General features: G+C 41.7%; 1 protein-coding gene and 1 non-coding gene across 3 annotated transcripts; both read left to right on the top strand.

Moving 5' to 3' along the window:
• The first annotated feature begins 18,198 nt into the window (after window positions 1–18,198).
• lrrc3b (leucine rich repeat containing 3B) lies at window positions 18,199–52,659 on the top strand. 2 transcript variants are annotated; one of them, XM_042077582.1, is made up of 2 exons: window positions 18,199–18,379; window positions 51,455–52,659. In XM_042077582.1, exon 2 carries the CDS (start codon window positions 51,625–51,627, stop codon window positions 52,420–52,422), a length of 798 nt encoding a protein of 265 aa, XP_041933516.1. In that variant the 5' UTR covers window positions 18,199–18,379; window positions 51,455–51,624; the 3' UTR covers window positions 52,423–52,659. The 2 variants fall into 2 exon arrangements, with proteins under 2 accessions (XP_041933516.1, XP_041933517.1); XM_042077583.1 differs by lacking the exon at window positions 18,199–18,379 and adding an exon at window positions 47,730–47,776.
• An 8,196-nt stretch (window positions 52,660–60,855) lies between these two features.
• trnat-cgu lies at window positions 60,856–60,928 on the top strand. Its single transcript has one exon. It is a non-coding gene; the product is annotated as a tRNA-Thr (tRNA).
• The last annotated feature ends 11,161 nt before the right edge of the window (window positions 60,929–72,089 follow it).

Raw genomic sequence — 72,089 nt, 5'->3', positions numbered from 1 at the left:
CGCATCAGACACTTGGTGTTCTGTTACGGTTATATTTAAAGTTACTGTTCTTGGTGTTCTGTTACGGTTATCTTTAGTCATTGTTCTGGGTGTGAGCAACTCTTTAGTTTACTAATCAGACCATCTGCCTATCTATACTTGGATAATATCATTTGACGCCTCAGAAATGGATCAAAGTTTCATACCCCCCCTTTTTCCAATTCAACCGATTGATTAATCAATGTTCCAATTAATCCAGTAGCTCATAATGTGAACAATGATGCTCGATAATCCCTTCTTATTAGTAGGCCATAAGCCTATCATGAAAGGCCACTTATTTCCCTTCATGCCTTGTTTGTTGTTGTTGTTTATGCCATTTTTAATTTTCTCACAAGACCAATTATGTGGGAATGGAAGCTCGAGCTGACACTCAAATGCAAATGCAGAAGTGGAAATTACAGCTCCTCCATTAGCAAAACCACAAAAGACCCTTGCTTTCTCAGGGAAGTCCATTTATGTTTATTTCAGGCTATTATTTTATCTCTCATCTCCTAATCATTACATTCTTGTCCTGGTTTCATTGTTATTGCCAGACATAGTAATCACATGTTATGCTGGCTGAGGGAAATGTGGGGAATGGCGATAAGGTATTTTGCACAGCTGCAGATGAAACAAACGAAAATAGTATTTAACATCTCATCGCAATCCACAGCAGGCACAAACATCTTTCATCAGTTTGTGTGAATGAAAATGGCAGCAGAGGAGCGGGCTCTTTATGAAGCTGACACATACGAACACACACACATACGAACACACACATGCACACACGCACATTCACACCGCATGCACACACACAAACCAAACACCCATACACACACACACACACACAGGTATATGCCACTACTAGTATTACTAGCCACACAAACATGCACGCACAGGCACACACACACACACACACACACACACGTGTTTTCATACGATTTGTTTCTGCTCCTCCTCGATTTGTTCTCCCTGCCTTTCCATGACCACACAGAGAGCTTAGAAATCAGGAATGAAAAGACACACACACAGGTTTCCCCAGTGCACGGAGGGCTTTAGAGATCAGGAATGAGAACACACACACTCAGATTTCCCTGCAATGTCATTATGGCTCATTTAGCTGATGGCATTTGGGTGGGGGTGGTTCATCTGATGTTTGTGTGTTTGTGTTGATATGTTTGTCTTGTTGATGTTCTTGTTTATGGCATTTGTGTGTTTGTGTTGTTGATGGCATTTGTGTGTTTGTGTTGTTGATGTGTTTGTGTTGTTTATGGCATTTGTGTGTTGTTGCTTTGATGCATCACTATGGTGTCAGAATTCTTTCAGGATGCTGTAATGTAGAGTTCTCATGACGCCTCTCCACCCCACCGCTCATGATACCTCGTATTACAGTATTTTAAAACACAAATATACACCAATAAAATATTCAAGCCATTTTCTTCAACCCAATAAAATATATATGACAAAGCACAAGCCGTGGTAGCCTTGTGGTTAACGAGCTGGGCTAGCGTGCAGTTGGGCTAGCGTGCAGTAGCCTGTAGGGTGGTGGTAGTGTAGTGGTTAACGAGCTGGGCTAGCGTGCAGTAGCCTGTAGGGTGGTGGTAGTGTAGTGGTTAACGAGCTGGGCTAGCGTGCAGTAGCCTGTAGGGTGGTGGTAGTGTAGTGGTTAACGAGCTGGGCTAGCGTGCAGTAGCCTGTAGGGCGGTGGTAGTGTAGTGGTTAAGGAGCTGGGCTAGCGTTTAGTAGCCTGTAGGGCGGTGGTAGTGTAGTGGTTAAGGAGCTGGGCTAGCGTGCAGTTGGGCTAGCGTGCAGTAGCCTGTAGGGCGGTGGTAGTGTAGTGGTTAACGAGCTGGGCTAGCGTGCAGTAGCCTGTAGGGCGGTGGTAGTGTAGTGGTTAAGGAGCTGGGCTAGCGTTTAGTAGCCTGTAGGGCGGTGGTAGTGTAGTGGTTAAGGAGCTGGGCTAGCGTGCAGTAGCCTGTAGGGTGGTGGTAGTGTAGTGGTTAAGGAGCTGGGCTAGCGTGCAGTAGTGTAGTGGGTAAGGAGCTGGGCTAGCGTGCGGTAGCCTGTAGGGTGGTGGTAGTGTAGTGGTTAAGGAGCTGGGCTAGCGTGCAGTAGCCTGAAAAGTTGTGGGTTCAGTACCTGGCTTCCACCATTGTGCCCTTGAGTCAAGGCACTTAACCATTAGCCAAGGTTCCCCGAGAGACTAGAAAACGGGGGTATATTTAATTAACAGTAGCCTACAGGACGGCTCTCACACAGCTCGACGTAATAGATAGAGATATATAGATAGATAGATACTTTATTGATCCCCAGGGGAAATTCAAGGTCTCAGCAGCATACAGACAACACAAACACATTCTTTAACAGCAGAAAGAGTAATTAAAGTATATAATATAAAAACACAACTAAGCAATAAGGACAGTAGAAGATAAAGAATATGCTAAATATACTAAAATACAAATTATACTAACTAACACTTAAATACAATATATACAAATGACAAAAATACATATTATACTAACTAACACTTAATCTAAATCAATTCTAAAAACAGTATCCACATAGTGGTGATTAATCAATCAGAGGCACTTGCAATGACTGAGGCAGGGACTGAGCCTGTGATTCTCTGTGCATAGGAAGATATGGTAAGGTGCTCTAAGGTGCTCTGTGTGAAAGAGTGTCATGGTGGTAGTGCAATGGTGATAGTGCAAATGAGTAAGTCCAACAGTGCAACAATGCAGAAATAAAGTAAAGTAAAGTCTATATATCTATGTATTTAACTATTTAAGAAAATGTATAAGTGTGGCCACAGTTCGGCTGTGGCATGGAGGGGGGGGGGGTTATGCATATGTGCTAATGTGCTAATATAGCACGCAAACAGTGAGGCATAAAGACAGTGGTAAAAGTGGCTAGTGGACAGACAGTATCCAAACATGGAGGGGGTGAAGAGGCAGACAGACTATGCAGAGAAGTCTATCTCTCCTCTTCCCTTAAGTGAGGCATTGAACAGTTCAATGGCCCTAGGGACAAATGACTTTCTCAGTCTGTCAGTTGTGCAAGGCAGTGAGCGAAGTCTCCAGCTGATCAGGCTCTTCTGCTTAACAATAGTGCTGTGGAGTGGGTGACACTCATTGTCCAAGATGTTGATCAGTTTGTTCAGGGTCCTTTTGTCAGATAGTGAAGTGATGCACTCCAGTTCAGCTCCCACTACAGAGCCAGCTTTCCTTACCAGCCTGTCAATTCGCCCCGCCTTCTTCCTTGTGCTTCCTCCTCAACATACTACTGCATAGAAGAGGACGCTGGCAACAACAGACTGGTAGAACATCCTGAGGAGCTTACTGCACACATTGAAGGACCGCAGCCTCCTCAGGAAGTATAGCCTGCTCTGCCCTTTCTTGTAGAGTGCATCAGTGTTGGCTGACCAGTCCAGTTTATTGTCCAGGTGGAGACCCAGATACTTGTAGGTGCTAACCACCTCCACATTGACCCCATCAATGTGGACTGGTAGCAGAGTGGGCTTAGACCTGCGGAAATCCACCACCATCTCCTTGGTCTTTGAAGTGTTAAGTTGAAGAGGATTGAGTTTGCACCATTGCACAAAGTCCTCCACCAGGCTCCTGTACTCCTCCTCCTGCCCGTTCCTGATACACCCCACAATTGCAGTATCATCAGAAAACTTCTGCATGTGGCATGACTCGGTGTTGTAGCAGAAGTCAGATGTGTACAGGGTGAACAGGACTGGAGAGAGCACAGTTCCCTGTGGCGCTCCGGTGCTGCAGATCACAGTGTCAGAGAGACAGTTCTTCAGTCTGACGAACTGTGGTCGCTCGGTCAGGTAATCTGTAATCCAGGTAGTAGGCTACTAAGCCAACAACGTGGGCACAGTAACCAGGTTCCCTGTTAAATCCCAAGATGAAAATGCTCATTAGCCAACTACTATATTCTTACTACATCGAATGTTAACATAGCCCAACATATATCAGTATCAATCTTCCGCTAGCTAGCTAGCATTAACGTCAGTGGTTTTTGCAAGGTGATCTGTATAGGCTACTCACCTGTTACCTTGTATGTATTTTAAAGTTTTGAATACTCTCCTCCATAGCATAATTAAGTCCCTTTTGATTGCTTCTGGAGGAAATGAAATCCTTTATCAATCAAAAGGTCCTCAAAGCCTGCTTTGATATACAGTCAGCTGCCATTCTCCATAATGTATTTCTAATCAAGTCTGGTTTGTTTGTCAGAGTTTCACACGGTGTCGTATTTATCCGTCTGTAAAATTTACATAACACACAACATAACCCCCCCCCCCCCCCCCCCCCCCTCCCCCAACACACACACACACAAACACACAGGTACACCCCCGCCCACACACACACACACACTCATCCCATTACCGCCAAGGGACAGTGCTGAAAACAATATTAAATATTTGCAGAGCCAGCGAAAAGAAGCAGAAAGCGAATAAAACGTTGTCGGAGGGAACGGCAGACTGACGATTGATGTGTTGAAATATAAACCTGCGAGCAAAAAGCGAGAAAACAGGGAAGAAATTGGCAAAACTGCATAACCCAATTGACGCAAAGTGTGTCAAAAAACACACCCTTTCTTCTCTGTTACATTGCAAGGATGAAACCTTTATTGCGTGACAGAGAAGAAGTGGGGCTTTCCAACGAGACTACGCACTTGTCTGTACAATCAAGTATGAAAATTAGAAAAAAATCATGAAAATCAAATGAAATCAAATTGCATCATATTTACAGTCTTCTCTGCCTTCACCTGCACCCCATCCCTCTCGTTTGAATTACTTGCAAACCCGTGATCGCATAGATATGGCAAGCATATCAGATGAAAGAGGAGACAGAGGGCTATCCATGTATATGTATATCGATCCTTCTGGCTTATAAAAACAGACAAAGACTAGCTTGTTGTTGTAGAGAATCATTATGAGTGCATACACCATAGGCACACACAGGCTAACACGCAAACTCGGGTCACGTTAGGTGAGATCAGTTCGTGTCACAGATATGGAGCGCATTTCATCACTAAATAAAAAAAATGCCATTTATTTCTGTAAGGCCACACCACATGTCTGTAAATTGCTCAGCCCCAGAGAATTCCTCCACCATGGCAATGATATTGCCAGATGCAGGACAGTCTGCTCTACACTAACACGTAAGGCAAGTCGAGCTGCCAGCTTGCAGTGGTGTGATACATGTCAAAATATAAGATTTTTAATAAAACGCTTTTTGTATTTTTATTTAAACATGCTAGTAATAGTCCAGTAGTAATAGGGTTACACACGGAACAAATTAGCAGAATTCTGCTTCCTGTTTGCTACCTCAAGTGAAATGCAAATTAGCAGAATTCTGCTTCCTGTTATTCTGCTTCCTGTTTGATACCTCGAGTGCTTCCTGTTTGATACCGCAAGTGAAATGCAAATTAGCAGAATTCTGCTTCCTGTTTGATACCTCAAGTGCTTCCTGTTTGATACCGCAAGTGAAATGCAAATTAGCAGAATTCTGCTTCCTGTTTGATACCGCAAGTGAAATGCAAAATTAGCAGAATTCTGCTTCCTGTTTGATACCTCAATTGAAATGGAAATTAGCAGAATTCTGCTTCCTGTTTGATACCTCAAGTGAAATGCAAGTGAAATGCAAGAATTGAATTGGAATTTAAGAGCTAGTTTCAATTCAATTCTGGAATTTTGCACAAGCCTGCAAATTAGTAACAAGCTGAATTTTTCAGGATATGTTCAGAATACCTTTAGGAATGACATACTAAAAGTCCCTGTGAAGCCCCCTTGTGCTCTCTGAGATATTCAAGATGGCGTCCAAAATGGCCGCCATTTGGAGATTTTTCCGTATCTCAGGCTTAAAACCTGATACAAATGTAATTAAAAGGTCAAAATATATGTTTTTTAGGGTAAGTAAGTCAAGTTCATCATTAGTTTATTGAATGGAGACATTTCATAATAATAAATCACTTCAGTCATCATCCTCATCATCAGAAATTGGTGTTGATTCTTCAGTTTCTCCCTCATCATCTAGTAAAGCTGGCATTGGTGCTGCATTATATGAAGTCAGCATTATATATAATATTATGTGCTATTATAAAGGTTATAGAGGGAAAATTGCTCTCATTGTTGTCTAACTATGCGTTCAGACCAAGAGCTACCAAAGTTGCAAAATCACTTTTGTCACTGGTAAAATGCAGCTGCTAAATAATAAATCTGTTGTTTTTGTCACGCAAGTCGCTCACAACATGAGAGATTTGAACCTTCTAAGTTTACATATTTTTCATAGACATTAAGATGGTTTATAAACATGATCAGATGTATACAGAAATGCCTGTAGCCTAAATATGCTTTAAAACTTGCCATCATAGTTATTCCTCTTTTGTCAAACTCTCTGAATTAACAAGGAATTCTTATTTTAACTTAGCTTACGCTAGCTGTTTTTTGGGTCACTGCACCATTTCAGCCCACCTTGGAAAAAGGTGGGCTAAAATATTATTTCACCCATCCAAATCCTTATTTTTTTTTTTTGTAAAATGAATCAGAAAGCATATAGTTTGTACACTCAACATTTTTAATCCTTAAGCAGTGTATCTGTGGCAGGGCTGATTAGTTTTGACCCCATTAGCCAGTAGCCTCATTCTGGCTTGTCCTTTTGGGTTGACTGAAGACCAGACGTGCTGCCACATTCTGAATCATCTGAACGGGTTTCCGGTTACAGACTGAGGCCTCATCAGAAGAAATACAGTTGAGTCGCGAGATGACCATGGCCTGTATCAAGAGTTGAGTGGTATATTGAGTTAGATAAGGCCTGTTTTTGTTGTGTTATAGGAACATAAAGACATGTCAATTGTAGCACCCCCTTTTGAATTTCGCAGAATTTGATGTGCTTCCAAAGAGTGTGGGGCTGATTGTATGTACTAAGTTTGATTGTGATTTCAAGATATTAACAATAGAATCATTACAGGTCCGTGTATGATTTGTTCATTTGATATTCAATTGAGAATCCAAAATAAAAAAAAGACTTGTTATTTCATTATTTGTTTATGAATGTGACACAAACAAACAAACAAACAAACTTTTCAATTTTAATGGTCAGATTAAAATCAGAAAATTTAAAATATGGCCTCAGGGCCAAACTGATTTTGATATTTATTTTTTCCAATTGCTGTGACCCGGATATGATTTATTGACTTCCATTGCCAGCTGCTGCTTCTGTTTTGAAGACTATCAGTTCTATTTAACCAAAAGACAATGGCTATATTTAAATGTCCACTCACAGAATCTCTTTTTTTCCTCAGCCAACAGTCTGAACAAATAGGTTATTCTTACTTGTATGCTCTGTTTGTGAATGAAGTTGTAGCCCACTTTCCTTTGATCAATGTGCTTGTTGAACAATGCTGGCAAGCGTGTCCCTAGTTTCCCTGTCATTCCATAGCTACCTGTCTCTGGTGTAATCTCACCAGAAGTTGGGCTAGGCCTACTGCAGCTGTCTGCCTTCCAATGACATTGTCGACAACAGATCTGAGCTGAGATCTATAGAACATCTACTTCCGTGCAATAACATGGACTAATACTACATAGCCCAGTCATTACTTCTATAATCATGGGGTAACATTATGTTCATAAACGAAACAGGCATGAGATGGGAGATGATTTTCTGACGATTCAACAACTAAGCTGAGTTTGCCATCGTTACGCAAGTCGGCCAATTTCTTGCTAGTTGCTAGACAACATTTTCTGTCACTAGGGATGGCCAAAAGTCATTAAATCTAGCAACAAAGTCACTAAATTGACAACATTGAGCACTAAAAGACCAAGAAAGCGACTTCGGATTGACTTCCAGGTCGCAGAAGTCGGAAAAAATAAATATCAAAATCAGTTTTGGCCCTGAAGCCGTTTTTTAAATGTTCTACTTTTGATCTGACCATGAAATCAAAAGTCTGCAAAACAAAGCATTATTTGTTTGTTTGTATCACATTCTTAAACAAATAATGAAATAACAAGTCATTTTTTTATTTTTCTATTTTGGATTCTCAATTGAATATCAAATGAACTAATGATACACGGACCCGGATGTAAATCCAAGGAAATAACAGACCATAATAATAGTGGCATTTGTGTTGTGCACAGTACTACAGTAAATACTCTTAGCTACCTTCCATCAGTGCCTAATCCCACAAGTATATTTGCATAATTTAAGTAGATGCACTGTCAGGAAGGCCTAAATAAAATGAAATAATTGAAAGAATTGTTTTCATGTCAATATTCAGGAACATCGCCATTGCTGAACTTGAAAATGGCAAGTTGGAGACATGCAAAACGTTAACAGTGTGTTTTTTGGAATTTGAGGCTTCCGTTGCGGGCATCCAGAGTAAGGTTAATGATGCCCTTTAACAAGAGCCAATCATCCTCACTGATGGACAGGGGGAAAGATATTGGATTCAGAGGGAACCGGAGGTACAGTTGAACACTTCACCTACTACTGTGTGTGCTTCAAAGTTACTCATTTGTAGTTGGAATGACTGACCAATGACTTCCTGAATAGTCCATGTTTCAGTATTGTCACCTTTGAACTCTTTTACTCCAGAGAGACAGAGACATTTGCACCACTAATTACCTATTCTCTTTACAGGATCAGCATTATGGAAGCAAAAAGCAAGAAAGATTTTTGCAGTGAAGTAGGAAGATTTCCTCCTTTTATAAGGAAATAAAAAAAGGAGATTGAGGTACTTAAACTGGATTTGCATTTTTTGCATAGCATTATTGTGGTTGAATTAATGGTTAATTATTGGTAAAAATGACATTTCCTGATAAATTAAAGTAATTGCAATTAACCTTGTGAATAGAAGAGTTTGCATTTGAAATACAATGTCTACAACTACAGGAGAAATAATTGACATGATTAAAATTATTTTATTGTAAAGCAGGATGTCGTTAAGAATAAGTAAAGAACTAGGATAAAATTAGTTTGTTGTGTGGTTTGCCTGTTTTACAGTCGACGGGATGATACTGGTCTCGATGAGGTTTTTGAAAAAATCGGAGGTGGTCCTAGCAGCTCAGGGATTACAAGCTGTCTCCACCACAATGAAAGAGCTGATTGAGTTTGTAGATTCCAATCGCAGAACAACAGTGGCACAAGCAGCAGCTGTTAAAGATGCCTTTACCTGTGTTGTCTGCAAAAGTACATATTTTCTTAAATGTAAAATGGGTATAAAACAAATTCAGAATTTTATTTGTCCATAACTGGAAAAAAAACAACCTCTGAGAAAATAAGGTCACAGGGCAATGCTAAAAAGGGCATGGTCTGCCAATTATACATAAAGTAAAACAGATTGAAATTGTGTTGTCAATTGAAATTGAGAAAATGTCAATCTGTTAATTCAGTCATGAAAACAAAGTTGTTTGTTTAGGCATGATCTTCTGATCAAAAATTATTTTCCAAAACTACTTTATACACCTACCCAAAAGTTGTTAAAGATACTGATTATTTAACCATCACTGTCAATTGCTGATCATTTTCCGATGGATGGAGAATCTCAGGTCAGGTGTTTTAAACAACCACAAATATACATACAGTAAATAAACAAACAAACGGTATATGATGAAAGTAGACCTCTACATCATACAGTAATGACAATAAGCAAATGTTGTACTTTTAAAAACATTATTTTTTTATCTATTTTTCAGGTGCAGTGGCTCTTCTTTCTGTCTCTTTCTCTCTTTTCTATCTCATGTTTTCTGTCTCTTTCTCTCTTTTCTATCTCATGTTTTCTGTCTCTTTCTCTCTTTTCTATCTCATGTTTTCTGTCTCTTTCTCTCTTTTCTTCTCTTTTCTATCTCATGTTTTCTGTCTCTTTCTCTCTTTTCTATTTCATGTTTTCTGTCTCTTTCTCTCTTTTCTTCTCTTTTCTATCTCATGTTTTCTGTCTCTTTCTCTCTTTTCTTCTCTTTTCTATCTCATGTTTTCTGTCTCTTTCTCTCCTTTCTATCTCATGTTTTCTGTCTCTTTCTCTCTTTTCTATCTCATGTTTCTGTCTCTTTCTCTCTTTTCTATCTCATGTTTTCTGTCTCTTTCTCTCTTTTCTTCTCTTTTCTATCTCATGTTTTCTGTCTCTTTCTCTCTTTTCTATCTCATGTTTTCTGTCTCTTTCTCTCTTTTCTCTCTCATGTTTTCTTCATCTCATTCACACTCCACCCTTTATTTTGTTCCCTCTTTCTCTCTTTCGTTAATTTAATTATATTAGTTGTACTCTTTGTCAGTATTGGAAAAAATAAACTCACCATTGTAGATGTTGTCTGAAGGTATGGTGGCCTGCTGAGGTTGTATCTGTGTCTTGACAGTTTCTCCTGCATGTATAGGCACAAGTCCCTGCCATGGTCGACTCTGATTTGATCCCACATCCCATGATTGAGCACTGCAGATCTGGAATAACAAGTGCACATGAGTTCATTGGATTTAAATGATACAATAAGGAAATGAAATTGACGTTAATACAATATAGCACATAAAAGATTATTATGTAACATTGTGGACTTTTATGAAGATTATAGAAGACTGGAGGTAGGTTTATTGCTTATTCTCTCACAGACTAGGTAGGTCCAATATGAGTACTCAATCTACTACAAAACAACAAACCCTCTACACGTACAGTATAAGTAAACACTAAACTGACTGTCACTCGTACACAGTTAAATGAGTTTCACTCTAAATTTAATCTCAGCAGCTCTGACTTTCTTATAGTGACCTCACCCCTTATCAATGACCAACCAATTCTTAAACATTCTTTTCCAGACACCTTCCTCCCATCAAAAACCCATCAGAAATGTACATATTCTATGGCACAGGAGGGGAAAGGGACGCACTTAAGTGTGTACACACACACTGGGGAAACAGGGAAAAGTCCAACAGACCCATACAGCGTGGTCAGGGACAGTATGAAGCACAATTAGACCCTGTTCACACCACAAGTCTTAATGCTCAATTCAGATTTTTTGCTCAGATACGATTTTTCACATTACCTTTTAAAATGTGGCCTACATCAGATTTAAAATGTGGCCTACATCAGATTTTCAGTGTGAACTGTTTGTGGTTCCGAACTGACCCGCATGCGCAAAAGAACAACAATAACATCAGCTACCTCCCACGAGTACCGAAGCCATGAGGTAGCGTTGTCAAGGCAGCAATTTCACTGGATCTAAACAAATCAATCTTATTCAGTGGTGGCTTTCTTCTAATCTATTTAAATAATTTTACAACGTTTCCAAGACGTTCGTATATTTGACAGTAATCATACTACAACATATATTCATACCAACACGATCAAATTTGTGACTACAACGTTTTATTTTAGCATGGGTTTCCTACGTAAAAGAGACCAGCATGTAACTTCATAGCGTGTGGTTAAAAACCTTAAATTCACAGACGTGTCTTAGCTTTATGTTTGAGGCAAAAAAAGTCACTTTTAACATTCGCCAGTCTTTGATAAAACGTGAAATATTCACTGGAATTGTGTTTCTTTCTATTACACCTCCCAGGGAATCCGTGTTATGTGGCTAAGTTGCTGCCTAGCAGGTAAAACACGTTTAAATGGCTATAGCCTACATTTTAGTGCTGTCAAACGATTAAAATTTTTAATCGCGATTAATCGCTGAATTCCTATAGTTAATCACGGTTATTTACATATTTTATCATATGATTAAAATTCTATTATTTTGCATTTCTGAACTTTCCAGGAGTCCATATCAATATAAAGCAATTTTTGTGTTGATTGGGATTCAAATGAAAGCAAAGCAAGTTACTTTAATAACTGAACTTTAAGACGTAGGTCTATTTGATTGTTTCAAATCAAATTTCAAAAGATGTGCAGCAGACCTGTAGACCTATATTCTTCAGGGGCCGTATTCACAAAGAATTTTAAGGCTAAAAGTAGCTCCTAAGTGGCAAATTTAGGAGCAAATCCTAGAAATAATAGGCGTGTCACTCCTAACTTTAGGACTCCTAATTTTTTTCACTAAAAGTAATTCACAAAGCATTTTAGACCTAAAAGTAGCACCTAAGTCTGGGACAGCTTAAAAGAAGTCAAGAGGACTCCTAAGACCTATTCACAAACAGCTTTTTGTGGCATTTCACGTTGCGATGTTTTGAAATGCGTCGCCTATGTGGCAACAGGAGCTTCCAATCGCGAGGGAACAATTTTGCATTCATAAAAGGGATGCAATAACGCAACCAACAACAACCAAAACTACTCATTGTTAACATCTAAATTAAATGTAACGTTTCATTGTGAATCAAATTAAAATGGTCTCCTCTTTGCAAACGTAGGCATAGCCTATGGTGACAGATTAATTTAATAATGTTGCAAAGATACTGCATCAATCCGTAGGCCTGTTTCATTAGGCTACTAGGCTATTTGTTTTCCCTTACTCTTTATTAATTTAGGCTAGGCCTTTTTATTCAGTTATTCATCATCTTCCGTCCTTCGCACTACTTGTGTAGCGCACGCATTCTCAGACCTGTCACCTGTCACTCATCATCGTAAGGGAGGTGTTTGGAATCATTCCCGCATTACAATCATCAGCCAATCAAGGTGGTCACTTCAGTCAAGCTCGTGAATGAGTAATGACGTCATCCATAGCAACGAAGACTCACTCTTAGTTTAGTTAGAATGGCGGGAGTGGCGCTGTTCAATGGCGACACGCAGCAGCAGTGCGCGTTATGTTTGTTTGTTTTTAACATTTGTGCGTGACTAGGCTATTAACAGTGCGTGACTACTAACACAGTTCATTGTTTTTAACTCGGCTTCGGAAATAATGACTTACCTCAGGCTGACTGGTTTTCTGCTCATTCTGACACTTTTTGGTCACTTTACGCGGGTGCTCTGTTTGGAGTACCACCTCTGTTACAACCGGGAGTTCCTACTGCTACTCCGGGATACAGGAGGGGGAATCGTGGACCCAGCTGGAATCTTCCCGGCGGAGATCATCGGGCATGGTCCTTCCAAGGGAGACCAGGGGACAAGGCCATCAAAAGGGAGGAAAAAAGCGGCTCAGAAGACAGGGCCACTGGAGGATCCCTCTCCCTTCAATAATCCTCGCCAATGTACAATCCCTCCGGAGCAAGGTGGATGAACTCCAAGCAAATGCCAGATTCGACAATATTGGTGGCCGCCTCCTCAAAAGCTGTGCAGAGCCTCTGTCTGACATACTCACCTTTATTTTTAATAAGTCACTCCAATCACACCAGGTCCCTCATCTCTGGAAAGAGTCGGTGATTGTGCCTGTGTCTAAGACCAAGGGACCTAAATCACTTAATGATTTTAGGCCAGTGGCTCTCATTTCCCTTATTATGAAGGCTTTTGAAAAAAATATAATTTGCCTACAGGGCAGGTAGGGGGGTCGAGGATGCTACAGGCAGCCTGCTCAATTCAGTTTTTAACCACCTGGAAGGGGCAAAATTTTTTGTATGACTACTATTTATTGATTTTTCATCAGCTTTTAATTGTATTCAACCCCATATTTTAGCAGACAGACTTTTAAAGACACACAACATAAACCCAGGGCTAATAGCCTGGTTAGTTGACTTTTTAACCTCCAGATCCCAAAGGGTTAAAGTTAACGGTGTTTTATCTGGCAATATTTTATCTTCTACTGGCTCCCCTCAGGGATGTGTCCTCTCCCCTCTCCTCTTTGTTTTATACACAAATGAATGCCGTTCACAATATGATGGAAGACAGGTTTTTAAGTTTGCAGATTACTCTGTCATTGTGTCTCTTCTCAATAACACCGAGACTGACCATGGACCCATAGTGAATGATTTTAATGATTGGTGTAAGCGCTCCTTTTTAAACATAAACGTAGCAAAGACCAAGGAAGTAATTATTGACTTCAGGAAGCAATGCCCCCCTCTTCCCCCCACTATCATTGATGGTCAACCAGTTGAGGTAGTACAAGAGTACAAGTACCTTGGCATAATTATTGACAGTAAGCTATGTTTTAATTCATACGTACACTAATGCTGTTTGTGCCAAAGCCCATCAGTGCATGTACTTTTACCGCAAACTGAGGAATTTTAACATTGAGTCTGTTTTAACCTTCTGTTTTATCTGCTGGTTTGGTTCTCTGTCCATTAAAAACAAAAATAGACTGGAGAGTATTGTCAGGACATGTAGCAAGATTGCAGGCATCAACTTCTCCTCTCTCTCTCACACCTACACTAAGGCCTAGTCCACACGTACCAAACCGATCTTTTTTCCCTCTGTCTTCCCTGGAACCGTATCAAGAATATTTGCGTCCAAACGGATCCATCTCAACACGACTCAACACGTTACTTCATACCCCAGGCCTATAGGTGGCACTGTGTCTTTACAGAAATTCACCAAAACTTGCAAAACTTGCGCTTTAAAAACAGACAGAATAGGCTATGGCGAAATGGCTAGTGCAAGGAAACCAGAATTGTTTGTGTGGACTGATGGTGAACTGTCAACTGTAGTCAACTGTAAAACTAATAAACTTTATTTTACGGTTTGTGAAGGGTGCAGTCCCGTCCTTTATTTGGCTAACGCAGGTAGGCCTACTAATCACCTTTACTTACTTTGGTTGTAGGATAGTCCGTGATTCACATTAGTTTTGGCTATCACCGCAATTAGGCTACTAAACGCAAGGCTTACCCAAGTTCTAGGCTATTCTGTCGCCACATTTATAATATTGCTATAAAACCTTCGTTAGAAACAGTCAATACTTTTGCCTGCATCAAATCGTGCATTCGCATTCAGTGTGCTACCATCGGCTTAACGTGAGTTCTAAGCGTCTTTGTATGCTTATATCTGATTTCACTCGACTGTGAATGCATGTATATATGTTGTAAGACATGTAAAATAAATGAATGACACTGGCACTACGCACAAATTAATGTCGCCTAAACTTACACCGCACTTTCCTAATAACTTAAGTTCTCTCGCGTCACTGACAGTAGCTAGAATGCATAAAAAAACACCGGGAAAAACAGTGTTCAGTCCACCAAGTCATAAGCTATCGGCGCTGCGCAGCACCAGTTGTGATATTTATCTTAACGGAGTGTAATCGTAGGTAATGTCATGTATGAAAACTAGTATTGTTAGGCAATACTATAAGTGCAAGTCCAGGGCAGCTGAGGTGTGGCGATGACATCATCGATACGCAAGCAGGATGTGCGGTTTCACTGTCTAAACGAACTCAAACGGGCTACGGTTTCAGATTTCTCCACTCTGGGACCAGGTTTCAGAAAAGTGCGGTTTCGGGCAGTGCGTTTACAGGATTCGTTTGGACGCTCGGCCAAGACGAAGCAAAACCTCTGCGTTTAACCTAAAAAGCGTCTCCGTGTGGACAGGCCCTAAAAGAGTGGCAAAGAAGGCCCAATCTATATAGCTGACCCCCGCCATCCCTTGTCCTGCCAGTTTAAGTTATTCCCCTCAGGCCGTAGGTACTCCATGCCCAGATGCAGGTCCAATAGACTCAGAAACTCTTTTATCCTGACTTCCATTTCCATTTTAAACAATCTGCCTGAACTGTTTTAACTACATTTGCGTGTTATGTATTGTTGTATTGTTACATATTGTTGTGTGTCTGTCCTTATGTCTGTCTGCTTGCTGCGCAATTAATTGCCCCTCGGGGACAATAAAGTTACCTTGACCTTGACCTAGGAGTTGTCATTTTTCCTTACTAAGAGTAGGTCTGAAAGGCTTTGTGAATAACTTTTAAGAGAAAACTCCTAGCTAAAATCTTTTAGTGTGATTTAGGAGTACTCCTAGTGGTAAGATAAAAGGCTTTGTGAATACGGCCCCAGAAATATAGCTGATATAAACTGAAATAAATGCTACTGCAGAAGTGCATGCACAAAATGTAGGCCTACACACATTATAAAGGGGATAACAAACAGAATATTCATACTATATTCATTATCTTTGAGTGCAGTTGAAAATAAGGAACTTTTCAACATGAGTGCATTGCCATTTTATAGGCCTACAGTCTATGGTGCACTGTCACTTGCCACACACATCAGCGCCAAAGTTTTTAACAGGCAAACACTGGATGAACAATGGATTTTATGGAGCAGCGTCGACCAAATATAGCCTAACGGCTGTTTCACACAGTTGCGTGCGTTGCAGTGCTGGAGACACATCCCATTCACTTTACATGGGCTCACTTCATCCGTTGCCGAACTGAATTGTGGGTCCGTTGCGTCGCGTTTCTACCATCGCTCGCGTTGAAAAGTTCAGCTGTTGCTGCACCGACAGACGGCACCGGCCAATCAAGCCAATCGACGGATGGCACCAACCAATCAAATTCCGGTTATACTTCAAGTCATTTGCATAGCTACCGTCGGGAACACCCACTGGCATGCGTTGACGGAATGCAACTGTGTGTAGAAGCCGTTATGCTGTCAACCAAACCTGGTTGGGAGCAGGTCATGTGCTAAGTTATAGCTCAAATCGTGTAAAACTACCGCCCACTGACCAATCAATTATCTTGAAAAAGTTATCTCACATGTAGGATTCTGTCATATAGGATTATCATGTAGGATTCTATCATGTAGGATTCTGTCATGTAGGATTCTGTCTTACAGGTGGAGCACCTCCCTACCTCTGCCAGAAACACACTGATACACACGTACAGTACTTACACACACACACGTACAGTATACCTTTCTCCCTTTGACACATATAGTACTTACACACACACGTACAGTACTTACACACACACACACATACAGTACTTACACACACACACGTACAGTACTTACACACATGTACAGTATACCTTTCTCCCTTTGACACATACTTACACATCCCCACCTAGACACACACTGTACGATTCCTCTCTCTCTCTCTCTCTCTCTCTCTCTCTCCCTCTCTCACACACATGCACACAAATGCATGTCACCTCTGAAGCTATGTGTCGCTTTTACACATCTTCAGGGGAGGTGTTTTGTGTCGCTGTTGCCATAGCAGAGATGTCATTGTCTTGACACCGCTTCTCAAGAGCAGCCTTCATGATCAGTGAACACACAGATCACGATCAGTCGGCACACCATTACACACACACACATCACGATCAGTCGTGACACCATTACACACACACAAACATCACGATCAGGCCAAACACACACACACACACACACACACACAACACACACACACACAACACACACACACAACACACACACACACACACACAACACACACACAACACAACACAACACACACACACACACAACACACACACACACACACACACACACACACACACACACAACACACACACACACACACACACACACAACACAACACAGCCCTATCATCAGTGCTGTAGCTTCTACTTCTGTGTGTGGAAAACAGTGGTGAAGTGTGCTGATTTGTTTGCGGGTATTTTATGCTGTGAACTAAACATGAGTGTGTGTAAGGAGTGAGACGGATGTGTGTGAGGAGTCCTCGGCCGATGTGAGTCACTCACCTCACACTCCTCTGGTATTTGTAGTGGAGTCAGTGTGTCTGGCTGTTGCTACTGAGTCCTTACAACAGCTCCAGAAGACTGCAATCACATCACTCTCCTGCTCCTTATTAGGATTCACCAAGTGTAACCCAACGCCTGGGGACACATATTTTAATAAATCACAACCACAACGCTGATAAAAGGCATTCAAATCATAAAGGCATTCAAATGTGGAGCTGGTGCTAATAGACAGTGACTCAGCTGCAGGAGATTTAGTTGAACAATTATGTTGGCCTTGCATAACGAATATTGCAGAAATTATCTTTTTACATAGTGACATAACATCTGACATATTACAAACAGCATTATTTTCATGGCCTGGACCACATAACCAGCCTGTCATTAAGATGGATAGCGTTATATCATCTGTCCATCACGTAAAGCTGTAGAGAAACGCTGGCGTAGCTGCTCAACAACATGGGTCTATAAAAGTCTACAGTAACACGCAGCTCTGACTGAGGTGTTCTCTGCTTCAATCGAGTGCATTTGAGCCGAGGCAGGCACGTCGCTATCACTGATCTGACAGCGACATTAAATTAGTCCAAGTCACAGAGGCGACACCTACAGCGCGATTCATTCATTCAGCGCGCGCCACCGAGACCGACAGCAGCACAGGCTCCCGAGCGGCGGGCGGCCCCTCCCTTCTAGTTCCTTCACGGGCGCTCTGTGGCCAACAACACCGCCAAAACAATTGGGGAATATGTAAAAGGCTGTTATTGTCATGGAGGAGGCACCTGTTTCAACGTGGAACGGTGTCTGAGGAATTTGTGAGAAATGCCTGCGTCCGGGTTCACCGTCAAATAGCTGTTTTCGTCGCAGGTAAGAAAACGTGTCGCCTGTTGCTCTGTGTTCCGAGCCGCGCGTAGTTCACGCGCCTGTGATTGTTGCGCCGCATCTGTCAGTATTTGTCTGATTTAAATTTCTGTCTGACAAAATATCGCTGCTTTTCACTTCTGAAATAAACTGCCACACATAAAGAAAGCCCGTAAGTACCATCCGAGGTAATAACACGACATTCGTCGCATGTGTGTGTCCAACATTTACTACAAGTGCTATTGTATGAAAGTCACAGTTGGGTCCCCACCTCTGTTGTATGTTAACATCGTTTTGATAAAAATAACAAAAATATCGGTGAAAAATTGAAATTGAATTATGTTAAGCTCCTGAGTAACTACTCATTGTTCCTGGGGTGTAGCCTATTGAAATACTCGTGCAATGAATACCTACCCATTCATAATGCACGCTACTTATTGCAGTCAGTCTTCTTTGGGGGTGTGGGGCGTTCTGTGTATGGCGGCGGCGTCCCTGCCCCTGAGGATGAACAACAGCTGCTCCGGCCAGTTAAGAAAATCTGCCGTGCTCATTGGGATACGAGAGCACCGCGTCTGCCAGGGAAGTTCACCTTGGTTACCAACGACTACCGCGGGGAATGCACGGGGGGAGGGGGTACTAGTTTTCGTTGCCTATTATGTCTGTTCCTAACAACTGTACTCTGATATTTCTGTGGCGCCAATTATGACCAGTTGGCCACCAAAAGCTATTATCAAAACCTTTGTAATTCAAGAGGGTGTGATCTAATAATAATATATATTTATTTCAAATTGGTCCTTTTTTCTTGCTGTGCCAAAATGCAAATGACAACAAGTTTTCTGACTTCTTTAGCTGATCCTTACACACTCATTCTCTCTCTCACACACACACTCAGGTAAACTGTCTTATCAGCATCACCATCACATTACCATCAATTTTTGAACTGGAAATATTGTTGTTTGAGGAGGCACTTTGTTTGTTTGTCATTGCTTCAGTGTTGACAAACACCACACACACGCACATAGAGGATCAGCTCTCAACAAAACCACTCAGAGTTGCCAGTTTATGGTGTATGGTGGGCCTCACAGATCAGCCTAAACAGGGGTTTCCACCTTCTAAAAAATAGTCAACAAGTCGCCTGCAGATCACGCGCTAAAAACATCCTCCATTGTGAAGTTTTTAATAGATATTTAATTGTAGACCAGAACCATTTTAAGACTGTACAGTATGGAGGCAGGGGGGTGCTGTGGCGCAACAGGCTACAGTGCCCGTACAATGCACGGGTCCAAGTGCCCACGGGGACCCAGGTTCGAATCCGACCTGCGGTCATATCCCGATCCCACCCCATCTCTCTCTCTCTCCCACTCACTTCCTGTCTGTCTCCCACTCACTTCCTGTCTGTCTTCACTGTCCTGTCAGCATAGGTAAGAAGCCCAAAAAATAAACTTAAAAGAATATATGGAGCCATACATATATATATACATATACATATACACATATATACATATATGCACATACATCTGTAACATTAACTTGATATTGGTGATACCTTACAAATTGTAGCTGAGTTAAATTTGGGTCTTTGGCTCCGAATTCATTTCCCATTCAATCTTTAAACAACAACGGAAGCAGAGCGTATACATGCTGCTCCCACACATGTAAATATGTAAACATGCACAGGAGGGAGTGAGGGTCCTCCATAGCCACACACCACACACACTCATAACTGTGACACACATTTTCCCCAACTGATCATCGTTCTCTCAATGTAATCCTGATTTCTGGCAGATAGCAGACTGTTGTCAGGTCCTCATCAGGTTTATACTTGTCTTGTGAAGTGGTGTCAAGAGAGAGAGACACAAACATAGAGAGAGGGATAGAGAGAGTTTTATTGTAGGTTGCTCATGTTGATGATGGTAAAGAACGCATTAGGGTGGCACATGTTGGCTGGTGATGTTGATGGTGGTAAAGAACGCATTAGGGTGGCACATGTTAGCTGGTGATGGTGGTGTTGATGGTAAAGAACGCATTAGGGTGGCACATGTTGGCTGGTGATGGTGGTAGAGAACGCATTAGGGTGGCACATGTTGGCTGGTGATGGTGGTAGAGAACGCATTAGGGTGGCACATGTTGGCTGGTGTTGATGGTAAAGAACGCATTAGGGTGGCATGTTGGCTGGTGTTGATGGTAAAGAACGCATTAGGGTGGCACATGTTGGCTGGTGATGGTGGTAGAGAACGCATTAGGGTGGCATGTTGGCTGGTGATGGTGGTAGAGAACGCATTAGGGTGGCATGTTGGCTGGTGTTGATGGTGGTGTAGACTCAGGCGCATAATTTGCACGGGGCTTACGGGGGTCATGACACCCCCAAAGCTAATATAACGCCCCCAATATCATCACATCATTCAGATTAATAACCAGATCCAGCTAATATAATACCCCCAATATCATCATATCATTCAGATTAATAACAAAATGAATAACTTTTTATTTTATTTTATTCATTTCATTTGCCAGCATGATAGTATCTTTTTTATTTAAATCATCTGTAATGTACCATACCCCCCCACCCCCGCCCACTGACTACTTGGTATTACCCAACCCGCTTTCTCTGCTGAAAGTTTGTTTACTATTTTGTGCAGTCGCTGGGATGAATGGTTGGAGAAAGCTGACAGTTGCATGCTAACTGGGATGAATGGTTGGAGAAAGCTGACAGGTGCATGCTAACTGAATGGTTGGAGAAAGCTGACAGGTGCTAACTGAATGGTTGGAGAAAGCTGACAGGTGCATGCTAACTGAATGGTTGGAGAAAGCTGACAGGTGCTAACTGAATGGTTGGAGAAATCTGACAGGTGCATGCTAACTGAATGGTTGGAGAAAGCTGACAGGTGCTAACTGAATGGTTGGAGAAAGCTGACAGGTGCTAACTGAATGTGGAAAGATGAAAAATACACTGAAAGGCAGCCAGACAACATTTTTTCAATGTTGGTCGACACCAGCCAAAAGGAGCAAAAATCCTGCCCAAAATACCATTATTGTTAAGTTAGCTGTTAAGTTAGCTGATGATTTGTTAACTGGAGTTGGCTGGCTAGATGTTCATTTGCCAGTGTCCTATGAGGTAAAGCCAGAGGGTGCCAGGGATCTATTGTGTAGAACCAATGTCACTGAATTGTAAGTTAAGTTGTTGTTTGCTCCAATACAGTCACATGTTTGGGGGGGGGGATTGCATAATTTACTTAGAGATGTCATCCATTGACAGCTAGCTGCTATGGGCTAGTTCAGAGGTCACGCCACTCCTTTTGAGTGAGCATGCCGGTACTGTACATACATACACACAGTTAATGATGGTGCATGTGAGTAGGCTTGCCCTTGGGAAACATTGAAACAACATTATTATTAACATTATTATTTTATTAACCCTATGCATAATACATTTGCTGCACGTAGGTGCCAATACAGAGATGCAATTGATTACACTTTTAAGTTCTTTTTTTTTTCATAAGATAGTGAACACACACACAAAATCAATTAAGTGTAAGCTGCCACTGCTGGCAAGTGCTTAAACACTGAATTGAACTACTGCATCATTATGGCATAAATAGTCAAGTGAACAGCTGCATTTACGTTAAGTAGCCTAAGTACATTACATTACATTGCATTTGGCTGACGCATTTTTAACCAAAGCGACTAACAACATGGTAAACAGTTTACGTTTTAAAGCAATTCTCTCAGCAATTTTAGGACAATTTAAAAACGGTAGAGTACAGTAAGAATAAGTGAGTGCTGTTTTTAAACAGTTGAGTGTCCTTTTACACAAGAAAATTATTCCATAAATAAATAAATGAATAAATATGCCGCGAGTTTAAACCCCCCAATGGTAGACCCACAGTTATGCCCTAGTCTAGACTGATTTTATGAGCCGTATATGATTCTGTTTCTCTTGGGGATGTTTTCTGCTCCCGTACATTCATTAGATAGATAGATACTTTATTGATCCCCAAGGGGAAATTCAAGATTAGATGAGAGTTTGGGGTTTGGGCTGTATGTAGCAAACTATTTGCTCTCATTAAACCACTGAAAACAAGAACATGCTTTTATTATTATAATACTCAAGTCTTTAAAAGAATAAGATGAAGTCTTAAAAATATAGTATCAATCCCCATAACAGATGTCCTGATGAAAACGCAGCCCTCCAGAGCAGGGCTTGAAAACAAAATTATTTTTCAAACGCTCCGTTCCGAACGGTTCAGGTAGGCCTATGTTTAACGTTTTCGTTCTTGCATGCGTTCCGCCACCAACATATCGGTCCTGAACGCAAAATATCGTTCGTTCTTAAAGTTCTGGCAGTGTTTGGCGGGCCTATCAAGTCTATTTTTGTGAACTTTACCTTAGAATAGACATACTCATTATTTCCCCTTGATTTAGCCTATACCGTAGCTATGCCCAAAAATAATAAATCACAGGCGGCATCCAAAAACATTCAGATGGGCTATCCATCCCATAGCCTACAGACTTACTCTAGGCCTAACCTATGCCTATAAATAATTTCTTATCAAAAATATTTATGGATACGTGCTAAACTCCTTACCTGGTTGTAGCCTAAGTTTTATCCATATAGAGATCTTCAAAGGCTTGCGCTATAATTCCAACCATGTTTATAAATGAACCTGTCTGTTGCTGACAAGGCCTATCTCAAATTTCCCGTTTAACTCTTCTACATAGAATAGGCTATAATTGCGCAAACATTTCAAATCCCGACTTTAAAACGACAAGGCGTGGACAGGCAAAATAGGCTATTACGCATAGGCTACAAACAATTTCCAAATCAGTTTCAGTAGCTTTACTTGCATCTCTCAACCTGGTGTTGATAACCTGCCTAGGCTATGAAAGTAAGTTAATTAAGGCCTACTTGGTTTACTGACACTTGAGTAGGCTACAATATGCAACCCATTGGCAAGCGTTTACACCTGGAGATGTCCTTTTAGCTCGTGTCATGTTTGCTAGCTTGTGGGCTCAGTTTGTGTAGTGCTACCAAAATCATAGAAATTAATAACATTGTAAGACATTTACCTCTTCTATGATCCAAGAATGATTTTATACGAGTTATTTTTTAACATTTATTTTAACTAATGACATAGAAAACATCCCGAATTCCATCTACATATCGTAATGCACTATGCAAAAAGTTATTTCCAATCGTAGCCGAACACAGTGAGATGCAAGCGTTCCAATCCACTTAGAAATGTTATTACGCTACTCTCACGTCCTTAAAGTGGCAGGCAGTCAATTAGACTTACACACCAACAATGTAATAGCATTAAAGAAAAGTGTAGTCTAATAGTTTAAATCAATATGAAATTACTAGATACTTAGTTGGCTATTATTAGTAATTATGCAAGTCACAGAATATGAATTATTAAAAAGATATGAACTTAATATGAATTACAACATATATGAATGTATTGAAACATATGACATGATGCCATCTCTTTAGGGGGCTGTCTTTTTTAGACAGTTCTACGAAAGGTTATACTGCTTTGTGAATTACCCCAGTCAAAGTATTTACACAAATAAAGGAGGCCTACTTTGACCTTTACTTATCCTTTTTAATAAGCATCAAGATGATCAGTGTAATTTTGGTCTTACTAACCTTAATTACCCTCAATTAAATAATAATAAAATAAAAAAACTAACTATTAAAAACTACTAAACGCAACTATTTTTGCAATTTTCACTTCCTCTCGCAATTTCTTCGCAACAAACAGCTAAAAACACTGCAACTTCCATCGCAATTTTTTAGAAAAGTTGTCGCGAAATCAGGCATTTTAGATCGCAACAATCTCAAAAAATCCTCGCGAAATCCTGGAGGGACTGACATGCACACATACACACCTGCACACACACAAACACACACCTGCACACACACACACACACACACACAAACATGCACACCTGCACACACACACACTTACACACACACACAAACCTACACACAGCTGCACACACACACACAAACACACACCTGCACACACACACACCTGCACACAGACACACCTGCACACACACAAACCTACACACGGCTGCACACACACACACAAACACACACCTGCACACACACACACACACTTGCACACCTGCACACACACACACACACTTACACACACATGGCCGTGATGCCCCTTTGAAAATCAGAGGTTTACAGGCCACGGTGGCCTTGGTGCCCCCTTCTTTCAATATTCTGCTTTGCGTCCGACTAATAACGATTTTTATTTAGCCTGTGGCCTGTCAAAATAATCTTAACATTCACAGCGCAAATTAATTTAGTCTTTTACGCAGTGGAGAAAGTGACAGCACAAGAAAGAAAGTGCGTCCAAATTCACCCATTCTTCTCAGTTGAACTACTTGCGAAGTAGCCTACTCATCATCACACAGACATCACAAGTATCACATGAAAGAGCTTTTTCTCAGCTTTTAAACAATGTTAGCCAATAATTGCTGTGTTGAACGGTTCGCGAGGAAAGTAAATATAATTCAATTTAATCATACATTCTACTGAAGGTTTTGCGTCCATGATCCCCCTACCCATTCATCTCTTATACTTCACAAACCCTTCTTTTAACACATGACAAACCATATATCAAAATAAACAGCAGACCTTACCGAACACAAAGGTGTAAAGCAGTCCCCTGTACAGTTAGCCGTTCCAGAGTAATCCAGTTTTGAATTTGCAGTAAATTTCGACATGCATGGATGTCTCCAAATTTGGGCTTTAAGTTTTACAATGTGTTTAAATTGTTCCACATGATTTCATAACAGGCCAAATACAAAATAAATGTTACAAATATCGCCTAGATATTTGTAAATCAGAGGACAGCTGACTAAGAGTTTGTGAAAGTAGCCTTAATGATCACAAAATGCTAAGCATGAATCTAGGCTATTTGAGTTTCTTAACCCTCTAGGCGCCACGGTCGACTTTAGTTGACAAGATGCGGTACTGAATAAAACGGCCGATTTAGTCAAATAGGGTGTCATATTTCGTTCGACCTCCACTTCACTAGATGGCAGACATGTCATACGTCATCCCGAGTCGAAAAAAGGGCACACTTTAAACAAAACTGTCTAGCTACAGCGCATTGAATCAGTGCGTGAAAAACCGGAGCTAGTGTGTGTGTGAGCCACTTTGTCAGAGCGATATTGTCAACGTCGGCGAGTATTTGCATTAGATTATCGTCTAATGGCATCAAAAAAGTTTACCCGAAATGAAGTGTTGGGTCTTCTATTCGCGGACCCTGATTCTGAAGGGGAATATCTGCCTTCAGAAAATGACGGTGATTCGTTTAGTGAGGCTTCAGATGCGTCCCTGCCTTGCAATGATGCAGCTGGACAAAGTGAGAGTTTACTCCATAGTTTAGCTTACACCAAGCACAAACGTTGAATCGTTTGCCCAATGTCACTGGTGGGAATAATGTTTCACGGGTTCGGAGTGTTCATCGGGAAGTTAGCAGGGTGTTAGTGGTGTGGCGAACGAGGCTGGAGGTAGCATAATGTCCATAGCGCTAGCTTCTGTCTTCTGAACGCCTCTCCACAATCGCGGCGACAGTAACGTGGTGGAGCCTTTGTCTAATGCCACTGGGTATGTTAGACGAGGTCGAAGTGCTCATAGGAAAGTTAGGGGGGAACGTAGTGGCAGTGTGGGGAGTCGCAATGAGAATGACAGTAGACCTAGTCCGAGCTGCGCAAATTCTCTCCACTCGGCGCGCGCGAGGCAGATCTGGCCATGCTGCTCGCATGGTGGAGGTGGTGACACGCTCTCTCCCTCTCCCACCCACACACACACACACACACACACACACACACTAGGTCATGCATAGACTATCACAAGATGATGGGAATGCCGGCCCTGTATGGATAGGGATAGGGAGTCATGTTCTCTACAGCAAAAGGCCTGCTACATAAAAAAAAAAAGTCAGCCATTTATTAGTAATGATTTACACTGTTGATTTGCTATCTATTTCCCTGATCATTTAGGACATACACTATGTGTTCCTTTTTGTGTGTTCATGTCCTTGTGATGTGTGTGTCTTTGTCAGCTAAGAAAAAAAACAAAAAAACATCAACAAAAACAACAAAAAGAAAAAAAATACTAACATTGTCTCTTGTCTTGTCTCGTCATCTCACTCCTGATCTGTGCCTTGCCGTGGCAAATGAGCTTTTGAACTAAACAGGTCTTGTCTACTTGTGTTTGTGTGTCATCTGAATAATATATATGTGCCCCATACATGGAATCAGAGTGCCTACTGTATGTAGTAAATGGAAAATCTCTACAGCAAAAGGCGCCTACCGCTACATGCATTTGGTTTGTTTCTGCCATTTATTAGTAATGATTTACATAGTTTGTTTACTACTTAGTATTTACTTGAGCATTCAGTATTGTGCAATATAGCATACAGAAGGTGAGGGACATTTTGGGGGGAAAGAAGTGGTGCATTTTATCATTCAAACATGCGACTTTTCATGAAAATTCTATAATCCAAGATGGCCGCCACCATATGACTTCATAATATGCAAATTAGATATAAACATTTAATCCCTACATAAACTTTGGGTCATCCTTAATATTTCTCTAATTTACAGAAAGTCTCTATCTCTTATCACTTTTAAGATATAGCCTTTTGTAATGAAGATGTCAAAATCGAACGTTTTGAAAAAACCCCTCTGGCGCCTAAAGGGTTAAAGCTGAGCTGTGCTTAAATTGTTCAATACATGATTTCATACCAAGCCAAATATAAAATAAATGTTAGATATAGCCTAGATATCTGTAATTATCAGATGATCAGATGATTTACAGTTCTATGTAATGTCATGTTTCATGTTTTTGTAATGTTTCATACAGTGATGCAGGTCTACTGCAGTGAATAGGCTAAATACAACTTTGATCATTTTTATATGCTACTACTGTATAGTTAACTTTGGCCTTGGTGCCCTGACATGTGGCCTTTGTGCCCCCCACCAAATATGCCCAACTGAAGGCCAAGTGGCCTTGCCCCCAGAATGGTGAAATTCCAAGCATAGAATATGTGTTTGCAATATAGGCTATGAGTCCAATATTCAATTATGTGTGCACTGTTGAGATGGGGACTGTTGTTTTCCAAATTGTGTTCCAAACTCCGACCCCTACAACCCTTACAGGTCTGTGTTGGAGGTCTATGCTGCTTTCCTGGTGGTTGGTGTGTGTGTGTGTGTGTGAGGTGGTTGATGCTGCCTTCCTGGTGGCTGGGGTGTGTGTGAGTGAGGAGGTCTATGCTGCCTTCCTGGTGGATGGGGTTGGCCTAAAGCATCTGCCAGAGTAATGAATGTAAATCTGAGCGCTTAACGGAGAGGGCTGGGCCACTGCCATCACCAGCTGGGTAAACAGGGCGGCATGTGGCTAGGATTTGGACCAGCCCGATCCGCAGGGACAACAGGCTTAGCACAGCTCAGATATGGCCCCTCTCAGCCACCATACCCCCACACAGCACACTGTCAGGGCCAACAACAGCAGTGATGCTGCCAATACCCCAGCCCATGTGCAGGCCCCAGGCTAGGGTACATCTTACATCTTAATGTCTGACGTCAGTTAGTCTTTATTCTTTATTTCAAGGATAGCCCCTTGAGATGTACCATCTCATTTTCGAGGGGGTCCTTACAATAATGACAAACAGTACAAAGATAATAAAGAGTAAGTACTAAACTCCCCCATCCCCACCAGCCAGTATTACACAAACGGGGTATAATGATAATAATAATAATAAGCTTTATTTGTATAGCACCTTTCATACACAGAATGCAGCTCAAAGTGCTTTACATTTAGAGCATGTAACACAATAATAGAGTCAGTCAGTCATTATCAATCACTTTCACTTTTCTTCAATGCTGTGGCCATTTATGATCCAATCAGCAACATATCATAAATATAGCAAATAACATATAACACAGTTATTAGAGAAGAGTCAGTCATTCCCCTTTGTTGCTGTGGCCGTTTATGATCCAATCAGCAACATATCAGAAATACTATTATACTACTATAGATATATAAAGGCTTTGCTAACAAATGCCTAGGCTAACAAATGCTTAGGCCCCGTTGATGCGGACTCCAAGCAGCCAGCAGTAGCTTGTTCTAAGCATATGTCGCAATTATTTGACTTTATGCACAGACATTCAAGACTGGCAGCCTTAACCCTTTACCCCCCACAAGCACGCCATATGGCTCCTTCAAATAGAGGTGAATTTGTACACATAAGCATACAGTACTATACACCCATATGAATACATTTGCTTGCATGGACAAGTAAGGTATACAGTACATATTTGTACACAAATACACGTGCATATACATATACACACAAAATTTGTACACAGATACACACATACAGTACAGTAGATAAAAGGAAAGCAAGTATGAGTAGAATGACTCCTTGAGAGAAAAGGTAAGACAGATCAGAAACAGGAGCAGGATGTTAGAAAATGTGTAGTTAAAGATGATCTGAAGATATGAAAAGAGGTTATCGATAGGGATCGACCGATATATCGGGCCGATATTTGCGTTTTTTACGTGTATCGGCATCGGCCGATAAGCGGCTGCGTTCACCGATAGTTTTTTCCCCCGCATTATTTACATACAGGCATCCACAGGCAGCTCTGTGTTGCTGGAGACGCTGCAATTGCAGACTGCCCCTCCCCCACAAGCAGAGTGCTGAAAGCCTGCTCTTCAAGACAACTTTAAACTTTCAAAGCATCTTTTAACTGTTTGACTTAGCTGAAATATTGCCATACACTTTGAAGGTGGAAGCAAGTTTGTGGGTCCAAATGGAAAACGCGAATGATAGATAGATAGGTAGGCTACTTTATTTAATGCTTAATGCCTCGTTTATAAACCTCATGGTGACGCCTCTCCATCTTTCTGACCACTTCTTCATCCAGTTCAACGTTCATCCAGTTCAAGACGGCTTTCTACAATGACAAAATCAACAGCACTACAGACACTTGAAAACTTTTCTCAACCTTCAAATCGCTACTCAACCCTCAGCTGCCTCCTCCTCCATCCAGCCTTACTGCAGATACCCTCGCCTCATTTTTTACAAACAAAGTGGCGGCAATCAGCAGTCAATTCTCTACATGCCCACTCAACGCATCTGACTCAGATACCGCACTCCTACAACCTCTAGGGACTGCTGGAACATCTTTTTCAGCATTCACGCCTCTCTCCGAGAGTGAAGTATCTAGACTCCTGACATGCAGCCGTCCTACCACATGCTCGCTGGACCCTATACCTACGAGCCTACTTCAGTCCATCAGCCCGACCATCGCTCCAGCTATCACACATGTGATCAATGCTTCGCTAACCTCCGGCACATTTCCAACAGCGTTCAAAATGGCCCGGGTAACACCGTTACTTAAGAAAGCTTCTCTCAACCCTGCTCAAGTCGAGAACTACCGCCCTGTCTCACTCCTGCCTTTCCTATCCAAAGGCATTGAACGAGCAGTCTCCAAACAGGTCTCTGACTTCCTTTCACAGAACAACCTTCTGGATCCAAATCAGTCTGGGTTCAAAAGCGGCCACTCTACCGAAACGTCTCTGCTGTCTGTAACAGAAGCCTTAAAAGAAGCCAGGGCGACCGCTCGGTCATCAGTACTCATTCTGCTTGACATATCGGCTGCCTTTGACACGGTTAATCACTGCATCCTTCTCTCTATACTCGCTAACATGGGAATCTCCGGTTCTGCTCTTTCCTGGTTTGAATCCTACCTCACAGGACGCTCGTTTAACGTATCATGGCTTGGTCAGCTATCTGCACCTCACCATCTCACCACAGGGGTCCCCCAGGGCTCAGTGCTGGGCCCCCTTCTCTTTGCTATCTACACCACCTCCTTGGGACAGATTATCCGTTCGCATGGCTTCTCATACCATTGCTATGCAGACGACACACAGCTCTATCTGTCCTTTCCACCTGATGACCCCTTGGTTTCAGCACGGATCTCGGATAGCCTCTCAGACATAGCTACATGGATGAAGGCACACCACCTCCAGCTGAACCTCTCAAAGACTGAACTGCTGGTCCTCCCAGCTAAACCTACCATACACCACGACATCAACATCAAATTTGACTCCCTGTCTGTTTCACCTACCAGGACTGCAAGAAATCTAGGAGTTGTCCTCGACAACCAACTAAACTTCTCAGATCATGTTGCCTCAGTTGCCCGGTCATGCCGTTTCGCACTCTACAACATACGGAAAATCAGGACTTACTTGACTCAAGATGCTACCCAACTTCTGGTTCAGGCAATAGTCATCTCACGACTCGACTACTGCAACGCCCTCCTGACAGGTCTCCCAGCCTGCGCAGTGAAACCACTTCAGATGATCCAGAACGCGGCGGCGCGCCTGGTCTACAACCAACCCAAAAGGGCACATGTTACCCCGCTGCTCATCCAGCTACACTGGCTACCTATGGCGGCCCGCATCAAATTCAAGGCTCTAACGCTTGCCTACAAAGTAGTCTCCGGTTCTGCTCCCACCTACTTGAATGCCCTCATACAGACATATACACTACCTCCAGACCGCTGCGCTCCTCAGACGAACGACGTCTAGCTCTGCCACTGGTACGCTCAGGCCAATCCAAACTTTTCTCATCTGTTGTTCCTCGTTGGTGGAACACACTGCCAGTTCCTAGAAGGGCAGGGACATCCCTCTCCATTTTCAAAAAACTCCTGAAGACCCAGCTCTTTAGAGAACATCTCCTCTCATAGCAACACTTACAACAAGTCTTGCTGATCCTAGCACTCACCAGCCGTCTTAAACTGACACGTAACTGATAAAAACAGCACTCACTGATGCACTTATTCTTACTGTACTCTAATGTTTTTTAAATTGTCCTAAAATTGTTGTGAATTGCTCTAAAACTTAAGGCGAGACACTACAGGTGAATAGGGTAAAAATTTTAAATAATAGACATCACCATGAAACTTTCTCAGTTGATTACTTACACAAGTATGAACAAAAAATGTATTACAAGTTTTTGAAATTCGAATGTTTAATTATGCAAATTAGGCATTCTCTCATTAAATATGCGCAAATTTGCATATATTTTCGGTAGATAGATCTGAACATATGATAAAGCCTGGTACAAAATTAGTCTTTCATTTTGTTTGCATAGAAGATAAAAATAAAATTACAGAGGGATTTCAGGATATCTGCTTTCATTACCTAGGAAATCAGAATATACTGTCCATAGCCTTAAAAAATCGATTTTTGCCATATATTTTTGATTAAAATGTCACATAAATCAGGCCAGGAATGATTTATTAACAAATCCCTCTGTAAATATCTTCAGAATACTGCTAAGTGTATATCTGGAAAGTTTGGTGTACATAGGTGCTACATAGGCTGAGATGTTTCTACTGGAAAATGATAAAAACTCAATTTGAGAAAACAGCCTTGGAACACAGCCAAGAGATTCCGTTCTCAGCCTAGACTCACCTTTGAACTTTCGCGATTAGTTGCGGTTACAAAGGAAGTGTCCATATTTGGATAGCACAACGTCATGCAGGAAAAACAGAGCTTTCCAACGGTACTACACATGTTATGTTTTGTATCACGGTCGCGGTAGAACGTTAGAATCGCATGAAACGTTAGAAGACTAACTTTTGGTGAATTTACGAGAAATATACAGGCGCGAGTAGACAAAATGTAATGAAATAAACACCTAAATGTGTAAATCGGGCTTTGTTGTTGTAGTAGTGTGAAAGAATACATGCTAAGGTAGCAAATTAGCCCAAAATCTCGAAATTGACCAGTGCATGAAAAAACGATGTTTTCACCTGCCGTGTCTCGCCTTAAACTGTTTACCATGTTGTTAGTCGCTTTGGCTAAAAATGCGTCAGCCAAATGTAATGTAATAATGTAATGTAATGTAATATAATTTAGGGAGCTGCAAATAGCTAAGTTGTAGGCTATCCATATGCATGCGGTCCTAAGTGGTATTAATGATGAATTTAGTTTAACATGTTGGCTGTGATGAATATATTTGATTGAATAATGAACTAGGCCTACATGGATGCAAGATATCTGAAGTGAGATGTTGATGTTGATGATAATGATGAGAATATGTCCCTAGATTAATATATGTCCTCTGTTCTCTAAATATTGTGCTTTTACTATTTTCAAATATGACATAGCCTCTTAAAACATTTTTTGTGACTGTATGTTTCTGTATACAAATATGGTTATATCACCTGTACATGTTTGTATATGTTTGTATATAATTGTAATGATTTGTGATGTAATTTTGTAATTTTGGTGATTCGGATATGTGACCCCGAATGCACTCATATGTCTTGGGGTTATTGGGTGATTGGCAGGTGAGCCTATAAATGGCCGCTGTGCCTTTTTTTGACGCGTCACGTACAAGGAATACTGATGAAGGGCTAGACCCGAAACGTTTACCCCTTGTTTATGTGGCCTGTAAGTTTTTTCGGCTTTTTGAAAAATACACTGTTGGAACTACTCAGCCCCTGTGTGCGATCTCCCCTTTCTTCACTTGAGTATTACGTTTTTTGGAGACTATACGCACCGGGCGACACCTCAACACTAGACGAAAGGCGCAGACGCCACACTTCACCTCTGACTGAATTAATATGAAATTTAAAAGATAGCTGGGAATCAAGCCAGAGGCCTAGATATTTAAATTCTTCAACTTGTCCTATTGTTGTTCCATCTAGAAGGCTAATGGACCAGTTATTTAACAGCGAAGGATCAGGTCGAGTGCAGAACAACATATTATATGATCTTCTTCAACATATTATATGACCATCTTTGAACCAGATTGAAATCAGATTGTAGAGAGTGTTGAATTTGTGAGATATCAGATCAGGAAGAGTATAATACAGTGTCATCTGCATATAGATGAAGATAAAGCAGTCAGAACAGATTTGAGGGAGATTAATAAAGATTGAGAACAACAGAGGACCTAGGGAGGAGCTCTGTGGAACACCTCTATCAATTATCTTCAAATCTGATTGACTTCCCAGAAAGGAAATATACTGACTTCTATGATGAAGAAATGAATTAAAAAATAATAAAGAGTTAGTGGAAAGACCAATAGTATACAATTTGTCTAAAAGAAGATAATGATCAACCATATCAAATGCTTTTGAAAGGTCAATAAATATAGCACCTGTAGGCATATTGCTGTCAGTTGCTGACAGTATATCATTTGTAAATTTTAAAAGAGCCGTGTGTCACGGTTGCAAGGGGAGAGCTTGACCCAAACACAGGGCAAAGTACGGCAAGGCAAGGTAATCTTAGAATTGCTAGATTTTTTAATCCAAACTGAACAAACCGTGTGTAACACAACACACATTGACTAATAACCGACAAAGACTGAGAGGAAACATAGGGTTTACATACACAGGGGTAACAGGGCACAGGTGGACAATGATCAAGGTAAAACAAGAGACAGGTGGAAACCATAATTAAACTAACAGACTAAAGAGGATCAGGTGAGGGGCGGAGACACAGGCACAGGGAACAGAAACACATGGCAAAACAAACAAAGGAGCACATGGCACAGGACACAGGAAGTAAACAGCAAACCGGAAGACACAAGAGGAGCAGACATGAAGGAAAACACTAAACAGGGAAAACAAAACATGACAGGACCCTTACACCGTGGTGGTTGAATGGCTAGGTCGAAAACCTGATTGGTGTGGAGATAGTATATTATAGTCTGTAAGATATGTAGATAATTGGTTAAATATTAATTTTTCAAATATTTGATATAAGATTATATATATTGATAATCGAGATTGGTCTATAATTATTGTTGTCTGAGGTGTCACCTCCTTTATGAAGAGGGGTTAATCTAGCACTTTTCCATGAAGAGGGTGTTTCACAAGTTGCAAAGGATAAATTAAATAAGTCAGTCAGTGGAAATGACAAAACGTGAGAGGCAAGTTTAAAGAACTTAATTTCCAGACCATCTGGACAAGCACTGCATCCAGAGCTTAGATTATCAATAACCCACTGAACATCAGTTGGAGAGATAGTTTTAAAACAAAAGGAGCTGCCACACCTATTCTGAGTCGATGTAAGATCAGAGTATGCGTAACCAGACAGAGAGCTGCCAATAGTGGAAAAGTGCTGGCTAAATGCCTCTGCAATTAATAAAGGTTCACTCACAGTTTGATTGTTTAATCTAATATGCATTGTAGGGCTTTTTGTGGATCTATTGGTTATATTGATTCTCTTCCAGAATTTCTTTGGGTTCTTAAAATCAGTTGCTAAGCAGTCCTTATAATAATTTGCCATTTCTTGTATTGGTTTTACATTTATTCCTTAACTCCTTGTAAGCATTCCAGTCAGCAGAATCCTTTGTTTTACGGTATTTTTTCCAAGCCTCGTCTCTTTGTTTGAATAAGTGTATGAGATCTCCCTTGATCCAAGGTAAATGTCGACCCTTGACCCTAATTGATATCCAAGGAGCATGTTTATCAATAATGTCAACAAACTCGGTATAAAAGAAATTCCATGCATCTTCAACAGATGGAATTAACTGAAATCTCTCCCAATTTATATTTATATGTCCTAAATGAAGTGTTCAGGGTTCATTTTATGACATTTTTAATTTCTTACTTTAATCAATTTAGGAGGAAGATAAGGCACTTTGGTTTTTTGTGTATTTGGAAAATCAGAGTGGTCACTAAAAGAGTCAGGTAAAAACCCCAGATTGTAAAATTCTGCCAGGATGTGAGACTAAAATCCATTCAAGCAAAGAAGAGGAACTGGGACCGACTCTAATGGGTTCAGTTATGAGTTGAGTTAGATTTATACTATTAAAGAGATTGCGATCTTTTTGAGAAGAGCGATCCGGCCAATTAGAGTTGAAGTCACCTAAAATGATCTTTTCATTGGAGCAGTCTAAAGAATTAATGTTAGACAAAATACAATCAGTAGTTTCTGCTGGAGCAGATGGAGGTTTATAAATATTTCTAATGATTAGTCGTTTATTTTCATGAAAAATGATTTTAACGAAAAGGGCTTCAAAATGTCGAGATTCTCATTTGGAAGAACACGTTCAGCAGTCAGAGTTGAGGATACAAATGTTAGTAGGACTGTAGTCCTTTTGATGGAAGAGAAAATTCAACCTGAGAACTCCTCAGAGTCTCTAAATGCTGGTCCCTGGGGTTGGATAGCTAAGGAACTCTCTAACCACCCACCACCACCACTATTAAACATCTCTAACCACCCACCACCACCACTATTAAACATCAGCCTCTGAATGCCCCCCCCCCATCAGACGCTGAGTGCGGTTTCGTCCTCTCCAGTATAGTGTAACGGATGCCAGCTAGCTTAGCTGTGCGTGTGGAACGTTGCTCACTCCCCGACGCCTCAAGAGTGCTGCTGGCATGCGAGCTAGCAGCCTGGGCTTTTAGCTCAACTGTCAGCACGCTCGCCTCCCGATCCGAGGTGCTGCTGTTCACGGGTTCGAGTCCGGGCATGTGCAGGGTAGGGTTGTGCCAATCGTGATGGTTGACAAACATCACGATGGGAAGCAACCATCGTGATACCACGCCCCCACATGCCAGGCACTAATTCCTGCCGTAGGCTAAAACATAAAAAAAACCTTTCCCTGGAAATGAAATTGATGGGTACTATGTAGGGTACTTCAGAGGCTGTCAGCCAAACAGTGCAAAAATAAAAGATTTCTTAGATGTGAGACTGCCGTTTTGTTCAAAGAATTCCTGATTGCAACGTGAATGTGTTATTGTCTTTTTTTACATGTCTCGCAGTAGGCCTATAGCCTACAATGAATGTAAAATATGTAATGTTTTAGCAGAAAATAGTCCTAATGAATGATTATTGTTACGACTAAATTCTAGCTCTAAGATTTTTGCGAGGCTACAGCACTGAAGTGCCAAATGCATCCTTCTCCACCATGTTCAAATAAATCATTTCTTTCGTTATTGTTATAGGATACAAAGATATCCATCTTTCACTGTAAGGCTGTGCAATGGGTAGGTTAACTGTATAAAACACTATATCTTGCCTTGACATAGTTTGAATCAGTCTGTCAACTGGCTTGAGAATCTGACCAAATCTAGACCTCACCTGTGTGGATGTACTAGGATTTTCAGACTGTGAGACATATGATACTGTGTCAACATTGTTCATGTCATTAGCTTTGTCTGTCTGTGTATATTAATATATTACTAATATATTAATTAAGCTTAACCAACTTTATTATAAGGGGCCCCACGCTGATAGCTATATATTACTAATGTTAATTAAGATTACTCAACTCAACTTTATTGTAAGGGTCCTATGGGGAGTGGTTCATATTGGGATAGGCAGAAGCACAGTTTAATAACAATTAGTTAAATAATAATATGTCATTAACTTTTATATTAACATATAGTTTGTAAATAAACATTTAACATTTAAATGATGTAAGAAATAACTGTTAATTAGTGCCAAAAAGACATGTAGTTAACTGTTAACAAATAGTAATACAATATTAGTTAATAGATTGTTTTATTACATTACATTACATTACATTACATTTGGCTGACGCTTTTTAACCAAAGCGACTAACAACATGGTAAACAGTAAGTTTTAGAACAATTCTCACAATTTTAGGACAGTTTAAAAAAAAACATTAGAGTACAGTAAGAATAAGTGCGTCGGTGAGTGCTGTTTTTAACAGTTACTTGTCAGTTTAAAACGGCTGGTGAGTGCTAGGATCAGTAAGACTTGTTGTAAGTGTTGCTATGAGAGTAGATGTTCTCTAAAGAGCTGGGTCTTCAGGAGTTTTTTGAAAGTGGAAAAGGATGTCCCTGCCCTTGTAGGAACTGGCAGTGTGTTCCACCAACGAGGAACAACAGATGAGAAAAGTTTGGATTGGCTTGAGCGTACCGGTGGTAGAGCTAGGCGTCGTTCGTCAGAGGAGCGCAGCGGTCTGGAGGTAGTGTAAGTCTGTATGAGGGCATTCAAGTAGGTGGGAGCAGAACCGGAGACTACTTTGTAGGCAAGCGTTAGAGACTTGAATTTGATGCGGGCCGCCATAGGTAGCCAGTGTAGCTGGATGAGCAGCGGGGTAACATGTGCCCTTTTGGGTTGGTTGTAGACCAGGCGCGCCGCCGCGTTCTGGATCATCTGAAGTGGTTTCACTGCGCAGGCTGGGAGACCTGTCAGGAGGGCATTGCAGTAGTCGAGTCGTGAGATGACTATTGCCTGAACCAGAAGTTGGGTAGCATCTTGAGTCAAGTAAGTCCTGATTTTCCGTATGTTGTAGAGTGCAAAACGGCATGCCCGGGCGACTGAGGCAACATGATCCAAGAAGTTTAGTTGGTTGTCAAGAACAACTCCTAGATGTCTTGCAGTCCTGGTCAGTGAAACAGACAGGGAGTCAAATTTGATGTTGATGTCGTGGTGTATGGTAGGTTTAGCTGGGATGACCAGCAGTTCAGTCTTTGAGAGGTTCAGCTGGAGGTGGTGTGCCTTCATCCATGTAGCTATGTCTGAAAGGCAATCCGAGATCCGTGCTGAAACCAGTGGGTCGTCAGGTGGAAAGGACAGATAGAGCTGTGTGTCGTCTGCATAGCAGTGGTATGAGAAGCCGTGCGAACGGATAATCTGTCCCAAGGAGGTGGTGTAGATAGCAAAGAGGAGGGGGCCCAGCACTGAGCCCTGGGGGACCCCTGTGGTTAAATGGTGAGGTGCGGATAGCTGACCAAGCCATGATACGTTTTATATTTGTTAAAACATTAACATACAGATTTTATGTAATCAACTAATATTTAATTAATGATGAAAAAACTATTAACTTGTTCCAAATAGATATTTTAGTAATTAACAAATATTAACAAAGGATTAGTTAATGACTAGTTTGCTATTTATTATGGCACCTTATTATAAAGTGTTACCAAAATGTTTTGTCTTGTTCTCATCTCTCGTCTCTTGGGCTGAGTGTTTCGTCACACCCCTACCACTTAGCCTCGTTGAATGTCAATTGGCCATATCATCGTTTTTTTGGCCATATCATCGTATTAGCCATATCATCGTATTTTGGCCATATCATCGTATTTTGTTGCATATTCTGTATTGTAGCTGCATAGACATGAGAATCATTATATATACATCATACTACAAAACACTGACACTTTATTTGGGAAAGGATTCCCCACAAAACTCATGCTTAATCCCAGGTTTCAGCCTAGAGATTTCTTTTTTATCCAAAGCATCCAAAGATGTCAATTATTACCAGGCCAGTTTCAATGCAGGGTTACATGTCTTCCTCAAGGTCACAATGCAGGGTTACACGTCTTGCTCAAGGCCACAATGCAGGGTTACATGTCTTGCTCAAGGTCACAATGTAGGGTTACATGTCTTGCTCAAGGTCACATTGATGGTAGCCAGGAATGGAGCCAGTGACTGGTTTCGACTTAGCCACTACACTAGCACCAGCCCAAAGCTGGATCCTATGGTCCTGTAGAGTCTGCTCTGGATCCTATGGTCCCGTAGAGTCTGCTCTGGATCCTATAGTCCCGTAGAGTCTGCTCTGGATCCTATGGTCCCGTAGAGTCTGCTCAGGGCCCAAAGCTGGATCCTATGGTCCTGTAGAGTCTGCTCTGGATCCTATGGTCCCGTAGAGTCTAGTCTGGGGATCCTATGGTCCTGTAGAGTCTAGTCTGGGGATCCTATGGTCCCGTAGAGTCTGCTCAGGGCCCAAAGCTCTCTCAAACATTTCCCAACCCTGAACTCACACTACACTGACTTTGCACTAATTCACTCCTCAGCACTCATGACCCCCCCCCCCCCACACACACACACCTACATGACTTTTAGCACTTTTACATCCCTCTCCCTGTGCTACAGACCTTTTATTTATTTTCTTATTTCATCACACGTCAAAACACACACATATCTGACTTTCTCCAACATTTGCACATCTCCATAGAACGTTTTATTTATTATTTTTGATTTCTCCTCCATCTATCTACCCATGTCTAGCCTTTCTGCCCCCCCCCATCCCCAACACACATACAAAAAACACACACACTTACATCATCACTGTCATCACCTCACATACATACAGCACACTGTTTGCTACAATAAGCCTCCTCTACATACTTGCTGCACACTGCCCCCCCCCTCCCTACATACACAGCACATTGTCTTCAGGATCTTCTCCAACACACATCCTCTACATACTTACAGCACACTGCCCCCACCTACCCACACGAACACTACACACACACACACAATCACTGCTCCACTCCCCTCCTGCCCACACACACATCTTCACTGTCATCACTCACATACATCATACATACAGTACTCTGCTTGCAATAGTAAGTCCCTTCACCATACTTGCAGTACATTGCCCCCCCCCCCTCTCCCCTACATACACAGCACATTATTTCATCAGGAAGCTTCTCCAACACACATCCCCAACATACTTGCAGCACACTGTCCCCCCCCCCCCCCCAATACACAGCACATTGTCTTATGAGGAAGCTTCTCCAACACACATATTGCACACTGCCCTCTCCCCACATACACAGCACACTATCCCATCTCCCCTGTCATCCCCCCAACACACACACCAAGACCCCTGGCAGTTGGGTTAGCCCCTTGAGCCGTGGATCTGCCCAAGGTTTCTTCCTTGGTAAGGGAGTTTTTCCTTGCCCCTGTTGCTCTTGGGTGCTCCTTGTTGGTGCCCCCCCCATCCCAATTCTCCCCCACCTTTCTTATGCAGCCCTTGCCACTTAATCTACTAAACCCCTCTTCTACTGCACTTTTTACCCCCCCCCCCCCCCATAAATGCACAAATAGGCTGACACCAGACATAATTTCACTGCATTTCTTACATCCAGTAACTATATGCATGTGACAATAAACTTCCTTGTATCCTTGTTCTGGGGTGCGTTTCCCAAAAGCATAGCTAACTACGATGCATCTACTGTTCTGTTCTGGGGTGCGTTTCCCAAAAGCATAGTTCTGGGGTGCGTTTCCTAAAAGCATAGCTAACTACGATGCATCTTCCAATGATGCAACGATGGCAAATCTGAGTTGACAGTATTTGAGTCACACGTTACAGATACGTTAAAAATACAGAAATACGGTGTTGATATTCGGTCGTATTTCGGTCAGATTTTAGTGAGAGCTAACAAATATGGTCTTATTTTTTAATTTTCCAAAATTAAAAACGTGATGTGACAATATGAAGCCTCATAGTTAGCACTCTACCATAGTTAGCATAAACATGCTACATAACAAAGAGCAGACACATACCAACTACATACACATGCTATAATGGTTAGCAACTCTGCTTTTGGGAAACAGATCCCTGTAATGCTATCATAGTAATAATGGACCCCTGTAATGGTATCATAGTTATATATTATGTAGTACAGTTATGTAGTATATTATAACTCTGCTATTATAATTATATAGTACGTAGTATAGTTATGTAGTATAGCATTACTCTGCTATTATAGTTATATAGTATGTAGTATAGTTATGCAGTATAGTTATGTAGTGTATTATAACTGTGCTATCATAGTATGTAGTATAATTATGCAGTATAGTTATGCAGTATAGTTATGCTTTATAGTTATACAGTATAGTATGTAGTATAGTTATGTAATGTAGTATAGTATGTAGCATAGTATGTAGTATAGTTATGTAGTATAGTATGTAGTATAGTAATGTAGTATAGTATGTAGTAGTAGTTTATAGTATGCAGTAGTTATGTAGTATAGTAATGTAGCATAGTTATGTAGTATGTAGTATAGTTATGTAGTATAGTATGTAGTATAGTATGACTGCTTTGGGAAAACGGACCCCTGCAGTGCATGCTGGGAAGCAGAGGAAGGGCTTCTGGAAAACATGCTAGTCTGGCAACATATGGGAATGAAGTACAAGTGTGTGTGTGTAACAGAGGGAGAGAAAGAGTGTGTGTGGCTGTATCTGTTTGATCGTTGTGACGTAAATGTAATTTTCCCTTTCCATATTTAGCCCCTGCTGTGTTGTTATTTTCATCAACAAATCTGTGAGTGTGTGTGTGTGTGGGGGGGGGGGGGGGGGCGGGGGTACATGTGTGTATACATGCATGTGTGTGTGTATTTGTGACCATATGTCATGCCGGTGCATGTTTCTGTATCTCTGTGTGTGTGTGTGTATGGATTGCCTCATGAATGACAGAGGGTCGTTGCTCCTTTCTGCTGGTTAACATGTACACAAGGAACTCCTCCATATCACACAATGCCTTTCACACACACATGCACACACACACACCATGGTCCTTACACTGCAGGTATAAGGATAGGCATAATAGGGCTTAGCGGTCACATACGTAGACAGCACTTTTTAGCTCTTATGTCCACAAATATGTTCACTGCTGAATTGGGGGTGTTATGGACATGTATGGGGGTACTAACACTGCCATCTGGTGGTGTCAGAAGTTTCTAACTAACTACGGTCAAAATTCAAAATGGCGGAGAAGACAAGGAAGATTCAAGTGGTAGCTCCATACACAAACGTCGACCAGGTAAGAAGTTCTGTCATTTTTTATGGCTTATTCTGACAGATATTTATAAAAGCCTTGTACATTTGTCATGACATGCAAATTTGAACAAAAAAGTGTAGAAATAGCAGCTTTGTAGGTCGCTAAACATGAAGTACTTGTGGACTGATGCTCCTCGAAACAGCTAATATGCTAGTAAACATGAACATATGTAAAATGAGAAAAAAGCTAACTCTGATGCAGCTAAAAACTGTACATGGTCCCAATGAATTAAATAACAATTAAATCACCAATTACATACATACATACTTAAATTAGTTGGGTTTAAAATGTTAGTAAAAATGTAATATGCTAGTAAAAATGTGCACATGTTTAGCTAGCATATTGTCTCATTGTAATAAATAAACAAATAAATAACCCTAACCCAAAAAAATAATGCAAACCTACATACATACATACATAAATTAAATTAATTTGTATTATATTTGTATTATTGTATAATTGTGTCATGTTTTTATTTCCAGAGCGTATTTCTGTGCTGATGATAGATATGGTAGAGTGCTAACTATTTGATGATCCCATCCTGGATGACAATTACCAACCATCACCAAGCCGCAGTGAGGATGAGGGTGACACTAGTGATGATGAGGACCCCATTCCTGAGCCCACTGTCCACAGCAGAGGACGCAAACGTCTCCGTAATGCAGATAATGGTTAGCCAAGACCCACTACAGTGGGTCCCAGTTAAGTTTGGACGGGTTCCTTCATGAATCACGCACCCCATTTTCTCAGCAGAAATGGCACAAACTGCAGTTGACACAAACAACCACAAGGTGTCACTTGGGAGTTCTGCCACTACTATTTTTGATGCGACTTGACTTAACTGCTTCCATGACGCAGTGAGCCATTACCAAACATATATGATAATACAATAGCGTGAGTTTATATCTCTTATAACCTATTTGTCATGATTACTTATAGGTTTGATAGTGTAACGATAAGCGCATGAGACTTTCAGCGGGGGCACGGGAACTTAAATTGATCACGGTAGTTTAAGCTTACACTTAAACAGACAAAACATTCTAATATGAAAATGTAGATGCAATTGTTGTAAAATGGTGCAGCTCCTTTAAGAAAGCCCCGTGTGCAGGGATGGAGAGAGAGAAAGCGAGAGGGGATGTGTGTTAGAACTTAGATGCGTGTGGAAAAAGTAGACGTGCTGTTGAGACTGGAGCGAGTCATATTCAAAATAATGCAAAAAATAAATCTGCAGATAAAAACCAATTATCCTAATTCATTGCAACCGCAGCATGCCTGCTTGCCGACGTTCAAACGAAAAAGATATCAAAGCACCTTTTGCGTTTGAATGTAGCACGAATTTTGTTATAGAACCATCTATAAAAAAAGTGTTTTTTCTTTTCTTTTTGAGCACGTCTGAATCCCAGGACATAACACACTGGACCTTATAATAGGCTCGAGATATAATTCCAAAGGGGGCAGATAGGGGCCTACTGCACTTAAAAATTTAAAAGATTGAACGAAGCTTCCCGAAATTTGAAATTGCGATCAGTGACTGGCATCGGGTGAAGCTTTTCGAAGTTGAACAGGCTATTAAAAACTATTTGCGCACCTCAATGTCACAGGAGAGACTGGGCTCTCCCTTCTATGAATTGAAAAAGACGTTATGCTACCTGCAAACTGGCCTATGATTTCATTGCTGAGTTTGCGGCAAAGCAAGACAATGTTTTTTCAGAGTCAGGATATGGCGAGTCAGTGTCATTTATTTGTCCAATGTTAGCCTACAGACCAGTTTCCATAGTGCACATCTTATCAACAGTTTGAATGTCGTGTGTGTTTCTGCTCATTGACAAATACCGTTCAGCACAATGATTCATGCCCAATTAATTTCCCCTGTTAAAGTGTTCGCCTTTGTTACACTATTTGGTTTCGTGATGTAGCCTATGATAAACACCATATGGCCAAATATGTGACTCAGCTAATGTTATAGGCTATACAATTTCCCCTCTTAAGGCGAGACACTACAGGTGAATAGGGTAAAATTTTAAAATAATAGACATCACCATGAAACTTCCTCAGTTGATTACTTACACAAGTATGAACAAAAAATGTATTACAAGTTTTTGAAATTCGAATGTCTAATTATGCAAATTAGGCATTATCTCATTAAATATGCGCACATTTGCATATATTTTCGGTAGATAGATCTGAACATATGATGAAGCCAGGTGCAAAATTATTTTTTCATTTTGTTTGCATACAAGATAAAAATAAAATTACAGAGGGATTTCAGGATATCTGCTTTCATTACCTAGGAAATCAGAATATACTGTCCATAGCCTTAAAAAATCGATTTTTGCCATATATTTTTGAATAAAATGTCACATAAATCAGGCCAGGAATGATTTATTAACAAATCCCTCTGTAAATATCTTCAGAGCACTGCTAAGTGTATATCTGGAAAGTTTGGTGTACATAGGTGCTACATAGGCTGAGATGTATCTACTGGAAAATGAGAAAAACTCAATTTGAGAAAACAGCCTTGGAACACAGACAAGAGATTCCGTTCTCAGCCTAGACTCACCTTTGAACTTTCACGATTGGTTGCGGTTACAAAGGAAGTGTCCATATTTGGATAGCACAACGTCATGCAGGAAAAACAGAGCTTTCCAACGGTACTACACATGTTATGTTTTGTAGCACGGTCGCGGTAGAGCATGAAACGTTAGAAGACTAACTTTTGGTGAATTTAGGAGAAATATACAGGCGCGAGTAGACAAAATGTAATGAAATAAACACCTAAATGTGTAAATCGGGCTTTGTTGTTGTAGTAGTGTGAAAGAATACATGCTAAGGTAGCAAATTAGCCCAAAATCTCGAAATTGACCAGTGCATGAAAAAACGATGTTTTCACCTGCCGTGTCTCGCCTTAAAGACAAGCTGGTGTAGCTTATTAGACTAGGCTACTAAAATGCACCGACGGTAGCCTTGGCTATGTGTAAAGTAATCGCATGATTTCATGCATGTAAGTTCATGCATCTGTCAAGTTCGCACAGGGCCTCGCACCATCTGTCAAGTTCGCACAGGGCCTCACACCCCTTGCGAAGGCCCTGCAGCTCCTCCTAAGACAGCGAGGAAAAAGTTAAAATACGCGATAAAACCGGGAAAAGTTGACAGGTTTGTTTCGGTCCCGGTGATTATTTGTGAAATTGTGCAAACGACAGCCTTTTCAAGGCATTTCAAGGAAGGTGTCGTAACATGCAAGCTCCCAAATTGACCTAGTAGCCTACAGAAGGCATCAATAAATTGTTGGGACTGAGGAGGGTCATGCGTTTTTTCTCAATCACTTTGGAGGGTCATAGAAAAATTTCTTGCTGGCGAGGGAGGGTCACGTCTTTTTTGACTAACGCTCCCAAAACTCCTTCGGTAGCCCCTTAAATAAATAACGAACAGTCCCTAATTGATTATAGCCTGTAGGCCTACACCAGCAATTGTTGAACATGTACCTGTACAGGACATTGACAGTAGCCCAGCCTAACAAGCAGATGTTGCAAAAGACATCAAAAGATGCAATTAATCAGAAATAAATAATGTAATCTGCATCGCTTTATTTAACAAACTGCAAGCAACAAGAGGGTTGAGTTCGCTGTGAGACCAAACCCAAGAGCAGAGCCTATCTGTTAAGGCACTCGATAGGCTATATGGTAATGAGCTGTGTGCGCCTGGAAAGACAATAGAAGATGCTTTGTGAACAGCACAGCGAAGATGGCTCTGGTCATCCCATTCCCTCCCCCCACTTCCTGTAGCCTACCATTATGACTTGTTGCCGTTTTGGGACATTAAGCTTTTTCACGTTAAGCCCCCCTCCCCCACCCCCTTCTTTCACAAGCAGTGGGGGAGCGCGGGGCACAAAGTAACACTTTTTGGTAGACAAAGGAGGGTTCGCCGCGCTCCTGTCGTTTGGCGACAATCCAGTGCAACCAGGCCAGGACATATATTTTAGAGAGAAGGGGAGACGCCGGTGCAGCTCAGATGTCTTCTTAATTTTCTTTATTCTTTAGTAAAAGGTGCAGAACATTATTAAACTTTCACTAACGTTTCGATGTGTCGATGTTTTTGACTATCGAACATCGAAACGTTAGTCAAAGTTTAATAATGTTCTGCACCTTTTACTAAAGAATAAAGAAAATTAAGAAGACATCTGAGCTGCACCGGCGTCTCTCCTTCTCTCTAACACTTTTTGGCTTTGGCTAAATATTTCTAAAATCATTTGAGTTTCACTAGTCACATGTTTTAACAAGGAACACTTGTTATTGAATTAATAACAGACGTGTGTCGAAAATTAACTTTATTTTCCATACGGAGAAATAACATATGCAGAGTCTAACCAAGGTCAATCTTGCCAAAAAAGCCCTCAAACTTGAAAACACATGAGGCAAAAGATCACAAAACATCACAAAACTAACTAAACTACCACGCGCATATTTTTGTATTGCAATCATTGTACCCTACAGTTGTAACAGTCGTTTTACTCCCCGTATGCGCTCATTATAAAGAATGTTTAATGTGTCCCAAAAACAGCTATCAACTAATCACCAAACGTCTTATAAACAAGTATTGCCAGGAGCAACACCTTGCAAAAAATGATAACAATAGGCCTAGGCCTTTATATGGCTCTGCTCCTGCCTAGATTCGAACTCAGAACTGCCTGAAAGTTGCAGACCTGTTCTGGAAATACGCGCATTAACCCACTCGACCGTCAGACAACGCTATCTGCTTCGAGTAGGCCTATTGGGTAGAACTGTAGCCTACACTGCTTGCTGTGGCACAGTCTTGAGTGACCGAATTCGTTTTCCTGTGTCATATGAATGCTGTCATTTTGTTAACATTACTGTTAAGGAGATGCTGTAGGCAAAGGCTATATTTAACCTTGTTAGTGTAGTAAAACAAATCAGAACTATTCACGAGGTTTCTGGGCAGCATATTTATGTTCTGTTAGCAAGCGAACTTCTCATGACTGCCGACAAGGTAGCCTACTGCCAGCTGACGAAGCTCTCATTTTAAAACATTACTGAGAGACAGGCACTGTACAATCAAGACATCTTGCCACTGAATCCAAAACAATCCAAAATGTTTAACATTATGTACAAAGCTTATAGGCTACAGTGGATTAGCATGTTGCAGAGGCTGCTAAAAACACAGAGAAACGCACTGAAAACTCGGCCAATCACACAGCCCTTGCTGTCGAATGCTCCGTCCAGTTTGACCGTGGAACGCAACAGCGGACTATGCTGCCCCCAAGCGGCTGCAGTTGTACTTACATGTCACCCAGCTGTGTGAATCACCTTGATGGTGAATGAAGTGGCAATTCTTAACTGGGACCCACTGTAGATATTTGTTTATTTTATGCAGTTAGGGCCCCAGAGTTATTTGAAGAACTGGAAGCAAATTGCTTATTTACAAAACTTGTTGACAGGTTCATGGACAGGGACGGAGACAGGTACAGTCACAGGTTCATCCCGTTGGGTGGAAAATGTTAGTAAAAATGTAATGTAACATGCTAGTTAAAATGTGCACATGTAAATTAGCTTGCATATTGTCCCATTGGAGTAAATAACAAATACATAATGCAAACCTACATACATAAATAAAATTCATTTCTATTTGATTTTGTCATGTTTTTATTTCCAGACCGTTTTTCTGTGCAAAGAGCATTGGAGCTACTAACTGATGGAGACAACTCAGATTTGCACGTGTCTGACAACGATGATCCCATCCTGGATGACAACGAGGACCTCATTCCTGAGCCCACTGACCACAGCAGGTTGGACCACTACTAGGCTGCACTGGAAGAACCCGAGTGCGTTGTGACCTGCAAATTGTTCTTGTGCTTGCAAACTGTTACTCAGCCTTTCACACATAAGTAATGGCAGTGATTCTCAAGATGTGTACATGTTCCTAGGTGTACATGTACATTTTGTGGTACATTTGTACATGTTCCTAGGTGTACATGTACATTATTATTTTGCGTGTGTGTGTCAGAGAGAGAGAGTGTGTGTGATTAGGTCACATTCCTCCTTTCACCATGATGATTGACAGGCTGGTAAGGAAAGCTGGCTCTGTAGTGGGAGCTGAACTGGAGTGCATCACTTCACTATCTGACAAAAGGACCCTGAACAAACTGATCAACATCTTGGACAATGAGTGTCACCCACTCCACAGCACTATTGTTAAGCAGAAGAGCCTGATCAGCTGGAGACTTCACTCACTGCCTTGCACAACTGACAGACTGAGAAAGTAATTTGTCCCCAGGGCCATTGAACTGTTCAATGCCTCACTTAAGGGAAGAGGAGAGATAGACTTCTCTGCATAGTCTGTTTGCGTGCTATATTAGCACATTAGCACATATGCATAACCCCCCCCCCCTCCATGCCACAGCCGAACTGTCAAAGTCAAAGTCAAAGTCTGCTTTATTGTCAATTTCTTCACATGTCAAGACATACAAAGAGATCGAAATTGCGTTTCCTACTATCCCACGGTGGAGACAAGACATATTTTACCAATTAGGTCCACAGACAAACATAACATTCAAGTAAACAATATCAAAAGTAAAAATAAGAAGGCACATACAATGAAGAAATAAGAGCAGCAAAATTTGGTAGAAATTGTGCAATTGTGCATACAGTAGACAGTCAATATAATATAATAGTGCAAAAGTCAGGCCAATAAATGGCTGAGGTAGTTTTGTTTGACCTAAGTATGCAAGTGGCATAGTGGTGCAAGTTATGTAAGAGCAGCAGAAGTGTGTTCAGAAGTGTTCAGGACAACAGGACAACAACAACAAGTTGCAAATGTGCAAGTGTACAAGTGGAGTAGTGCAAGGCAGCCATTTTGGGTCTAAAAGTCCAGGATGTTATGTAGCTGAGGGTGGAGGGGGGAGAGAGTTCAGGATCCTAACAGCCTGGTGCATGAAGCTGTTGGTGAGTCTGGTGGTGCGGGAGCGCAGGCTTCTGTACCTCTTCCCAGAGGGCAGTAGATCAAACAAATTGTGAGCGGGGTGACTTGCATCACTCACAATTGTGGTCGCCTTGCGGGTGAGGTGGGAGGTGTAAATGTCCTTCAGGGAGGGGAGAGAAGCACCAATAATCCTTCCAGCTGCGTTCACTATGCGCTGCAGGGCTTTCCTGTTGTATTCAGTGCAGCTTCCGCCCCACACAGCGATACAGCTGGAGAGGATGCTCTCAATGTGGCCACACTTATATGCTCTCAACTGTGGCCACACTTATACATTTTCTTAAATAGTTAAATATATAGATATATAGACTTTACTTTACTTTATTTCTGCATTGTTGCACTGCTGATTTACTCATTTGCACTATCACCATGACCACTATCACCATTGCACTATCACCATGACACTCATTCACACAGAGCACCTTATCATACCTTACTATGCACAGAGAATCACAGGCTCAGTCCCTGTCTCAGTCATTGCAAGCGCCTCTGATTTATTAATCACCACTATGTGGATACTGTTTTTAGAATTGATTTAGATTAAGTGTTAGTATAATTTGTATTTTTGTAATTTGTATTTTAGTATATTTTTATATATTGTATTAAGTGTTAGTATAATTTGTATTTTAGTATATTTAGCATATTTTTATCTTCTACTGTCCTTACTGCTTAGTTGTGTTTTTATATTATATACTTTAATTACTCTTTCTGCTGTTAAAGAATGTGTTTGTGTTGTATGTATGCTGCTGAGACCTTGAATTTCCCCTGGGGATCAATAAAGTATCTATCTATGTTCACACATTATAAACTATATACTATAAACACATTAGTAGCCTAATGCAACAGTGACAAAAATTTTGAATGTTTTATATTTTGTTACAGACATATAATTTTATCCTGTAACTGTTTGCAGCATATCAAAGGATCCAAACTTTATAACTGTCCAAAATGGACAATGTTTTCATGTTGTTTTTTACTCTGATATTCAAAACATGTTAAAAAAAATCTGTGTATGTGTTATTAATACATTAAAAACAGTCAGGAAAAAACTGCTGTGTTCAAGGTGGAAATAAAGAGTTTTTCATTCTATTACACAAAGGTGACTTTCTTGTGTTGGAAATTGTGTATGGAAATTCGGACCTTTGGAACATTGCTTGTGAATCCACATATGTGGACATAATTTTTCTCTAAAAGTGCATCATATCAAAAGATGATACTTAGTTATGACTGCCACGCAGCGAAGTGGCGGTCATATAGGTTTAGTCAGATTTTTTGTCCAAATGTCCAAATTTCAGTCAGGGATTCCCGGGACACTGAAAGACCGGGGTACACAAAACTTGGTGGGCATGTACCCCCACATGGATAGCATAGAACCATCGTTTTTCGTTTTGATCTGCCCCCGCGCTGGACTGGACCCCCTAAAGGAGGGTAGGGCAGACACAGTTCTCTGTGAATATCTTGAGAACTGTAGGGCCTAGGATGACCAATTTTTTCCGAATATTTGCCTTCAGGGGTCATGTTAACCCATTCCATATGCACACATGTGCATAAACAGATACACACGCACACATACATTCACAGTAATCATACGTATGACACATACTCACACAGTAGACATATGTACGCACAAACACAGGCACATACTGTACGCAGGCACACACACAAGCACGCACACACACACACACACACACACATAAACATGTACACACACACATGCACACAATTCAAGAATTTCTCAGAATTATGAACAGGCAAGATGGGGGTGGGGTTGTATAAAATGAATTTTACATGTCATAAATCTATGAACTAATCATGTTTTGGTACTTGTTGTCTAGAAGATACCAGTGAGAATTGAGTGTGGATAATGCAATTTAGTGCGACAGTTAAAATCATATAGGCCTTTCAGCGTGATTTATTTTTGTGGAAAAAATGTGCTGGACTGGGCGGCGGTCATATTTTGTACCGCTCTGTGGTACATCTAGTTTTTATTCTAATTAGGTTCCAATAAGCCCAAATAGCAAAGATAAATAAAAAATGCATATAAAATGCACATGTTTGTTACTAACCAAAAGCACTGCCATTGGACAAATGCGTGTGGGTGATGTGGAGAGAATATTAGGGTCTTGATTATTGCGCCACAAAGCATTTTCCTTGAAGTTATAGTGAAGTGATGGCAATCATAGTCTCAGTTCTGGCTTACTGCTACTATAACTACTAGTGATAGCACTGTTTATGTTACTGCTACTATAACTACTAGTGATAGTCCTGTTTATATTACTGTGACTATTACTACTAGTAATAATCCTGTTTATATTACTGCGACTATAACTACTAGTAATAGTCCTGTTTATATTACTGCTACTATAACTACTAGTAATAGTCCTGTTTATATTACTGTGACTATAACTACTAGTGATAGCACTGTTTATGTAACTGTTGCATTACTTTCACCTTCATAATCACTGACAGCAACTCCTCTCTTCTGTAGGGCTGACCAGGAGATGAGATCCGCTGTCCACTGAGAGCAGACTGTAGGTGAAGCCCCTTCCTCCAACTCCAGCATGGGGAGGAAGTGAGACAGAGGTCAAAGTTCATACCCCCCACCCCCATCTCTCCCCTCACCGTGCGGTGGGATTATGCAGCGGGAGGCTGACGGACATGTCTGCTCTGGACGTGTGGCTGTCGCGCTCCATCCCCATGTGTCTGCTGCTGCAGAGCCTGGTGCTGATGGCGCTGTGTTTCCCCCCGGCCAGCATGTGCCCCAAGGGCTGCTCCTGCCTGCGCACGGATGCACACCTCCACCTGCACGGCCTCAACGTCACCTGCAGCCGCTCGCGCCTCAAGGAGATCCCCCGCGACCTCCCCGCCGAGACGGTCCTGCTGCGACTCGACCACAACCACATCTCAGCCATCCCCGAACGTGCGTTCGCCGGCCTGAGGCTGCTGCGCGAGCTGAACCTGTCGGGCAACGCTCTGGAGACGCTGGGCGAGGGCGCCTTCGCCGGCCTGGAGGGGGCGCTGCAGCTGCTGGACCTGTCGCATAACCGCATCAGCAGCGTGCACAAGGACGCCTTCTCACGGCTGAACGCACGCATCGTCGTCGAGGACAACCCATGGCACTGTGACTGCGCACTGCAGCAGGCCCTGGGTGGCATGGCAGCGCATAATCACGAGGCCACCAGCACGCGCGTGCTCTGCCGCAGCTCCGAGCTGCGCGACCAGGACGGACAGCCGTACATGGCGGTGGACGCCGACCTGTGCAACCTGGCCAAGAGGACCACGGACTATGCCATGCTGGTCACCATGTTCGGCTGGTTTGCCATGGTCATCTCCTACGTGGTCTACTATGTCCGGCAGAACCAGGAGGATGCACGCCGGCACTTGGAGTACCTTAAGTCCCTGCCCAGCAAACCCAAGAGACCCGACGACCCTGAGGACATCACCACAGTAGTGTGACCTCTCTATGACCCTGAGGACATCACAGTAGTGTGACCTCTCTATGACCCCGAGGACATCACCACAGTAGTGTGACCTCTCTATGACCCCGAGGACATCACAGTAGTGTGACCTCTCTATGACCCCGAGGACATCACCATGGTAGTGTTGCCTCTCTATGACCCAACTGCGGTAGTGTAACTACGTCACGTTACAGCACACATCACAGACGTACTGTATCAGCGGATGTTGTGTGTGTGTGTGTGCCGTTTTTTTTTTGTGTCTGTGTGCCAGTCGATGTTTACAACCTGGGGGGGGGGGGGGGTGACCTCTAATTCACAATGAACAAATTACTACTTTATCTCTGCCACTTCCTTGACCAACAGCACTTAATGAACACGCTTATAACATTGGGATTAATGTTGTTCAAGTTCAATTTACAATGTCTTTGTGAGCATTTTTAAACAGTGCAGGCAATGAAAGATAATCATATTTGTAAATCTCCCTATTTGAAATTTTAAACAGCAAACAGCACAACCTTTACTAAATGACCAATACTGATGTTTTAAAAGAGTTTACATCTCAGGTTTTTTAGGTTACACTGATTTGTAAAAAAAACGAAACACTAAAAATCTATTTACCTACACCAATCTATGGGTACACATGGCCTAAAGACATGTACACACATCCATTTGGGTATTTCTTGGGTTGATGACCTTGTTACCTTTAATCTTCTGGATCCAAATGACACTCTAACTTAGTAGAGAATGCAGTAGAGGTGCTTCAGATAAAGCATTTCCTGTGGTTAGGTATCTAGCCATTCTGAGTAGCCGACTGGTGTGTGGTTAGCTATCTAGCCATCTGGTGTGTTGGACTGCAGTAGCCCCAGGGGAATTCACTGTAACATTTCTCTTGTGATTTTCCAGTAGCGTAGTGAACTGTGGGTTCTGAGTGACGTGGTTGTCCTGACGACGAACTAGGCTTTCGTCACGCTCAGTGTTCCCACCTGCCTGGGCTTCAGGCTGGCTGGCTTTGTGAGTATAAGTGATGTTATGTGTTAATTGTTGGTTTTTATTCGCCTGGAAAACCATGTGTCGCCTCTTATAACACACACACATTTGCCATCCATCATGTCAGTTGTTGAGCTGATAATGAAGCGTTGTCACCCTCCATCAGAAAGGCAGAAAGAAGCATTTCATGAAATTAAGCACAGACACGCCTCACTCTAGCTTCTCCTTCTCCTCCACCAATCAGAGGAGCACATATATGACAGGGTTATATCAGCATATATATATTCTCCAGGATTCTGATGAACATTAGCTTAGTAAAATCGCTATTTAGCCTACTGCCATGTAACAAAATCGCTATTTTAGCGACTTAGCCTACTGCCATGTATCAAAGCTTAGCCTACTGCCATGTAACAAGCTAAGTCACCCAGTCATATGCTACAATATTGCTATGTTCTGAAAATCTTTCAGATCACTACTTTATAGCTCTGATTCGGCGTATTAATATACAAATGTGATATGGCCAAAAAACTGGAGCGACTGTGCAGTTCACAGAAAGTAGACAGTCTAAACACCACACCACAATATGAAACTTAACCAAGAAGTGAGATCAAGGGCCTTGACCCCTCCCCCCTTACACACACACACATACACACACTCAGTGAAGCTCTGAGTGCAATGCTATCCCAATTGAGGTGAGAGGGAAACATTGCTTGTGTCACCATGGTAATTTCCCTTCTCTCACCCAGGAGACCTGCATGGGTGCAGGCAGACTCATGCCGGCTGTTAGGGAAATGCACAACACAGCACAGGGCCTGATGACATGAGGTGTGCACAGCACAGCACAGGGCCTGATGACATGAGGTGTGTTTCTATTGCTCTCTCCCAGTACAGTCATTAGCACAGTTGAAGGAACCTGCCAACTTTTTGGAAAATGTCTTCCCAGAGTTCCATAAGAGGATACATACCCTTCTCTTCTCTGCGTGTGATGACCCAGTCTGACACCATTAGCCTAGCTTAGCATAATTCACTGAAAGAGGTTAGACCAGTTATTTTAAAAGGGAGCTATAGGCTAACTGGTGTAGATAGATAGATAGATAGATATATAGATAGATACTTTATTGATCCCCAAGGGGAAAATCCAGTAACACAGCTCTAGTTAATTATGCTAAGCTAGGCTAACTGGTGTAACCCACTTCCAGTGAATTGTGCTAAGCTAGGCTAACTGGTGTAACCCACTTCCAGTGAATTGTGCTAAGCTAGGCTAATTGGTGTAACCCACTTCCAGTGAATTGTGCTAAGCTAGGCTAACTGGTGTAACCCACTTCCAGTGAATTGTGCTAAGCTAGGCTAATTGGTGTAACGCTCTTCCTCCTATCTCTGGGGTAGACGGCAAATAAGCTAATTTCCCAAAAAGTTGTTGTGCTTCGCTAAACATCCTGTCAGATCAGTACTCGGCAAAAAAAACAATGGCAGAGTTGAATCAGACTTGGCCAGGACTATCCCAGTATTCCTTTAGTAAGGGATATTCCAGGGTCAGGAATATCCCTCGAATCTAAGGATCTAAGAATCTTGTTTTTTAAATGCATCTTGGGCAGTTTGATCATACGTGGATAGCCAAGACAAATCAACCTTTACCAAAGTGTACAACCAGAGAAGTTGCTAAGCACTTGTGTTCACATTTCATTACTACCTGTGTCACAACATTTAGAACTCTCATTGGCAGGGATGTATCTGAGCGCATGTGTTTACACTGCAAAATATATGTGATCAAATGCATCCCACACCACCTAGTGGTTTCAGTGATTCAGGAGGAAAAAAGAGATAGGGTGGACTCTAACACTGCGCTGACTGATCGGAGAATAGAAGGTGGCTAGAACACAAGAACAGGTTAAAGAGAATACAAGGTAGCTAGGACACGAGACAGGTTAGCTAGGACACGAGACAGGTTAAAGACAATACAAGGTAGCTAGGACACAAGACAGGTTAAGGAAATGTAAGGTCATTTGTAAGATAAAATGATTGAATAGAAAATGGAGCCCTTTTAGTTTAGACAAATTGGCCTCAATCTGTGTGGAAGATGCTAATATAACACCCCAGCTTAATGATTAATGGTATAGTATTAATATTCAATAGTGAAAACTTGTGCGGGTTTACAGTTCCTAAACAGTAGGGTAATGATTAACTTTTGCATTCATATTGCATTAATAAGAAAGGCTGTATTTTATTATGTAAGGGATAACGGCCACCAAGGTGTCCTTTATTCGGAATTAATGGACAAGGCAGAGGCAAAGAACTTCTGGATGCATCAGCGGAGGCTTTCCTCTGCCCAAGACCATTAATTACGAATAACAGGACACCTTGAAGGCCATGATCCCGCTTATCACCCGGTTGCCACTGTAGGCAATAATCATGCCTTCATAGCATGCAAAGGAAACAAGCAGTTCCGTTTAAAAAGAAGCCGACCTGTTTAGTTTGTTGAAGTCCTACAACTTTCTTTGGCCCTAACAGTGATAGCAGTGGACAGTTAGCTTGTTTAGAGTTGATACCATTGTTGCGAAGCCTGCTTCCAAGCTCAACCATCATCCTACTATGGTTGTTATAGTTACCATTCATAAGCATTGATATGGAACGGTGATTAAACTTTTTTTTACCAGATCTACTTCATCGGTGTCCCGTTATTCAGAATTAATAGCCACCCCACCAGCCAATCAGAAAAAGAGTATTTCTTCTCTTCGGGTGATAAGGAAGAGTAAGTTTGTGCACCAAGGAAGCTTCTCATTCTCTCCCTGGAGACCCTTTAATGATTTACATATAAACACACACACACATCCCACAGGTTACATATAAACACACACACACACACACATCCCACAGGTTACATATAAACACACACACATCCCACAGGGTACATATAAACACACACACATCCCACAGGTTACATATAAACACACACACATCCCACAGGTTACATATAAACACACACACACACATTCCACAGGGTACATATAAACACACACACATCCCACAGGTTACATATAAACACACACACACACACACACATCCCACAGGTTACATATAAACACACACACACACATCCCACAGGTTACATATAAACACACACACATCCCACAGGTTACATATAAACACACACACACATCCCACAGATTACATATAAACACACTCACACATCCCTTTTTGTTTGTTTTGTTTGGGGACATAGGGGACTAGTCTTGCAGGTCTTGCATGTTCCACAGATGAAGCACAGTCTCGCCAAGGATGACAGACAGGGAAAAAAATGAAGTGCCTGAAAAACTCCTTTTATGTTTTAATTTCTTCATTACCCACATCTGAAAACAGCACCCTGTTCAGCACCAAATCAGAGCCAGATTAGTACCAGATCAGGGCCAGATTAGTACCAGATCTGGGCCAGATTAGTACCAGAGCTGGGCCTGGTGTGTTTCTAGGCAGACTACTGTGAGGGATGTGCATTTGTGCTGTTCTGTCAGATAGCTGAGGTTAACCTAAGGATGCAACCTTGTCTAATCCAGCTGAGGTTTTCCTTAACCTTGTCTAATCCAGCTTCAGAGAAGAGAGACGTGCCCACTATTTTCTTCCTAATCTCAGTATTGTAGCATCATTGCTGCACTGAAAATTCCATTAAACTAGCCACAGCTTTGCCCCATGGGGGCAGAGAAGGTAGTGAAATGCCATTAAACTAGCCACAGCTTTGCCCCATGGGGGCAGAGAAGGTAGTGAAATGCCATTAAACTAGCCACAGCTTTGCCCCATGGGGGCAGAGAAGGCAGTGGTGCGCACACAGAAGCTATCTTCCATTTCTTAATTTTTTCTTCCTCTAATGTTGTTGTCTCGAGACAGACGACACATGACAGACTTTTATAGCATATCTCATTATTATTCACACTGGAAACCTAAAAGGTTTGTTTTGGGAGATGTGAGATTCCTCTGCAGAAACACTTTTATCCGGGGAACACCTCTGAGTATGAGTATGGTTAGGATTAGGGTTATGAGTCAGAAAAGACTGGACCTACTGTATATGTCATAACACACACACACAATGTGTCATAACTAACACACACACATGCACACTGTGTCGTAACTAACACACACACATGCATACTGTCATAACACACATGCACACTGTCATAACTAACACACACACATGCACACTGTCATAACACACATGCACACACACACACATGCAGTATATCCATGTCATCATGTCTACCCGCCCCCTCCTCACTCAGAACTGTCCAATCAGACAGCAGGACCAAACTAGATCTGGTTCCTGTTCGTGCGCCAGATGTGCAGAGGCATGGCCAGATGTGCAGAGGCGTGGCCAGATATGGAACATTGTAAATGCATGTCATCATAGAGCAATGAAAATAAAGGACTTGTCAACTTGTCTTGGATGCACATAGTCGTTTGTTCACACTCATCCTCCTCCACGGAGGAATACAAGACAGACATGTTTGCATTTGATGTGAGTGTGTGTGTGTGTGCATTTTTGCATTTGATGTGAGTGTGTGTGTGTGTGCATTTTTGCATTTGATGTGGGTGAAAGTGGAGCAGAATGAAACATATGGAATTGGCACCCTGCAGTCAAACAGGACTGTGATCGGGACAGTGTGCTAACAACGCCTGCAGTCAAGCAGGACTGTGATCGGGACAGTGTGCTAACAACGCCTGCAGTCAAACAGGACTGTAATCGTGACAGTGTGCTAACAACACCTGCCTGCCTTTTGACAGGAAACCAGGTCACAGGACTCATTCATAACAAAGATGATTGTTATGTACAAAAACTGTTGTGTGTGTGTGTGTCTAGCTCTCTGCCTCACTCTCCATATGTGATTCACGCCACAAACAATATTGCCCCCCACCCACCCATTCATCCTCCCATGGCTATAGCAGTACCACAGCACATTCATCCTCCCATAGCTATTAACAGACCCATTAGCAGCTGACATCAGTTCTGTTACCCCACAGAGCTGCAAGCTCAGTTCTGTTATCCCACAGAGCAGTGAGATCAGTTCTATTACCCCATAAAGCAGCAAGACAGATACAGTGACCTCAGTTATAAAGCATCAAGCTCAGTTCTACTGGCCGCTGATTGGCGTTCAATCCCACACTATAAGTGCACTCTCTCTCACACACACTATACCACACACTATACGTGCACTCTCTCTCACACACACTATACCACACACTATACGTGCACTCTCTCTCACACAAACTATACCACACACTATACATGCACTCTCTCTCACACACACTATAAGTGCACTCTCTCTCACACACACTATACCACACACTATACATGCACTCTCTCTCACACACACTATACGTGCACTCTCTCTCACACACACTATACCACACACTATACGTGCACTCTCTCTCACACACACTATACCACACACTATACGTGCACTCTTTCTCACACAAACTATACCACACACTATACATGCACTCTCTCTCACACACACTATACGTGCACTCTCTCTCACACACATATACACACAGACTCTCTCACACACACACTATACATGCACTCTCTCTCACACACACTATACGTGCACTCTCTCTCACACACACTATACCACACACTATACATGCACTCTCTCTCTCACACACACACTATACGTGCACTCTCTCTCACACACACTATACTATATATATTGTGGGCAGCCGTGGCCCACTGGTTAGCACTCTGGACTTGTAACCGGGGGGTTGCCGGTTAGAGCCCCGACCAGTGGGCCGCGGCTGAAGCTCACTGCGCCGGGATTAGTGTGTGCTTCACCTCACTGTGTGTGTGCTGTTTGTGTTTCACTAATTCACCGATTGGGTTAAATGCAGAGACCAAATTTCCCTCACGGGATCTAAAAAGTATATATACTTATACTTATATACGTGCACTCTCTCTCACACACATATACACACAGACTCTCTCACACACACACTATACGTGCACTCTCTCTCACACACACTATACATGCACTCTCTCTCTCTCACACATATACACACAGACTCTCTCACACACACATATACACACAGACTCTCTCTTACACACACACACCTTTTTCTCTCAATCTCTCTCTCTCTCTCTCTCTCACACACACACACACACACACAGTCCTGTCACATCTGTTCTAGTCCTATGTTCCATTTGTATTTGAAGCCTGAATGCTCATTATGATTTTTTCCCCTTGAATTATGGAGTGGCTGTGCTCCAGAATTAGCCCTGACCTGGACTCTATTTCCAGGACCACACACACACTCACACACACAGTGCCTCTTATACTGCAGTCACACACTGCACCAGAATTAGCCCCGCCCTTACGAAAATTAACCATGGTTTTCTATGGTTTAATGCAGTAACCATGGTGATGATGATCACCATGCTCCTAACCATAGTACTATGGTTTATGCATAGTTCTTCATAGTAGCTTTGGTACCACCATGGTTACCCTATCACACTTTATGTTGACTGTAGTACTACTATGGTTTTAACATGGCAAACATGTTATTACTATGTTTAACAATTCATTTAATTTAATGTTAGTCGGTGAAGTTGGGTTAGGAAAAACAGTGGTTTATACCTTCTGAAGAAAACCATGGTTTATACCTTCTGAGGAAAGCCATGATTTATACCTTCTGAAGAAAACCATGGTGTATTAGCCTAGAAATCTAGAAGCACCATAGCGGCAGCAAATATAATTTGCTGCCAAGGCTAGTCTAGCAACTCTCCGTTGGCTTGCAAGCCGGAAAAATTAAACCTTATATCAGGCCAATCACATCGTGTATAGAGACGTTAGGTGGGCTTAACATAATGATTGATAGCAAAATTGCAACAGTTTGGCTTGAATTCCCTGTTACTTCAAAACAAAGAAGATGTGTGTGTGTCTAATGTTTAATCAATTTAATTGATTAACACATCACATAAACTGTTATTGAGTGTTGTTGATACACTGAACTTGTTCCCTTGGAACCAAATCTGACAGCAAGCAGCTTTGGAGTTTTGGAAGTACGCTGCAGGCAGGCAGCTGGTGGATACATAACTGGCATGCGTAAGGTAACGATAAGGTAAAAACAACAACCGAAATGCAGTGTTGAAACATGTGTATGAAACATGCGTATGAAATCTCCCGTTTTTGGAAAACTAAATGTTGACAGGTATGTAATAAACCTGGGTCCAGTAGACACAAACACCTCATATGTAATAGTTATGTGTGTGGGGGGTATGTTCTTCACAGAAAATGAGCCAATGTCAATGAGTTTGAGTTAGAAGAAATAATAAATAGCATAATTTTACCAGACATTGAAAACGGGTCCCACAGATCCGAACATCTTACAAGGGTTACAAGAGTGACACCATGATAAAACAATAGTGATAAACCATGAGGTGTCTGTACTGACATCTGTAGCTCAAGCCTTGTTAGCACAGTAGGTAGCACATCAGTCTCGTAATCTGAATGTTGTGAGTTCAACCCTCACACGGGGCATCAGGGACGCAGCTCAGGCGAGGAAGTAAGGACTCTAAGGGCCCAGCACTGACAGGGGGCCCCCAGAGGGCCCAGAATTATTGTCTGTCTGAGGGGCATGGTGCTTATTTATCAACTAGTGATAAACCATGGTTACCATGGTTACAAAAAACCATGGTCAAACTATAGTCATGGTTACCCAAAAAACATGAAATCGAAAAAACATGGTTAATTTGTGTAAGGGCAGCCTGGGCCCTAATTCCACCCTCATCAGAGCCGTGGTCCTGAGCTTTTCCACCCTCATCAGAATGGTTGTTATTTCTCTACCAAAGCTGAAATACTTTAAATCAGTGAAGGCAACCAACCATTCATACATACACACAGAGAGTGAGAGAGAGAGACAGACTTACAGTCAGTCATGCATGTTTCTGGGCAGTTTGGTTAATGTTGGGTTCTGTTAAATATTCATTTGTCTACATTTCGTACTTTGTCTCTCTATGTTTTCTTCCTTCTTTTTTGTTAGAGAGCCTCTCTGTCTCCTCTGTGTGTTAGAGTACATGTGTGTGTGTGTGTGCATGTGTGTGTGTCTGTCTCCTCTGTGTGTGTGAGTACATGTGTGTGTGTGTGTGTGTGTCTGTGTGTGAGTGTGTGTAAGAGTACATGTGTGTGTGTGTACATGTGTATGTGTTTGTGAATTCGTCCTGACTTCTGTGTGTGTGAGAATACATGTGTGTGTGTACATGTGTATGTGTGTGTGAGTTGGACTTTTGGTGTACATGTGTGTGTGTGTACATGTGTGTGTGTGTTTGTGAGTTCGTCCCGTCTGACTTCTGGTGTTTGGTGTGATATTACGGTTCCCCTCCCTGCTTATCACGCCTCAGTGTTCTCTGAGTGTGTGTGTGTGAGAGAGAGAGTGATGAGGAGCTGTGATCCACACTCCAGGTGAGATAAACCCTAAAAATACCTCTGAGCTCATCAGACAGCTCTCTCTTTATTCTTGCTCTCTCTCACACACAGAGGAGACAGAGACACACACACACATGTACTCTCACACACACACACATACTGTCTTATACTACCTGACTGGGACCCATGACCAGCAGGTGCATGGTGAGTACCAGCCTTTCTGAAGGTGCTAGAGTTAAAGTTTCAACAGCTTTGATTCACCTACACCCCTGTTGTAGCAAAGATCACTTGATGTAACTCCAACTTTTGCACATCTCCATAGAACTTTTTATTTATTATTTTTAATTTCTCCTCCATCTACCCATGTCCTTGATTGCCTAGCCTTTCTGCCCCCCCACCCCCATCCCCAACACACACACAAAAAACACACACACTTACATCATCACTGTCATCACTTCACATACATACACCACACTGCTTGCTACAATAAGCCTCCTCTACATACTTGCTGCACACTGCCCCCCCCCCCCCTCCCTACATACACAGCATATTGTCTTCAGGATCTTCTCCAACACACATCCTCTACATACTTACAGCACACTGCCCCCACCTACCCACACACACACACACACAGTCACTGCTCCACTCCCCTCCCGCCCACACACACATCTTCATCACTCACATACATCATACATACAGTACTCTCTGCTTGCAATAGTAAGTCCCTTCACCATACTTGCAGTACACTGCCCCCCCCCCCCCCCTCCCCTACATACACAGCACATTATTTCATCAGGAAGCTTCTCCAACACACATCCCCAACATACTTACAGCACACTGTCCCCCCCCCCCCCCCAATACACAGCACATTGTCTCATGAGGAAGCTTCTCCAACACACATATTGCACACTGCCCTCTCCCCACATACACAACACACTATCCCATCTCCCCTGTCATCCCCCCAACACACACACCAAGACCCCTGGCAGTTGGGTTAGCCCCTTGAGCCGTGGATCTGCCCAAGGTTTCTTCCTTGGTAAGGGAGTTTTTCCTTGCCCCTGTTGCTCTTGGGTGCTCCTTGTTGGTGCCCCCCCCCCCCCAATTACAATCCTCCCCCACCTTTCTTATGCAGCCCTTGCCACTTAATCTACTAAACCCCTCTTCTACTGCACTTTTTACCCCCCCCCCCCCCTTTGCACAAATAGGCTGACACCAGACATAATTTCACTGCATTTCTTACTTCCAGTAACTATATGGATGTGACAATAAACTTCCTTGTATCCTTGTATGTTTCCTCGATAAGTCAGATTAAGATTACTTAACATTTTCAACACTCACGAGGAACTGAGAAGTGGACATCATGGGGACTTATGATGTCATCAGATTGTGCGCTGTTTGGTCTGTGTGTAACCTGATGGGGACTAAAAGCAAGAATACCAAGCAAGAACTTTTGGATTAACCGTTTAATAAAGAATGTATCTGTTCCAGCAAAATGAAAATCAGAACAATTCTATGCAGACAGGTTTTGTGCAATGAATGCTTGTTTATCAGGTCTGAACAAAAAAATATGCAAGAGCATGTTAAATGTAAACCAATGTGATGTAAACCAATGTGATGTAGAAAAAATACGCAAGAGCATGTTAAATGTAAACCAATGTGATGTAAAAAAAATACGCAAGAGCATGTTAAATGTAAACCAATGTGATGTAAAAAAAATACGCAAGAGCATGTTAAATGTAAACCAATGTGATGTAAAAAAAATACGCAAGAGCATGTTAAATGTAAACCAATGTGATGTAAACCAATGTGATGTAAAAAAATACGCAAGAGCATGTTAAATGTAAACCAATGTGATGTAAAAAAATACGCAAGAGCATGTTAAATGTAAACCAATGTGATGTAAACCAATGTGATGTAAAAAAATACGCAAGAGCATGTTAAATGTAAACCAATGTGATGTAAACCAATGTGATGTAAAAAAATACGCAAGAGCATGTTAAATGTAAACCAATGTGATGTAAATAAAAAATACAGCACCTGATAGATGGATGCCTGCGACCCATTTCAAAACGTTAGAACCTAAAACCTCTGTGCAGACTTGTGCAATGGTGCAACAATGCAAATTAAAATAGTTCTGGAAGAACCTAAAACCTCTGTGCAGACTTGTGCAATGGTGCAACAATGCAAATTAAAATAGTTCTGGAAGAACCTAAAACCTCTGTGCAATCTTGTGCAATGGCCTGACCTTTAGCTGGTCAGGCTGTTTTTTTCAGCAGGGTTGTCTCCCTTTTGTAGGAGGTGATTCTATTTTTGACCTAATATTTGATAGCTATCCAGTCCCTGGACATGAGGAGCAGCTTTGATGCAGTCAACACACGGTTTCTTCCCTGGTGTCCTTCCTGTCTCAATGAAGGTCATGAGCTTGGCTTCGATTGCGGCTAAATTTCTGTGGGAGTCCATTTCCGCAAGTCGGAATCTGCAACAGCCTTGCTGAAAAAAACAGCCTGACCAGCTAAAGGTGGTTTGCTGGTTGACCAGCTTGTTTGACCACCCTATGATGGTTGACCTGCTAGACCAGCAAAACTCTTGGGAAAACATACCTTTAGCTGGTTCTCCAAGCTTATGATGGTAATTCAGCTGGTTTTGCTTGTCGTACCACCTCAAGCTGGTCATTTTAGCTGGTGTTGCTGGTCTATAGTGCTGGTTTAACTGGCCATGCCAGCTTATGTTGGTCATTCTAGCAAACCAGCATGACCAGCTTGACAGGCTGGTCACCAGCATGACCATCTTGCACCAGCTGTATCCCACAAGATAGGCTGGTCACTCCAGCATGACCAGCTTCCTCAGATGGTCACGCCAGCATATCCAGCTGGTGGCCCAACCAGCTACACCAGCAAAGACCAGCAAGAGCTGGAAGAAAACCAGCAAAGACCAGCTAAAACCAGCTACCAGCATTAGCTGGTTTCTAGCTGTTTTTTTGTAACACACAATAAGGGTTTACCACACACATCAACACATGAGGTACAACCAAAGAGACTAACACGCTAACAACTACACAACATGGTAAACGCAAATACAACTATTATAACCGACATTACACATTCTAGCATTCACTCGCACTGCATTCTGGGAGACACTTATTCAACGTCAGACATGTACATCCACCGACGCTACAATATCATAAAAAAAAACTAGAAAATGTAATTCCAGGAAATGACCATTGCATGTAAATGTAAAAACTGCTGTGTATAACATTACTTGAATTTCCCCTGAGGATCAATAAAGTATCTATCTATCTACTTAAAGTATGATTATTCAGATTACATAGACTTACAGTATTCTTGAAAACCACTTACTTGGTTAGATGTTAGCTTAGAGTATATGACAGTCAGTACAAATAATCGCAAATATTGATCAACATTCTTTGTTTTAATACAGTACTGCAGAAACAGCAGAATGATACTCAGAACACACTAATGAACACTTAACAACCAATGCAAGCTTGAAGTCAAAAAATCAAAGTTGTTGAAATCAATTTTAAAGTTAACCAATAAGGATAAGGGAGAAACCAAATGTCTGAATTTGCATTCTTACAGAACTTGATGATGCCAATCATATTATCCTAAGACAGATCTATTTATCAGTTTTAATTCTGAACTGGCAGCAACAGCTAGAGGCCTCAGTTAATGATAATAGGTCAAATTTGATGGTGATATATACTGAAGAATAAAAGAGTCAGCCCTTCAGATTATCAGTTTTAGACAGAACTCAGGTTAGAATCTTAATTTTCACACAGCACAGCTCAGGTCTAAAAACAGAACAGAGGTCTAACAGTACATCTAGGTTTCACAGATGTTACAGCACAGGTATGATTCACAGATGTTACAGCACAGGTGTGATTCAAAGGTATGAATGGTTGACAAATATGATTCACAAGTATACAAGTTTCATATAGTTAGTATAGTCCTCACACAACAATATAGTTCTCAGAATGTCTCAGTGTAGATCTTGGATATGTCTCAGTATGGTTAAATGGTATGTACACAGATATGTTGAGATATGGTCACATGTTAAGAATGTATGTTAGTAGGTATGTTTCTAGCAACATTGCCAGAGATTGGTTGACAGGTGTACACACAGACAGCCACACACGTAATGTCATACACGGTCATCACCACTGGTCTGGTCTGGAACCTAAAAGTCAAAAGCAAACGAGTTTAACAGTTATACCAAAACAATACAAGGAATTAGCCTCGTGAGACCATCCTGATCTCGCGAGCTTCAGGTTTTCACTCGCAGATCAGTCTGGCAACTTTCCGATCAGTTCACCAAACGAACGGCCAATCAGCGTTGGTTTTGAGGTGGGTGTGTGACACAACGAACAACATGGCGGCATGAGTTTTATTCAAATTAAAAAGTATTCCTGAGTAAGCTGTGAAGGTATGATTCTCAGCCATGCAGCTGGGAGGAATGAACGACACGGACACATAATGGAGGAATATACTTTCTTCAGAAGTGTAGGGCCTACTGTGAAAACTTGATGGGAATTGTCGTTGATTAGGTTCATGTCACATACAAATGGTAAGTTAACATTTTTTAACATTAGTTACGTTACCTAACTTAATTGTTAAACGTTAAATGTTAAACGAAGGCATTAGAAGAACCCGACAAACATGGGACGTCCCCCGGACCTTATGCCGACATTCACGATGTCCCCGATTGGTCCCGAACGTCATGTTCTCTAGCGGACGTTCCGGTGACCTTATTGACGTCCGGAGCAAGTTATCGTTTGGTTATTGTGTGACGTCCGGTGCAGGACTTTCTGGGGACGTCACCGTCAGGTCCCTCGGATGACATTTGCATTTGGTCATTTCAAATACCTCCTAAGGACCCGACAATAACGTTATACCGGGGACATGGGGGGGGGGGGGGACGTTTGTTTATTCACACATGGCAGCGGAGTTGAGAGCGCTCTGGCTACCGACTGCAGGACGGAGACATCACATCCATGCACGACTTCACGTTACACGTCTGGGGATGACTAAAGTATCTATCTATCTAGTCTCTCTAGCAGTAGCTGCATTAGCCTACCGTAGTCTAAGGCAACATATCATACAGTTTATGAAATTGTGCGTCTATGAGCAAAGTATATGTCTACTTTGCTCATAGACACACAACTTCATAAACTGGGAAAAGTTGTTAACGTTAAACTCAAAATGTATGTGCTACATAATTCAGCATGTGACATGCTGAATTATGTGACATGCTGAATTATGTAGCACATACATTTTGAGTTTAACGTTAATGTATAACGTTACAAACTAGGGAAGGGATTTTATCAAATTCATGTTAGCTGATGTGATGCTTGGTGTAACGTTAGCAAAGTCGCTGTTCTTAGCTTCTAGCTTAGCCTACACGGCGCATTTCTTCAGATAACGTCATTACGTGATGCATGTAACATGCTCTAAATAGGCAGTGGTTTATTTAACGTAGTCACGTACTTGTTTTATTTTCAGAAACACACACACGGCCGAATTGGGACTGAACCGACTTTTGGAGCTGAATACGATGCAATAAAACTAGAGAAATGTTTAAAATGTTAAAGCAAAACGATCTAGCACTACATTGCAGAAGAATTAAGGATACTGCTTCTTCATGACTTGTTTAAATGCCAATATAATTCGATAATTAAAGCAACACACACCTCCTTAAGTTGTCCATAAATAAATAGGCTAAATATATCTTGCATTGTAGATGTGCAACTCTACCAGAGTCGGTGATAGAAGTAGGCCTACCTCAACACAGACTCTCAATGAGTTCTTGCTCTGTGCACACTCTCTCTCTCTCCCTCCCAACAGGCGCATCCCTCTGACTTGGTGTTACCATCCTACGTACTTCCGGCCAAAATTTGATTTCAGCCTCGCACGTAGTCTGGCCCAACCCACAGTATGCGGCTCGCATATGACCGCGCCAATCAGAGAACAGTTGAGTGATGAACTTGCCTGACGAGTTGCTTGTAGTCCAGCGAAGCTTGTAGTTCAACAGCACAGCAACAATGGCGACGGAGGAAGAGACGCTAGAAGCTATCCGCGAAGTTGTCGCAACTCTCGAGGGCATCACGCAATTAAAGCAGGAGCAAGAGAGGCTTGTCTTGTCAATTTTATAAATGGCAAGGACGTTGTAGCTCTCCTTCCAACTGGCTTTGGGAAAAGTTTGATTTATCAGATGGTGATAACTAAACCTAAATGCACAAGTGTACTACATGCATCACTACTTTTCATGTTTTCAAATAAACATTTGCTGCTCGTTATTCTCCCCCCTACTCTCAAATTACCTTTACAAAATCAATGCGGCATAGGCCTACTTAAGGAATGGAATGTTAGCTACTAGCTAGCCTACCGAGCGGGGCTCAAGGCAAGGCTGATGTGATTATGCTTGACTGGGACTAGCGGTTACCGAGCTGGGCTCAAGGTAAACCGCTCCGTGTTTGTGTTTGACAGAGGCTAGCCTGTGGCTGAGCTGGGCTCCAGGCGAGGCTACCGTGCTTGTGGACAGTAACGTTAGCCAGTCACCGAGCTCAAGGTGAGGCTGCGTTGTTTTATGCCGAACAACTGTTAGTTTAACTGAGCAAGCTCCAGGTTAAATAACACGTAGGTCATCAGTACAATCCAACTTATCCGAGAGTGAAGTCTGAACAGCCCGTGTAGGACGAAGTAAGCTCCGTAGCTCCGACGAAGTTACCGGGCTGCGTAGAACAACAATCGTCTGATAAGCGGCGAGAAGAGATAAGAGGAAAACTGGCGTGTGACAAGAGCTGATATAATCTCGGTGACATGACGCTTTTGGTATACAACTCTCGGCCTGTGGCTGGCGCAAGTTAGGGATATATCCACTACGAAGAGACTGCCCTGGCGGTCAGGTAGCCTACATACTAGCCAGCGGTCTGTTCACTACTGAGAGCAGACGTGGGAAGCAGAGCCTGAAGCGGAAGTGGTAAGCGTAAGAGCCTGAACTCCGGCGCACAGCATACATCATTACCAAACGTTGCTGATTGGTTAAGGGAACACCAATGATTTTAAACCTCGAAATAAGCATCCACCCATTACGGAGACAATCGTGCAAGACGACAGGCTAAATTGCTATTAAATCCGGTTAGCATCATTAGCAAGCTGCATGAATTTGTTCAAAACTGTTGCATTCAAATTGACTGGTTCTAATCATCTCAATCCCGATGCAAATGGAAAAGTACTTTCCAAGACTTAAACGGGCCTGTCTCAAGAAGAAAAGGTATTCATTTGAAACTCTAGAGCCCGACCGATTTATCGGCGGGCCGTTATTATCGGCCGATATTAGGCATTTTTCAAACTATCGGTATCGGCATTTATAATGGCCGATAAATGAATATTTTAAAAATAAAATAAAAACGGACTAAACACCCTTCAACCATGTCATGAATGTTGGCATTGTATAGTTTGTCCACCAGAGGGCACTCTACACCGTCCCTGCTGGCAACACTCGTGTATAATACGCCACACATCCTGCAACCTGCTGATCCTGCCAGAGTCGGGCAGAGAAAACCAGTTATCCGCGAGTGAGATCATCAGTTAAGTGTGTTCATGGTGATTTGGTCACGAGACATACATCGCTTGAATAACAATTAAAAGAACATCCCCATCAGTTCTCTTAATTCAAATAAGCATGACAAAATTTGTGAAAACAATGTCCAGTTTTGCTGCTGTTAAATAAGCCGAGAGTGAAGCGGAATTAGCTAGTAATTACGTTTGTTGACTGTCTGTCCTTTTAAGTTTTGACAATGTGACTGAAGATGTATTTCTTTAATAGCGTGACAGTTATAGCAGTGAGATGTATCATCTCTCCCTGGCCTGTTATTTTGAAAACGTATGTTTTACAATTTGCAGTATGACGTTATCCATTGCTAAATTATGGCTCATCATAGACTAGCTAACCACAAAGCTAGCTAATGCCATGAATATCAGTGGAAGACCGCTAACGTTAACATTAATGAGCTTGGAAACCACAACGAACTTATTCTGCCTAAATAAAGTAATGATTACTGTATTTATAACTAGTATATCTGTAGTTACAGTCCCTGCATTGTAAAATGTAAGTTACACGTGCGAGGAGTGAACATTTAGACATAGAGAAAAAGTATCAAACGTAGCTTGTGCAAAACGTAGCTTGTGCATAAAAGTTAGCTTTTCTTTTACACGTGTGTGAAATCCAATGACGCCATGTGTGCGTTTCAGACTGTAGTTCAGCCGCAGCATTAACGAGTAACATAATGGATTTAGATCACTAAATAATAGGTTTTAGAAGGCAGGTTGAATATGGTTTGATGTAGCTTGATGGAAATAATTTTAAAAGTGCAGGTAAAGGGATAAGCAAGCTGACATTGTAATTATAAGGTAGCTTATAAGGCAATAGGGACTAATTATTAAACACGCACACTCAAACATTTAGGACTGACCTTTATCTTGTTTAATGATAGCCTAATACAAAATATAGCCGCAAGCGGCAATGGCGGGCCCGAGCACCTCCGGTCTGCAACCTGTGACATTTCGGAATCCAACAAAGCACTGACGCGGTGCGTTTGTGTAATATGCATATTTTATGTGTGTGCTATTTGTTGTTGCATGTTATTTTCTGGCACATTTTCTTGCTTGGCCAGGTGGGGCTATGCCAGGCAGGCCCATTGGGTGTCTGGATGTCATCATAATCATAATATTTATTAACCTGAGAAGTTTCAGACCATTCATTCAAAGCATAGAACATTTCTGACACACTTCCTGCTTGTCCAGATGGTGGCGCAATGCTAGGCATGGGATTACACAAGTGAATATCATCAGAATATTGATATCCAATATTTTATAAAGTTTGAGATCAAACAGTTAAGGCATTGCCCATTTCTGGCACATTTCTCACTTGGCCAGGTGGTGGCGCTATGCCAGGCAGGCCCATTAGGTGTCTGGATATCATCATAATCATAATATCTATGTTATCCTGTTAAGTTTCAGACCATTCGTTGAAAGTATAGAACATTTCTGGCAGATTTCATGCTTGGCCAGATGGTGGCGCTATGCTAAGCATCTGAATTACACATGTGAATATCATCACAGCAATGATTTCCAATATTTTTTACCTACCAAGCTTCATATTAATAAGTTGAGGCATTAACAATTTCTGGCACATGTCCTGCTTGGCCAGGTGGTGGCGCTATGCCAGACAGGCCAATAGGGTTTCTGATTATTCTCATAATCATAATATCTATGAACCTGAGAAGTTTCAGACTGTTCATTCAAGTTCATACAACATATCAAAAATCCCTTCAGAATTTACCATCAGCATCATCTTGCCATCATATTTGCCAAATTTCACATGAATCTGACAAACCGTCTAGGTGGAGTACATTCAAATCTATCATGTGGCATCAGTGTTCTTGTCATTCTTTTTGTTGCCAGTGGGTGGCGCTATGCAAAATATTGATTATGGGCTTGTGAATATTGTCATTACAATGGTATTCAATAACCTGTGAAATGTAAAACATTTCGAGCCATGCATGGTGAATTAAGACACATTTATTGTTTATGTGGAAGGGTATTAACCCTTTAGGCGCCAGAGGTTTTTTTCCGAAACGATCAATTTTGACATCTTCATTTCAAAAGGCTATATCTTAAAAGTGATAAGAGATAGAGACTTTCTGTAAATTAGAGAAATATTAAGGATGACCCAAAGTAGTAGAGATTAAATGTTTATATCTAATTTGCATATTATGACGTCATATGGTGGCGGCCATCTTGGATTATAGAATTTTCATGAAAAGTCGCATGTTTGAATGATAAAATGCACCACTTCTTTCCCCCCAAAATGTCCCTCACCTTCTGTATGCTATATTGCACAATACTGAATGCTCAGGTAAATAGTAAGTAGTGAACAAACTGTGTAAATCATTACTAATAAATGGCCGAAACAAACCAAATGCATGTAGCGGTAGACTGGCCTTTTGCTGTAGAGATTTTCCATTTACTACATACAGTAGGCACTCTGATTCCATGTATGGGGCACATATAGATTATTCAGATGACACACAAACACAAGTAGACAAGACCTGTTTAGTTCAAAAGCTCATTTGCCACGGCAAGGCACAGATCAGGAGTGAGATGACGAGACAAGACAAGAGACAATGTTAGTATTTTTTTTCTTTTTGTTGTTTTTGTTGATGTTTTTTTCCTTAGCTGACAAAGACACACACATCACA

The sequence above is a fragment of the Alosa sapidissima genome, chromosome 21 (assembly GCF_018492685.1).
Source record: "Alosa sapidissima isolate fAloSap1 chromosome 21, fAloSap1.pri, whole genome shotgun sequence".
Classification (NCBI taxonomy): Eukaryota; Metazoa; Chordata; class Actinopteri; order Clupeiformes; family Clupeidae; genus Alosa; species Alosa sapidissima.
The sequence above is the reverse complement of the archived record's forward strand: the minus strand, read 5'-3'. Positions and strand labels throughout refer to the sequence as shown.

Excerpts from the sequence above, each read along its gene's own strand:
- lrrc3b (XM_042077582.1), top strand. The coding sequence starts at position 51,625 with ATGTCTGCTCTGGACGTGTGGCTGTCGCGCTCCATCCCCATGTGTCTG.